We start from the raw sequence: 69,908 nt of genomic DNA on the forward strand, positions 1-69,908 counted from the left end.
TTTTGTCTGGCCAGTAAGGTTGTGGGGTTCCACTTCTCTGAACCATAGTTTGGAAAATGCCTCTAGAATGAAACGTGGGACTGAATGAATGGGTTAAGCACCACAGTCCTGTGCTAATCACGATCTGTTGCCTGAAGTCACTTATGTCATGTAGATGATTTGGTTTTAGTTTATAGAGGATGGGTTAGTCCATTACTAGCTTTTCTGTAATGGTTAGAAATGGACACCCTCGGGACGCCTGGGTGCCTCAGTTGGTTAAGCCGCTGCCTTTGGCTCAGGTCATGATCCCAGGGTCCTGGGATCGAGTCCCGCATCGGGCTCCTTGCTCAGTGGGGAGCCTGCTTCTCTCTCTGCCTCTGCCTGCGACTCTGCCTGCTTGTGTTCTCCCTCTCTCTAACAAATAAATAAATAAAATCTTAAAAAAAAAAAGAAATGGACACCCTCATTCATTTTTATAAATGGATAGCAATATAAATATTTAAATACTTAAGGTTCCGGGATGCCTGGGTGGCTCAGTGGGTTGAGCCTCTGCCTTCGGCTCAGGTCATGATCTCAAGGTCCTGGGATCAAGCCCCACATCGGGCTCTCTGTTTGGCGGGGAGTCGGCTTTCCCCTCCCTCTGTCTGCCTCTCTGCTTACTTGTGATCTTTCTCTCTCTCTAATAAATAAAAATTTTTAAATAAATACATACATACAAACTTAAGGTTCCTCCATGTCTTTTCATGGCTTGATAGCTCATTTCTTTTTAGTGCTAAATAATCCATTGTCTCTGCATGTACCACAGTTTATTTACCATTCCACAACAGCAAGGCATCTTGGTTTCTTTCAAGTTTTGGCACTTACGAATAAACCTGCTGTTAATATCTGTGTGGACAGAAGTTTCAACTCCTTTATGTGAATACCAAGGACTGTGATGTGGCTCATATAGTAAGAATATGTTTTGGTTTTATCTTTCAAAGTGGCCATACCAATTTTTAAAGATTTACTTATTTGACAGAGATTACAAGTAGTCAGAGAGGCAGGCAGAGAGAGAAGGGGAACAGACTCCCCGCTGAGCAGAGAGCCCAATGTGGGGTTGGATCCCAGGACCCTGGGATCATGACCTGAGCAGAAGGCAGAGGCTCAACCCACTGAGCCACCCATGCACCCTGGCCATACCATTTTTTAATCTGTTCTCTGTTAGTATTTTTTCTGCTTCTGTTCTCTGTTAGAGATTGTAGAGATTTGGTGTAATTTCTTAAATTTTTTATAGAATTCAGTCAACTCATCTGGGCCTGGTGATTTCTCTTTTGACAACTTATTGGTTCAGTTTAATTGATATAGGCTTATTCAGCTAGTCTATTTCTTCCTGTGTGAATTTTGGCAGATTGTGTCTTTCAGGGCATTGGTCCATTTCATATAGGTTAACCAATTTGTGGGTAGAGAGTTGTTTGGAATATTCTTTTATTAACCTTTTAATGTCTGTGGTATTAGTACTAATGGCTTCTCCTTTCTGATATTAATAATTTGTCTTTTTTTTCTTAGTTAACATTGTCAGAAGCTTATAAATGTTACTGACAATGGAATATTATTCAACATTATAAACAAATTAGCTATTAAGGCATGAAAAGACATGATGAAGTTTATATGCATATTACTAAGTGAAAGAAGTCAATCTGAAAAGGCTAAATACTATATGATTCCAGCTATCTGATATTCTGGAAAAGGTTAAACTATACAGACAGCAGAAAGATGAGTAGTTGCCAGGGTTTAATGGGGAGAGAAAGATGAATATGCAGAGAGAATATTTAGGGCAGTGAAACTACTCTTTTTTTTTTTTTAAAGATTTATTTGAGAGAGATTGAGAAAGCAGAGCATGAGCAGTGGGGAAGGGGGAGAGGGAGAGGGAGAAGCAGACTCCCTGCTGAGCAGGGAGCCAGATGCAGGACTTGATCCCAGGACTCTGCTTAATTGAGCAAGCCCAGGGGCCCCAGTGAAACTAATCTGTATGGTACTGTAATGGTAGATCTCAGTAGACATTTGTCCAAACCAACAGAAAGTACAACATCCTGAGTAAACCCTAATGTAAACTATGGGCTTTGGATCGTCATGATGTATCAGTATAGGGTCCTTAGTTCTAACAGATGGTGGGCGATGGTGATAATGGGGAGGCTATGTAGGTGTGGGTGTCCAGGGGTTTATGGGAAATACTTTCTGCTCAGTATTGCTGTGAACTTATTCTAAAAAACAAACTCTATTAAAACAGAAAACCAAAACAGAAATATAGTTACTCTTTTACTACCCCAGTGAGTTCTCGAACCCTCTGGCTTTTGGGATTGTTGGGAGTAGACTACCCAACCTTGGGATTTCTTAGTTCCGTCTTGCTACCATAACCTAATTAGCTTATAGCCTGTATCTCTTTTCTCACTCATCACATCCATCTTGACTTATTTGCCTGACGTACCTATTTCTCTATAGTGTCCTTGAGGAATCCCTCCACTGTCTTATGAATGACAAACTGAGATGTTCCACTTGCTTTCACATAAATAAATGGCTGGAAATGGACATTTATTAGCTCTAAAGCAAACAGCACATCTCATCTTTTACATTGTTGCTACATTTTGAGAAGTAAAATGACCACTGTAAACCATCAACTATCCATTTCGGTGCTATTTTGTGACACACTTGCTTTGTGCAATTAACACCCTTTAATACATAGTATTTTCTTTAACTGTCACATGTGTACAACTTAGCACTTTCCTAGGTACCATCTTACTCTGTAATTATGTTAGTCTTGTGTGTTTTACATGTACAATTATACAGTAATCTAGTGGGGAGAAATGTCTTTTATACCATTGATGGTTTCTAGCACACTAAAAGAAATTCAAGAAAAGATGTTTGTTGATTGATTTATTAAGGTGCCTACTAGGAATGTTAGAGTCATTGATAGTAGATGTCATTCCGTCCTTGAGTTCTTAGTTTTTTGGTGTTCTAATGCACACGTTGTTTTGGAAGAATTCAGAAGTTCATAGATTTTTTTTCCATCCTGACAAAAATTAAATATAAATAAGTGATTTTAAATTTTCTGTATTTTCTCTGGATTTCTTTCTAAATCTCTGAAAGATGTTGCCACTAATGAAGATGGGTTATCTGGACCTTGTAGTTGGGATATGCATATGTATCTGTAAGGGGGGGTGGCGCGCGAGAGTGGGTAGGGAGGGCTTTTTTCTTTCTTTTCCTTTTTACTAGGTAAGCATAGGGTATTTTCATCCAAGGTTTTCAGAGTAGCATAAAGCTGAATTATTTGTCCCTCTGGAGGTTCAAATAGAAGGCAGGTTGTCCGTACTTCTTACTTGGTTGCTCATCCTTATTTTTAGCTGGATGTGGAGCTATTTGCAAAGAGTTTTGCTCGTTGCATTCTTCAGCTTGAAGACTCTTTTCTTTGCTAATATCCGCGTCCTTTTCGAGACTTGAGGGATAAGCCTCCCATTTGCTGGTGACAGGTTTTACGTCTTTAGTCTTTGTGGCCTTGATTCGAGAGTGTTTTTTCTTTTTCTTGGGCACTTTGAGAGGTGACAGGTTTTCAAGTGGTCTCTGGGACACGGACTGGAGCCACTCTAGAGAGCTGACTGTCAGATTCCGTTGGCTTATAAGAGGGTGATTTCTGGGTGGTGTCCAAGATGTGCTGAATCTCTTTACATTTATGTAAGTTGCTGGCTTTTGTCTAGGAAAGAAATGAAATACATGAGTTTTTCTCTTGTCATGTACCCTAGGTATTTGTAGTCTTTAGGTATTTGTCACAGTTTAAGTCTTATTTTAAAATCTTGTGGTGAATTCATCTTCCCTTAGGATTTTTACCATTGTTTCTGTGAGAATGATCTAGGTTTTCAGTTTCTGGTCATGATTTCTTGGAACTACTCCAACCCTGTACTTGTGAATGCCAAGAGGGTATGTTTGTTGAGATACCTGCTCTGACCCAAGCTTACCGACTTCTACTCTGGGCCGCAGTGCCTAACCTATATACATCTAGTTAAAGTAAATGTTCTCTAAAATTCCACTTTCTCTAAAAATCTACTTGTTTACTCTATTAGAATATACTCAGTTACACCCTACACATTTTTTTTTATAGTCAGTAAAAAGATTGATATGAGTCCAAAAGATGGAAAGTGCATCTGTTTCTTTTTCCTCGAAGTGAAAAATCTCTCCAGTCACATTTTGATATGCATAGTCTTTCTCAAGAATTTTTTTTTTTAAAGATTTTGTTTATTTATTTGACAGAGAGAAATCACAAGTAGTCGGAGAGGCAGGCAGAGAGAGAGAGGGAAGCAGGCTCCCCGTTGAGCAGAGAGCCTGATGCGGGACTCGATCCCAGGACCCCGAGATCATGACCTGAGCCAAAGGCAGCAGCTTAACCCACTGAGCCACCCAGGTGCCCTCTCAAGAATTTTTATCATTAATAGATGGAATGCTGAATATGAGATTTAATCCTTAATATCTGATTTCTGACCAGTGTTTGACAGGGAGGAAGAGGTGTCCGGCCTCTTGCTAATATGATACTGATTAGCATCCACCTAGACTCCATTCATTTTGGTTAAGAACAGAACAGACAATTGAAGTTCCAGCCCCATAATTACGTTCAAATGTTACATTCTTTAGTATAATAATTCTGCCAGCCGTTAAAGTACATTAAGTATTCTCTCCCTAGTCCAAACTTGGAAAGATGTCTAAAATGGTTTGACAAAAGTATGATTTTCTCATTTTGGGGGTTAGTCTCACTTTACTCTGTAATCACTTCCTATGGGTGACATTACGTGTGCTGAGCCAGTCAGACAAAACATATAAAGTCATAAAGAAATAAGTTCAAAGAGCAAAAAATATCCACTTGATTGTATTGAAGTATATAGTGAATTAATCTGTTAAGAATGGTCTTGCTTGGGGGGCGCCTGGGTGGCTCAGTGGTTTAAAATCTCTGCCTTCGGCTCAGGTCATGACCCCAGGGTCCTGGGATCAAGTCCTGCATCGGGCTCTCTGCTTGGCAGGAAGCCTGCTTCTCCATCTCTCTCTCTGCCTGCTTGTGATCTCTGTCTGTCAAATAAATAAAATCTTAAAAAAAAAAAAATGGTCTTGCTTGCTATTTTACTATTTTTTTCTTGTTTCCATGTATACCTACGGTAGATCCTTTGGGGAAGGGCCTACCCCAGGCACAAGGTGCCCTTCTCTGGGGACTACCTCTTGACCCACAAGGGTCGTCCACCATTTGTAACGATCTGTTCTCTACCCACTGGCATGGTTGCCAACCAGATTCTCTTTCCCTGTAACTTTGAATTGGGAAGAAGAGAGAGTCTTGAAAGCGCAAGTGTTGGGGGTTGCAAATTTGTGCGGGTGTGAGGTATGAAGAGTTTTCTGCAGAGAGAGACAAGCGGAGACTGAAGATGGACAAAGTTCAGGCGGCTTTCCGTTCCCTAGTTTCAGCCCTTTTCTGAGACCTGACTGAATTCTCTCTACCCTTTATTGCCATAAAGTGTCTTAGACTTTCTTATACTTCTTCCCTCCTACCCGACCTTGTACTTTCTGATTAAAGTAGCTTAAATTGGTTTCTCTTATTTGCACCCAAAGGGTTCTTAATTAATACAATCTATTAGCTGTCTGCCCTTCCAGACTCAGGCCAGTCCACACTGAGTACGCTTCAGGGTTCAAAGTGTGTAAGAGATCGCTCATGAATATAAGAATTAAAAATCAAGGGGCGCCTGCGTGGCTCAGTGGGTTAAGGCCTCTGCCTTCGGCTCAGATCATGATCCCAGGGTCCTGGGATGGAGCCCTGCATCGGGCTCTCTGCTCAGCGGGGAGCCTGCTCCCCGCCCTCCGCCTGCCTTTCTGCCTACCTGTGATCTCTGTCTGTCAAATAAATAAAAAATCTTAAAAAAAATTCTTATATTTATTTAAAAAAAGAATTAAAAATCAAAAATCAAGCTATGTCTTAACTGTCATCTTTGCCTAGGTCCATTGTTATTTTGTTATTAGTTTCTGGATCGTTGAGTCTGCTTGTGTTATCATAATGTGACTGGTCCCTTGTTTGCCCGGGCCTGTGCTCTCTGTCTCGCCCATATTAGCTGACATATTAGACACAATTTCTGTTAGGCCCTGCCTTCCCCAGCACGATAGCTATCCCTTCTGATTAGAAACTGTCACCAGTTGCCTATCCTTATAGTTTTATGGACTTTGCTAGTTATACTATTAAGAAATAGGCATTAATCAAGAGTTGGGGGGCATTGGGGGACTCAGTGGGTTAAGCCTCTGCCTTTGGCTCAGGTCATGATCTCAGGGTCTTTGGGATTGAGCCCTGCATCGGGCTTTCTGCTCAGGAGGGGAGGCTGTTTCCTCCTCTCTCTCTGCCTGCCTCTCTGCCTACTTATGATCTCTCTCTCTGTGTCAAATAAATAACATCTTTAAAAAAAAAAAAAGTTGTGGGGGAAACATAAAGAGGAATATCACCCTCTTGCAGGGCTTCATCCAGAGAGAACCATTGTTGGGGTTACGTGCTACTGGAGATCTAGGTGTGTATGTGTATGTGTATAATAGGCACACTTTAAATAGACTTGCATAGTCTGTAAATGCAACATAACAAAGCTGATTTGTAGTTTTTATTCACTTATGCATTGCGAACATTATCACATGTTAATTAATCTGTACAATATTTCATAGCTACATAATACTTCATTCTATGGACATACTATATTTAAGCACTTTTTCTGTTGTTGAACATTTAGGTTCATTTCGTTTCCTTTTTCTTTGACGCTTTTAAACGATACTGAAATGAACATCAAGGCGCCTGGGTTAAGTCAGTTAAGCATCTGAATCTTCAGATTTTCTCCCTGCCCACCCTCACTCATTCTCTCTCCGAAATAAATAAATCTTAAATAAAGAAGTGAACATCACTACAGAAACCTCTTACCTAGGTTTTCCACCCCCCACTTCCGGAAGTTTAATTTCCTTTTTTTGAGTATACGTGCTGCCGAAGCGAGCACATTTTTTGAGAGAAAGAAAGTGGTGGGGGAGGGCAGAGGGAGGAGGAGAGAGAGTGAATCTTTTTTTTTTTTTTAAAGGTTTTATTTATTTGACAGACAGAGATGACAAGTAGGCAGAGAGGCAGGCAGAGAGACAGGAGGAAGCAGGCTCTCCACGGAGCAGAGAGCCCGATGCGGGGCTCGATCCCAGGACCCTGGGATCATGACCTGAGCTGAAGGCAGAGGCTTTAACCCACTGAGCCACCCAGGCACCCCAGAGAGAGTGAATCTTAAGTAGGCTCCCACGCTCAGGACAGAGCTTGAAGAGGGGCTCGATCTCACAACCCTGAGATCATGACCTGAGCTAAACTCAAGAGTCAGAAACTTAACAGACTAAGCCACCCAGGCGCCCCATCCCCAGGTTTAATTTCTAAAAGTGGAATTTTTTTAGTCAAAATGAATATATAATATGGAGGATTTTTCATTTACATTGTTGGATTGCCTTCCAAAACTCTGCATCAAAAAACCCACCCAAAGCCAAAAGAAACACAACTCTGTATGAATTCATATTCCAACCATCAGTGAATTAATTCTTCCGTCGAGAGGCAAAAACGAATAGTATTTCATTATTGCTTTAATTTGCACTCCTTTAAGTGAAATTAAACATTTAAAATATTTATTGACCAATTGTTTTCTTTTGTGAATTTCTGGTTCATAGCCTTTGCTCATTTTCCTACTAAAATATTCAAAACTTTGTCATTGATGTGTAGGTCATCTGTGAATATTTAGTTTATTGGTCCTCTGTTTTTCATTTGTATTTTAAAGGGACTATAACAGACTCCGAAAACAGATTGTCTGCTGGCTATGTGACCTTGGACAAATCACTTAAACTCTTTGCACCTCAATTTCCTTAGGTGCAGAGTGTAAAATACACATGGTGTGTGTGCAAACACAGAATCATGTCTAGTACAAAGATACCCCATTAAGATTTGTTAATAATGTTTTCAGCTTGCTGTTGTCTCTTAGGTATACATGTTTCCTTTTAGTCTTAGTGATGGTTCTATTTTTTTTTATCTTTAAAAGAAATCTGGTCTTATTCTTTATGCTTTCCTCTGACTATTAATACGCTTAAGTAATTCAAGGTAATTATTTCTTATTCTGGTTGCATCCTAGGATTATAAGCCTTAAACACATTGGAGAAATCTGAAGTCAGGCTACCGTCATACGTTATGCACGTATACTTACTCAGAGATCCAAATTAATGAGTGATTTCATGCAAATGATCAAATAAGACCTGATAACCTATTCCTGTCACCTATCTATTGTTCTCTGATGGCTTTGGGTTTTTGTCCCTTTGTCAAATGGGGTGTAGCTGCCACCATTTTTAAGAGCGTATGTTTGTTTCTTAGGATAATGAATTACTAAACTTTGCTTCCTTATAAAAATGTAGTCAATATCTGAGAATGACAAAATTGTATTGACTTACTGATGTTGAATTTGGAAGTTGGTTCTTGGGTTGAGCATTTGTTTCTTCTGAGGGGTTTGTACATTTTTAGTGCTTTCCATGATAGGGAGCAAATACTGTAGAATCTCTTGAGTTTGAGCTATTCTTTTATCCCTGTAGATTCTCTTTTCATCATCTGTCCAATTTATGCCAGTCTTCTTGCTCGGGAAAGAAGTACATTCTTTCATTCTGCTTTTAAAGTTGCGACGCAGATCTGGGGAGCAACCACAAATACACGCACAGATACGTGAACTAAATCAACTCAACAATTACTTAGTGAACATTATGTGCCAAGGATCTGTCTAAGAATTCTTATCCATTATATTGTAATTACAGGGTCAGAAAATAGCAAATAAGTAATATATAGAGTATGTCAGATAATGCTGAAGTTTACAGGATAAAATAGCGTGGGGGAGGGAAATAAAGAATTCCTGGGGGAGGGGCTGACTTCTGTTTTTTACAAGGCGTTCAGGGAAGACCTCCCTGTGCAGTTGAGGAATGTCAGAGGAATTAGGGAGTGAGTCCAGCAGATACCAGAGTAAAAGAGCATTCTAGGCAAGAAAAATAATAGGTGCAAAGGCCCTGAGTGAGGAGCATGTTAGTTTGTTGATCACCAAGATGGCACAAGTGGCTAAAGTAGGCTGAATTATGGGGAAAGAGCTAAGACAGCAGCTCGGCTAGGTGGCTTGGACAGCGTTCACCTGGGGCCGTACAGGCCATTGTAAAGACCGACTTTACTGAGCGTGAAATGGGGAGCTACTGAAGGGTTTTGAGCAGCTGAGTGTTACCATCCGAGGTTTGTTTTAGCAGGACCCTGCTGTTCTATAATCCTACATTTTGAGATTTTACTAATGAATTAATGTGTGATGAGAGAAGAGAGGAATCAGTGGTGACCGCAGAGCTTCTGATCTTGAGAAACAGAAGGATGGAGATATGGGAACGACCGTGAGAAGGGCATGCCCGAAATCCCTTCTTAACTGCAGGATACGCAGCAATTGTTTATTTTGTTAATTGTGGTCATTTTAATAACATTAAAAAGTGTTTACTTCCCCCTTGCATTAGGTAAGACTACTATAAAAAAACCTTAGAAAATAACAAGTGTTGGTAAGGATGTGGGGAAATTAGAACCCTGGTGCACTGTTGCTGGGAATGGAAAATGGTACAGTCACTGTGAAGAAAAGTATGGTGGTTCCTCAAAAAATTGAAAATAGAATTACTATATGATCCAGCAATTCTATGTCCGGGTCTATGCCCTGAAGAGTTGAAAGCAGAGTCTCAAAGAGGTATTTGTATATGATCATAGAAGCAGCATTATTCAATTCACAGTAGCCAAAAAGGTGGAAGGAACCCAGATGCCTACTGACGGATGCATGGACAGACAACACGTGGTCGATGTGTACAATGGAGTACCACTCAGCCCGTGACAAGGAAGGAAATTCTGACACCTTCTACACCCTGGATGAAACTTGAAGACATTATGCTCAGTGAAACAGACCGGTCACAAGAAGACAATGTATTTGTCTTCCAAATATTTGATTCTACTTATGTAAGAAATAGTCAAAGAGAGATTCAAAGTAGGAGAGTTGCCAGGAGCAGGGCAGAGAGAGGAGGGGGAGTTGTGAAATGGGTCCAGAGTCTCAGGTTAGTAAGATGAGAAGAATTTTGGAGACAGTGTGCATGCCAAGGTGAATGTACTTAACAATACCTGAACTTTAGGCTTAAGAACAGTTAAGATGGTAATTTTATTTCATGTGTATTTTGACACAATTCTTAAAAATTCTATATACTCAGCAAGAGAGCTGAAGGATAGACAGAAACCCTGAGTAAAGCCTGAAGGAAGACTAGACATTTTAAAGGACGCGGCAAGATTACGTACAATTATAATGCCCAAGATGGTGTGTAGACAACGTAAGAAAAAGTAGAATACACTTAGAATAAAAGCATGAAATACATTATGCTTTGTAAAAAGGTTAGAGATATATCTTTGTTGGTTCTTCTTCTTCTTCTGATCCATCAGTACTGGACACCCGCGGGTCTGCTCCATAACCCTCTTCTATATCCCTCCTCACTTAAGAGCCTCATCCAGGCTCACGCCCTAGAATGTGGTCTTTATCTGAAAATTTCTACATGTGTATCCAGCCCAGACCTCTTCCTAGAACTCCAGACTCATACCCAACTGCTAACTCAGTACTTCTGCTTCAGTGTCTGAAAGGCCTTTCAAAAACCAGCCAAAACCGATTTGCTCATCTGCCCTCAGTCTTTACCATCTCCGCAGAAGAGAACTCCGCTTCACTTAGTTGCTCTGGAAACTGAAACGGGCAATTCAACAGCTGTAAGCAATTGTGAAACCATCACCACATTCAGGATCTAGAAAAACACATCCGTAAGAGATGCCTAGTGTTCCTTTCTAGTCCATTCTTCCCTTCATCGTCTGCTCTATGCCATCTTCCTCCAGGAAAGCTTTACCTAGTTTTTTTTTTCTCTATAAATTCGTTTGCATTTCCTATACATGAGATTTTTTTTTCCTATACATGAGATTTATACAGCATTTCATAAGTCTGACTTCTTGTACTCAGCACAATGATTTTGAGATTCATTCGTATAACGTGTATTAGTTCATTCCTTTTTTATACTCTGGTATGGAGCAGCCAGCAAGGATGAGGTATTGGGAATAAGGCAATTAGATTTTTTCCAAAGCTATATTAAAATTTTTTTTCTGTATCAAACTTATATAGAAGTTAAATAAGGCAAGCACTTTTCAGAATCAGGAATAAAATGGCTATTAATCCTTTCTGATTATAAACAGTTCCAAATTTCATAGGATTTATTAATGATGATACAGTGAAAGTAACCTTTGTCTTTATTAAAATCCCAAACAAACAAACAAACAAACAAATAAACCACCTTCTGCTGGTATCCTTGTCTTCTCAGCCCAGCTGGGAGTTTGCGTGCTCATGGGACACTTGAAGGATTTTACTTTGAAACAGTTTCCATACAAATTAGTGCTCTTGGGCTGAATTATTTCGTGGATTGTCTTCTCACCAGTTTCTAACAACTGTCTTTGTTGGTCTTTGCTGAGCCTCTGAATCCTATTTTGGGAGCTGAAAGAAATTGCGTACTCTGATTTCAGTGTCACCGGTCATCTATCTAAGCAAGAGTAATGTAGTGCCATGTTATATTTGTATATGACACCTCGCAGAATGTAAAGGAGACTTATGGATATTGTATTACCAGTCCTATGGTGTAGGCAGGATGGCCGGTGTTATCCCCATCTTATATCAGAGAGGGAGTGTTAAGGAATCAGACTGGTTAAGCTTACTTGCTCAATACCATGCAGCTAATAAGAGGGAGGAACGGGGCCAGAATTGACAGCTTGTAACTCCAATACTTTTTCTACTTTCTCTTATTTTCCTGTATTGGTTGGTATCTTTCTATAGATAGATTTTTTTTTTAAGATTTTATTTATTTGACAGAGAGAGAGAAATCACAAGTAGGCAGAGAGGCAGGCAGAGAGAGGGGGAGAAAGCAGGTTCTCTGTGGAGCAGAGAGTCCGACGCGGGGCTCGATCCCAGGACCCTAGGATCACGACCTGAGCCGAAGGCAGAGGCTTTAACCCACTGAGCCACCCAGGTGCCCCTCTATAGATAGATTTTTTAAAAAATTGTCTTAGTTCGTTCAGTTCTAGAGCTAAGTACAGGCATGCCCAAAGATAAGGTTTCTTACCCATTTTGTAGGTTTCGGGGGGCAGGAGAGTCTACATATTTCCCCAGAACCCATCATATTGAGTAGAAACCAAGTTCTTAGAAGAGCCATGGGAGGAGGAAGGCGCATACCATGCTTCCTCCGTTGGACACCTTCAGTCTACCTTCAGATGCTTACTATTCCATGGTTCTGATGGTTGCTCGTGTCATTATTCCTAGAACAGGAAAACTTGCCAAGGGAGCTAGTGATATAATAATTACTGGTTTAGAGAAACTACCAGGTTTACCTGTTATTCCTGAATTCACTTTCAATACTTCCTCCGGTTTCCAGGTACTAGGATTAGCCCTGCCTGACAGACGCTCCAATCGCTCTTCTAGGTGGTAATGGGATAGTCATCCATCCCAAAGAGCTAAGTAATTATCTTACACCAGCAATATGTATTTTTTTTTAAAAAAGAGAAACTCAGATAATGCCATGACAAATGCATAGAAATAAATGTCTAATTGTAGATTTTAAGGCATCCATGGGGGATAGTTTGGGAATACTGAAATCTCAATATCCTTCAAATGGTATCAGATAAGCACTGCTATGTATTAACATCAGCCTACAGACACTATGGAGAATATGAGGAGACATCAATTAACAATTGTTATAAAAAAGCCACTTTTACCTGTTGCTTTAATTCACAATCAAAATCACAGAAGCCAGAGGAAAAGGAATAAGGTAGTCGGGTAGAAGAAATCTAGTTCTCCTACCTCAAATATCTTTTTAGAAACCAAGCAGGAGCTCGTCCCGGTATTTTCACTAAAAAGAGAATAAGCCATAAAATATCTGAATGGAGATTTTTTAAAAAAGATTAATGAAATTTAGTACTTTTACTTCTTGACAGTTGCCTCATTCATACATTTAATGGCTACTTTAACTGAGTTTATCTTCAATTAATCTGCCATTGTTTTACTCAGACATGAAGTTTATTAGTACATATTTCCCCTATAAGCTTTTTAATTAAACTGTTTCAAGAGAATAGCAAACAGTAGAAATGCCTATCCAATAACTGTCAAACAATTCAGAACTGAAAATACATATGTTAATCTATGAAGGATATATACATGTACAGTCAGGTGACTAACTGTTTAGAGAGCCTGCCTAGGACACAGCCATGACAGACCAAAAAAGTAGTATAATATGTAACAGGTAGCTAGCTATACGTCACACGTATTATTTTAACATTAAAATATAAAATAGGTATTGAAAATAGGTATTCTTTATTTGCTTTTGTTACATAAACACTATTATTTAAGCAAAACAATAGGACCAGTTAACAGTGGTGTCTAGCAGTAATTTAGAGAACATATTAAGCAGTATGTGTGGGAATAATAGAACAATATTTTTGTTTCTCTCCTCTGATACAGATTTTAATTTTTTATTGGATATTTTAATTTTATAATCCATATTGTGCATTTTTAAGACACATAAATATAAGATTTTAAAAGCTGAATGTAAATATAATCGAGCTAACAGATACTTCCTATATTTAATAAAAATGAACAATAACGGGTTTATGTCCCATGATAAAGAAGGATCTTTTTGCATTTTGTGTTTCCTTTTCTGATAATACTTCTCTGAATTGCCTGTACCTTTAGGATGTTCCTCCTTTTAGGTAGTGTTAACACTGAGCACATTCAGAGATCGGACATGCCGTCTCCTCTTACCGAGCCCACTTTTACGCTGGCCCCTGGTGGCGGTCCAGTGCAATGACATCAAGTTAGAGACTCCATCAACAGACAAACCTGAGTATGGAATATGATTTTACTTATTGGCAGCAGCAGGTTTTTGGACTTGTAAGGAATTAGTCTCCATCTTTCTAAAAATATCCAAGCTTGTTTTTAGCAGATTAGCTTTCTGGCATTCAGGCCATCTGCATCTTTAAATTCATCATGTAGGCGCTGCATGTCTGAAATGTCCATTGTTTTTAGACCCTCTGAAACACCCTGACTGTCACCATATGTTAAACTTCTTTTTCAGGGAAAATGTTTATAAAGCACGGAGGTAATCTGAAGGTGGATTTCAAATAAATTACAGTTTTCCTGGCGGTTTCATTTGGCTGCCCCTTTAGGTAACTTATCTTTGGGTTTTGAGGCAGTCTTTCTTCCCCTAAATGTCACCCCCCCCTCCACTGTATGAGTTTTTGTCATAATCTACACACAATACAAATAGTTCAGGTGCAATGAATCCTTTTGTACAGTCCATGGTGCTTCTTCAAAGATCTTCGAACAGTTTTAGAGAAACAGCATATAAATTATTTTACTGTAGTGTTTCCCTGTATTCTCATCTTCAAACTATTTCCAAATTAGAGGATGTTCTTGTCCCACATGTTGAAAATGTGATTTAATGGCAGACCCAACATTTTGATGGCTTTTCTATGGCTGGCAACAATGACAGACATCTTGTAGGCCCAAGTCTATTGTAAATAATGCTGCAATAAACATTGGGCTGCACAGATCTTTTTGAATTAGTGTTCTTATATTCTTTGGGTAAATACTAGTAGTGGAGTTACTAGAACATATAGTAATTCTTTTTAATTTTTTGAGGATCTCCATACTGTTTTCCACAGTGGCCACACCAGCTTGCATTCCCACCAACAGTGCACAAAGTTTCCCGATTCTCTGCATCCTTGCAAACACCTGTTGTTTCTTATGTTCTTGATTTTAGCAATTCTGATAGTTATGAGGGGATATCTCATTGTGGTTTTAAGTTGCATTTCGCTGACGATGAGTGATGCTGAATATCTTCCCATGTGTTTATTGACCATCTGTACGCCTTCTTTGGAGAAATGTCTGTTCATGTCTTTGGCCCATTTTTAATTGGATTATTATTTTTTTCTTTTTTTGGGTGTTGAGTTGTATTAGTTCTTTATATATTCTAGATACTGTTTATCAGCTATGCCATTTGCAGATATTTTCTCCCATTCGGTAGGTTTTCCTTCAGTTTTCTGGATTGTTTCCTTTGATGTACAAAAGCTTTTTATTTTCATGTAGTCTCAATCGTTTATTTTTGCTTTTGTTTCCTTTGCCTTAGGAGACATATGTAGCAAAATGTTGCCATAGCCAATGTCAAAGAAATTACTGCCTATGCTCTCTTAGTGTAGGCTTTTTATGGTTTCAGATCTCACATTTAAGACCTTACTCCATTTTGAATTTATTTTTCTGTATGGTTTAAGAAAGTGGTCCAGGTTCATTCTTTTGCATGTAGCTGTCCACTTTCCCCAAAAACAGTGGTTAAAGAGACTGTCATTTTCTTATTGCATATTCTTGCCTCCTTTGTAGAAGATTAATTGACCAAATAATTGGGTTTTTTTTTGTTTTTGTTTGTTTTTTAGGGCTCTCTATTCTGATCTATTTTTGTGCTATCATACTGTTTTGATTTCTCGTTTTGTAGCATATCTTGAAATCTGGGATTGTGATACCTCTACTCTTGTTCTTTTTCAAGATGACTTTGGCTATTCAGGGTCTTTCATGGTTCTGCACAGATGTTAGTGTTATTTGATTGAATTCTATTAAAAATACCATTAGTATTTTGATAGGGATTGCATCAAATCTGTAGATTGCTTTGGGTAGTAAGGACATTTTAACCATATTTTCTCTCCCAATCCATGAGCATGGAATATTTTTCCATTTGTGTTATCTTGTTTCTTTCATCAGTGTTTTATGGTTTTCAGAATATAGGTCTTTTACCTCCTTGGTTAAGTTTATTCCTAGTTTTTCTATTATTTTTGGTGAAATTGTAAGTGGGATGTTTTAATTTTTCTTTCTATTGCTTTATTATTAGTGTATAGAAATGCAACAAATTTCTGTATATTGATTTTGTATCCTGCAACCTTGCTGAATTCACTCATCAGTTTTTTTTGTTTGTTTTTTTTTTAAAGATTTTATTTATTTGACAGAGAGAAATCACAAGTAGATGGAGAGGCAGGCAGAGAGGGAGAGAGGGAAGCAGGCTCCCTGCTGAGCAGAGAGCCCGATGCGGGACTCGATCCCAGGACCCTGAGATCATGACCTGAGCCGAAGGCAGCGGCTTAACCCACTGAGCCACCAAGGCGCCCTTTTTGTTTTTTTTTTTTTTTAAAGATTTTATGTACCTATCTGACAGAGATCACAAGCAGGCAGAGAGGCAGGCAGAGAGAGAGGAAGGGAAGCAGGCTCCCTGCTGTCACTCATCAGTTTTTTGGTGGAGTCTTTAGGGTTTTCTATATGTAGTATCATGTCATTTGCAAATAGTGAAAGTTTTACTTCTTCCTTACAAATCTGGATGCTTCTTTTTGTCTTGATTGCTAGGACTTCCTGTACTATGTTGAATAACAGTGGTAAGAGTGGACATCCTTGTTCCTGATCTTGGGGGAAAGCTCTCAGTTTTTAACCATTGCGTATGCTGTTAGCTGTGGGTTTTTAAATATATGGCCTTTATTATTTTGAGGTATGTTCCTTCTCAACCTACTTTGTGGAAGACTTTTATCATGAATTATATGTTGGACTTTGTCAAATGTGTATTCTGTTTCAGGATGGAATGTTCTGCATATATCTGTTAGATCCGTCTGGTCCAATGTGTCATTCAATGCCTCTGTGTTTTTGTTATTTTCTGTTTGTTTGGATGATCTATCTATTGATATAAGTGGGGTGGTTCAAGTCCCCTACTATTATTATATTACTATTGATTACTTCCTTTATGTTTGTTACTAGCTGCTTTATGTATCTGTTGTGTGTATAAATATTTATAAATGTTATAACTTCTTGTTGGATGTTTCCTTGATGATTATGTAATGTACTTCTTTGTCTCTTGTTTTGAAGTGTATTTTGTTTGTTTCACTCTGAAGTATATTTTTTCTGATGTAACTACTGCTACCTCAGCTTTCTTTTCACTTCCATTTGCACGATAAATATTTTTCCATTCCTTCACTTTCAATGTGCATGTATGTTTAGGTCTAAACAAATCTCTTGTAGGCAGCATATAGATGGGTCTTGCTTTTTATTCATTCTGTCACCCTATGTCTTTTGATTGGCACATACAGTCCATTTACATTCAAGGTGATTATTGATAGGTATGTACTTATTGCCATGTTGTTACTTGTTTTTTGGTTGATTTTGTAGTTCTCCATTCCTTTCTTCTTTTGCTCTCTTCTCACATGATTTGCTGGCTTTCTTTAGTGATATACCTGGATTCCTTTCTCTTTATTTTTTGTGTATCACTGATTTTTGACTTGTGGTTACTGTCAGTTTTCTATATAACATCTTAGATATACGGCAGTCTATATTAAATTGATAGTTGCTTAATTTTGAACTCATTCTTTACTCCTCTCCTTCCATTCCAGGTATATGGTGTCATGTTTTACATTCTTTCATTTAGTGAAATCCTTGACTGATTTTTTATAGATATAATTTTATTGCTGTTGTGCTTCCTACTTTCTTACTCCTGATTATGGTCTTTCCTTTCCCTCATAGACTCCCCTCTAGCATTTCTTGTAAGGCTGGCTTTGGGATCATGTATTCCTTTAACTTTTATTTGGGAAACTCTTTATCTCTCCTTTTATTGTGAATGATGGCCTTGCTGGGTAGACTATTATTGGTTGCTAGAGTATTATTTTGTCCTCTTAGCACTTTGAATATAGTATGACAACCTCTTCTGGCCTGCAAAGTTTCTGCTGAAAAATCAGCTAGTAGCCTTCTGGGGTTTCCTTTGTATGTAATTATTTTTTTCTCTTGCTACTTTTAAAATTCTCTTGTTGTCACAACTTTTTCCTATTTTATTACTATGTCTCTTGGTGTGGACCTCCTTGGGTTGATTTTGTTGGGGTCTTTCTGAGCCTGCTGGACCTGGATTTTTGTTTTCTTTCTCAGATTTGGGAAGTTTTCAGATATTTCTTCAAATATATTTTCTGCTCCCATTTCTCACTCTTCTCCTTATGGATTCCTATAATGCAAATATTATTAGACCTGATGGTGTCACTGAGTTCTCTTAGTCTGATTTCAATTTTTATTATGTTTTTCTCTCATTCAGCTTGATTGCTTTCCATTACTGTTCTCCAGGATGCTGATCCATTCTTCTGTCACATCTAGTCTACTGTTTTTTCCAACTGACATATTTTTAATTTCAGTTATTGAGTTCTTCATCTCTGATTGGCTTTCTATCTCTTTGTTTAGGGTATCACTGGGGTCCTCCACTCTTTTCACAAGTCCAGTGAGTATCTTTGTGACCATTACTTTAAATTTTCTATCAAGCATTTATTCATCTCCATTTTGTTTAGTTCTCTTGCTGTGATTCTGTCCTTTTCCTTCATTTGGAACATAATTCTCAGTGTGTGTTTCTAGGTGTTAGGAAAGTCAGCTATATCTCCTGTTTTCCAAAGTAGTGGCCTGTGAAGAAGAGGTTTTGTGGTGCTCTATAATGCAATGTCCCCTGCTCACCAGAACCTGGTGCTTAAAGGGCATCTCATCTTTTGTATTTTGTGCACCTTACTATTATGGTTGAGTCACTTTTGCCTCCAGTCCAGTCATCATCAGCATTGGCTCTCTTTGCCTAATGTGGGTAGCATTTTGATCCTGTGTTGTCAGTGTGCTAATCAAGGACTGCTTTGGGCTTGAGTTGGAGTCAAACTAAGCATTTGCCAGAGATACTGTAGCACCAACCTGCTGGGCACTTTCCCTGTGTTATCTGAGAAGCTTTGGTTGGTGGGTGTTACCTGCTATCGGACTACATGTCTGCCCCAGCCTACTGCAAGGGCTGCAGGTGGACTGGTGTGTGTGGGAGTCACTTTGGAATGGTGCTGGTCTCTCATAACTGCATGCACCCTTCCAGGCCTGTGGAACTGCCTTAGGTGGGTTCCTGCCAGTGGTATATTGGAGGGGCAGTTCACATGGAGTTAGGAGGTTTGTGCAGGTCTGCTGTGGGAGACAACGTGGAGCTGAGGACTGCTTGGAGGGGTGCGTCTGAAAGAGAATGTGGGGGTGGGGCACACTGTTAGCAAGTTAGGTCACGAGTGTTGGCACTGTATTGTGTCCCACAGGTGTCCATCTATCTAGGCTGGTGGGTGGGGTAGGGAAATGGCACCTGCTAGTTCTTTTATTTCTGGAGAAGTCTCCCAAAGATCCCTGCCCCTCTCGAATACACTCTGAGATGAGTAAACAAATCTCCCTCATATATATCCCATGTGTTTTTCAAACTGCTGTGTTCATGCTGTATCTCAGTGGGGCAGTGTGTTGTGCTGTTTCTTTAAGGGGTGGGGGGATGAAGTTTCCTTCTGCCGTCCTGGCTCTCCCAAGAGTTGAGCCCACTGATTTTTAAATTTCCAGGTATTAAGCTCCTCCAATTCTAAGAACTCTCAAAATTATGCCCCTCTTGTTTTCTTCCAGGTTCTCCAGGCCTGGGGTTCTTGCTGTGCGGGTCTGGTACTCTTCCCTTTCCATCTTTGTGGCATTCCTCCCTGTAGCTAATAGTCCCACCAGTCCATTTAGCTCCCGGCCTCATCTCTGCCCTTCCTACCCTCCTCTTGTGGGGTAGAACAAGGATGTGTCCTCTTCTCTACACTTAGCTATCATGAGTCTGTTCTGCAGTCTTTGGGTCACTTTCTGGGTTATTTTACCTAGCTCTGTCTTTGGGATGAGGTGGTCATAGGATCCTCGTACTCCACCATCTTCCCTGGAAGTCTACATTGTTTAATTTTCTCATATGTTAAATCAGTCTCACATTTCTGAGGTAAATTCTGTTTGGTCATTGTGTATAATCCTTTTAATATGGGATTTAGTTTGCTGTATTTTGTCTTAATTCTTTTTTAAAAAATTTTATTTATTTGACAGACAGAGATCACAAGTAGGCAGAGAGGCAGGCAGGGGGTAGGGGGAGCAGGCTCCCTGCTGAGCAGAGCGCCTGATGTGGGGCTTGATCCCAGGACCCTGAGATCATGACCTAGGCTGAAGGCAGAGGATTAACCCACTGAGCCACCCAGGTGCCCCTTGTCTTAATTCTTAATAGATTCATATCTTGGCTATATATATATATATATATATATATATATTCATTTGGACCCTGGAATTCTAACAGTTGTCTTTCTTGAGATAATTTCTCTGGTACTCACCTCTCCCCGAACAACTCCTATATAATCCCATAACACAGCACGTAGCATTGATCACATTATATTTCTGTTGCCTCTTGTCACTCTACTTACTGAGAATAGACTGTATTTCTACTTTATCCTAGTATCTAGCACAATACTTGACAGTATAACATGAGACTTCCGGGAAGCAGATGACCATCAGATTTTTAAAAGAACATGAAGAAACATGACAAGGAGATTACATAACAAGGACTGATAAGAGAGTGGCTGAGACAGAAGAACAGTGTCAGGAAGGTTAAAATACTGAGTTAAGACATGAATAGATATTGACAAGGTGTAAATTTTACTTATATATCACAGGAAGTTTAAGTCTGTTCTGCTGGGATTATTTTAACAATCATCATCCTGATGGATGACAAAGCAGAATCCCTCAGCTAGGTTGCTTCTGTCTTTCTATCAAATAGAGTTTTATTCTCTCTAGAAAGGGGAGAATAAATATTGGTAAGAGATGACAGAAGTCAAAAGGCTCTGAGTGAGTTATTTCTAGTCCCAGACATATCTCAAGTAAGGAAAGAATTCACATACAAGATCACAAAACCACGGACCCCCGCCCCCCAAATTTTTTTTTTAAGAATTCAAGGAAGTCACTCTCTGCCCTCTGCTAAATGCCCAACTTTGTCATTTAAGACTGCATCATAATTTAAGGATCAATTCTCTCAAGAAAACAGTCCCCGAGATTTCCAGGCTGGATCTGATCCTGTTTTCTGAACAAGCAGAGCCGTTTGTGTACATCAGTATCACTCAATCTTTCTAACTCTTCTTAAAATGAACTCTGTATGAGCCTTACTAGAATTTGATACCTTACTAAAATTTAATATGTTTCAGGCAGAGAAGACAACAGGAGACAAAGCACAGTGGTAAGACGGATCTATTCTGAGGCTACAAGAAGATCATCTTTGCTGAGGCCTAAAGGTGCAAGGCCGAGGACGGCAAGAGGCGGAACCGGAGGGCAGTCGGGGCCGGGTCACCGGAAGTCTAGCACGTCATGTTATAGGACTGGGTTTCTATGCTGTGGCAAGTGGTTGTCAGAAAATCTTTTTCTTTTGAACAGAACAGTATCGAAAGAAAGCTATGCAGGATGAAGAAGGGTTTGAGGGGCTAGGTCCTAACCGTCTGGCCTTTCACCATCTCTCAAGATAGCTCCTAAAGTGGCAAGTCACTAAGTATGGCCTGCAAATTGCCAACATCAGAATTATCAAGTATCTTATAAAAATGTGATTCAGGGGCTAACAACAAAGACCAGCTCAGACTCAGAAGCTGGGGTTTCCATAAACTTCCCAGGTAACTCTTGAGTGCATTAAAACTTTAAAACCAAACATTGTATAAGACAACAGGCCCTTGACCTTCAAAAATGCCAGGGCTGTGCATGACAAAGAAAGGCTAAGTGGCTATTCCATATTGAAAGAGAATAAAGGGATGTGCCATTTAAATGTGATTTTTGGGGTGCTAATGGAAGTCCTGGGACTGTGGGGTGCCTGGGTGGCTCAGTCATTAAATATCTGGCTTCTGCTCAGGTCATGATCCCAGGGTCCTGGGATCAAGCCCCGCATTGGGCTCCCTGCTCAGTGGGGAGCCTGCTTCTCCCTCTCCCTCTGCCCTTGCTTGTGTTCTCTGTCTCCCTTATCTCTCTCTGTCAAATAAATAAATAAAATCTTAAAAAAAAAAAAAAAAAGAACTCTGCCAACTTCAACCACGGCTAGGAAACTAGGAATTACTGTCTATATTCCTAGTTTACTCACCCAAACCTTGATTAGAAAATGATCTTCTGAAATAATCAAATATACACTCATCTGATACATTCGGCTTTATATCTAGAAAAGATGACAAAAGATCATTAGTAGCATGAAAATAATTTGAATCTTTTACACTTCATATTTTTTCTTTTTTTAAACAAAAAGGCTAGAACAGGTAAATAGTTTAGCTATTTATAGTTTTTCTATAAATAATAAACTAATGCAAACGGTTCTCACATATGAATTTTTGTTGCATTTTTGCTCTTTATTGTTAAAGTCTAAAAAATGTTCATACCCTTTGGGTCAGCAATTCCTTTCTAGGAGTCTATCATAAATAAGAATGTACACAAGTAGAGTTATAAGGTCTTCATTATCATAACAGAAAAGAAGCAAAAGAAAAGTTTAACAAGGGAGGTAGGTAAATTTAAGGTTCACTAATACAATGGAATACTTTGCCACCATTTAATAACATAGAAGTTTATAATATACTGTAATTTTAAATGAAAATGTAGGTTGCAAAACAACATGAACATTCTGTAGTTAATTAACGTGGAGTATATGTGCTCAGACATAGAAAAAGGTTAAAATGCGCTTTTCAGTTCTAATTTTTGATACTAAATTTTCAACAGAAGACTATATATTTTTTTCCATATCTTTTTTTTATAAACATATATTTTTATCCCCAGGGGTACAGGTCTGTGAATCGCCAGGTTTACACACTTCACAGCACTCACCATAGCACATACCCTCCCCAATGTCCATAACCCCACCCCCCTTCCAACCCCCCCACCAGCAGCCCTCAGTTTGTTTTGTGAGATTAAGAGTCACTTATGGTTTGTCTCCCTCCCAATTCCATCTTGTTTCATTTAATCTTCTCCTACCCCTTTAACCCCCCATGTTGCATCTCCATTTCCTATATCAGGGAGATCATATGATAGTTGTCTTTCTCCGATTGACTTATTTCACTAAGCATGATAGTTCCATCCATGTCGTTGCAAATGGCAAGATTTCATTTCTTTTGATGGCTGCATAGCATTCCATTGTGTATATATACCACATCTTCTTTATCCATTCATCTGTTGATGGACATCTAGGTTCTTTCCATAGTTTGGCTACTGTAGACATTGCTGCTATAAACATTCGGGTGCACGTGCCCCTTCGGATCACTACGTTTGTATCTTTAGGGTAAATACCCAGTAGTGCAATTGCTGGGTCATAGGGTAGTTCTATTTTCAACATTCTGAGGAACCTCTATGCTGTTTTCCAGAGTGGTTGCACCAGCTTGCATTCCCACCAAGAGTGTAGGAGGGTTCCCCTTTCAACAGAAGACTATATTAAAGTTATATATTAAAAGTGATTTTCTTGTATGATCACTATGAGAAAGAGTAGTTAAATTTCAAGTCAATAAGCCATATTAGTTATAATAGAATTTTCCCCTTTCCTTGGTGTGGTTATTATTCCCATTTCTATTTCTAGTTAGTCTGCCAGATCATAAACTAAATGGATATATATATGTACATATATTTTTAATTAGGTTCTCTCAAATCCTTTTTTGGAAATAAGTGTGGTATAAATGAATAGTAATGCAGATAGAGTCAAATTCATATCCAACTTAGCAGATTCCAGTAGAAGTAAATGAATAGCCCATAGTTTTCTCTCCTGAGCTCATCCCCTATTAAGTTAAGAAATGAGGGGTTTTTTTAAACCTAAAATTCCTATATTCTGAAAAACCTCTCAAATCAGAGACATTCATCAAGTTCATGGCCACTCACTCCAACCCTCTGGTGTAGTTGACCACTCCTTTCTCTGTGCTCTCTAGGAGCCCAGTGTGGAATACTGGCATTGTACCTGTAACACTGCAGTCAATTTGTTTACTTGTTTTTCTCCCCCTTTTAAAAATGAGCTGCTTAGAGTAAGAAATGGTGTAGCTTACTTCATATCCCTAGCACCAAGCACAACGACAACCTCAAAGAGGTGGCACAAAAAAGTGTTCGTTGAATGAATGAATTGTTTAGAAGCAAAACATTACCTTTCACTTCAGAATCTGATTCTCTGTGTCTTTGCACTAAATGTCCTTTATCACACGCCTAATGGAACACAGCACCAAAAGGAAAACAATACTATGTTATAAATATGAAGATGCAGTATATTTCCTGTATCATCCTTGGTATAACAGTTTTCAACATTTCTCATTTTATCATAGGTTTAGAGTAGACAAAAATGCCTCTTAAATCAGAACCTCTTAATACCTTTCATAACACCACTTTTCTCCTACAACAATGAGAAGAAAATACTGATATTTTGGCACTACTAAAGGGAGTTAAAAATCTTTTTTACTTCATATAGAATTTATTTACAATGAGAAAGAGACAAAAAAAGTATGCTTATAATCTCATTGAAATGAGAATATGTAGGTAAGAATATGAAATGAGTAAAAATATATAAAATTGTGTGAAAGTGTATAATTGATTACAAAACTATCCTTGTTTAAAAAAGATAAAAAATACTTTTTCATAGCTTGTCAAAGTCCAGAGTAGTAAGAGCATACACATGACATTGTTTTCTACCTCGAAAAGGTTGTAATGACCCAGCTAGACTAAATGAGACATAAAACACCGTAGAATTATGACAACAAATCCTGAATAGTCTATAAATCATGTGACCAAACTTTGTTCAAAAAGTTTTTTTCCAAACTTTTGTTTCTGTATCTATGCTATGTGGATATTATGAAACATTTTCCAAAAGGGCAACGGAAAGGAAAAAAATATTGAAAACATCAACATTTTTTTGCCAACATGCTATGCATATCAACTCATGCTGAAAAGTGGACTATGAAAGAGAGTTAAAAACTAAACTTCCTTTCTTTGTAGATAAAATTGGCAGCAAAAGATTTGACATGATCGTTATGAAAATGAAAGTATAAAAATCAAAACTTGATTACTAAAGGCACAGAGAAAGGAAATATTCTAGAAAAAAATACAAAGTTAAAAACAGCAATATTATATAATCACAAGAATTTGGAGAGATAAGAGGTAAAATTAGGCTGGAAAAATTCACTTGTGATAAGACTTGATTTGATGAACTCTGTCATTTTTAGCCCCCTTTCCTTGATTGAAATGATGATGTAAGCAATAAACTACCACATTCATTTTACAGAAAATCACCAGGCCAGTGTCCTTATGACCATGATCTCCTAATGCTAACCATGATAATCCATAATTGTTTTGCAGAAAGTCTTCCAAATCAATTATTGAGAATGGCCTGGTAGGAAATAGAGTTAACTAGGATACTTTAAAATAACTTAAAAATAGGGGCTCCTGGGTGGCCATTTGTTATGTTTCTGCCTTTGACTGAGGTCATGATCCCAGGGTCCTGGGATTGAGTCCCACATTGTGCTCCACATTGAGCCCCATAGAGAAGTAAATATATATGCATCTCACAAAATCTACATAGAAAACAATAAGAAACAATCCCACAAACAAAATCTAACTTTGGTTATTGAGTTCTGCAAATGAGTTAACACATTGATATTGATTAGAGAGTTTGTTTACTGAAATTTTTTTATAATCTTGGCCCTCTCCCAAGCATACTCATGTTGCTTAGACTGCAAAATTTACAAACAAAAATAAGGTATCCTGGTAAAAATATGCACTATTACTCTTAACAGTGTGCGAGACCAGAATTAAGAATTTATGAGGACTACTGCACGCAAACACGTGCGTGCACACTGTGGAGTGCTTCAGCGTCAGGCTCACGGCATCGATATGGTATGTCTGCAGGATATTAACACTGGAGAAGTAAAGGCTGCAGCAGAGCTCCTGTACATACATTTCTTTGCAACTTCCTTTGACTATGTAATTCTTTCAAAATAAAAAGTTCTTAAAAAATACTATTTGTGGGGACCTGGGTGGCTCAGTGGGTTAAAGCCTCTGCCTTTGGCTCAGGTCATGATCCCAGGATCCTGGGATCAAGCCCCACATAGGGCTCTTTGCTCAGCAGGGAGCCTGTTTCCTCCTCCTCCTCCTCTCTCTCTCTCTCTCTCTGCCTACTTGTGATCTCTGTCAAATAAATAAAATCTTTAAAAAAAAAAAAAAAGGCTATGTGTTTTTGTCTGGTTCTCCCCAAAGGCAAAATTTCTGACCTGAGTGTGTCTGGAGCTGGGGGTGGGGACAATGGCACTCTTCTCTCAGTGACACCCACTTTAGTTGCTGAGCTGCAGGTGGAAAGAGGGCAGTAGTCTCAGGTCTTCTGTATTGGCCTCTTCTGGGGTGGAATCACCATTTTATAAGCCAAGGCAAGGGCAGTTGGGGCCAAAATATGTAATGTGGCACTCCCAGCAGAATCTCTGTCTCATGAATGGGGCCTGGGTAGAAGGGAGCACCGCCCCCCCCAGCCCCATTGGCTGCACACACCTGGAACTTCACCTCAACAACAGGGAGCTGGAGGCAGGATATGAAATACTGATGCCCTGCCCTCCTTAGGAAGATAGCCCTCGGACTGGCATCTGTGGAGAGAGGGGGCCCTGTGTTCTTGGCCGCACTGGCGGGTAGGGAAGATCTTGATTCAAATACCACAGGCTCTTGATGTTTTCTTTTTAAAAAGTTTTAGTATATTTTCACAAATAGGTGTTTTTTCATTTGCTGTTTGCCTTAGGGCACCTTCCAGAAACTTTAAATGGTTGTGTGTGTGTGTGTGTGTGTGTGTGTTAGTATCACCAATTTTTGCTGGATGAATGGATCTGCAGAGCTCCTTATGCTGTCATGAAGGAAATCGATATTGCAACATCGTTTATTCCTACACCTTTGTACTGCCATTTAACTTTTCTTCATTTCAATTAGCTTTCTTAGTTTTAATTTCTATCCTAGATGTATCTTTATAAGATGCCTTAAATACTTCTCAGAGTAAACTAAGTGATTTAAATATAGTACCTTAATAAAATCCACCTCTTATCTGTCAAAATTCTTTTGTGTTTTTATAAAGAGCAAATAATATGAGCGAAGTTTTAATCATTGACTTTTCCTGTGGAGGGGGAGAATTAGGGTACATGAAGTATAACAAGAAATGACTTGCCGTTCTCCTGCAACCATTTTTTCAAAAACTGTTAATAACCAGATCGGTGCGTACCTCTTGCTCTTCTCTGGTGTTCTGATGACTTGCTATGGTAGAATTTCTTTCCTTCTTTGTTTTCAAGTGTTTTTTCTTGTTTTTTATCTAAATAAAAGAGTCATATTTAAAATTAATATTTAACACATCAAAGACCATATATATGCAGATATAAAACTATCTTGAGACTTCCCGTTCTATTCCTCTAAGTACAGCTAAAAACCCTGGGTATTATAGAAAAACAAAACATAAGAGGCTCTAAAAAGTGGAAAGAAGGCAGCAGACTGGTTAGGGACCTCAGGAGCAGAGGAGTAGCAGGATGGTGAGTAGATCCTCTGTTTTGTTTTTGCTTCAGACATCCCAGCTTTAGAGCTGGAGAAACCAGCAACCCAGAAATGCCACTAAGTGAAGAAATAATGTCTGAAAATTTCCAAAATTTGATGAAAGACATGAATGTAAATATCCAAGCTCAATGAACTCCAAGATGAACTCAGAAACGTATGAGGAGATACATTATAATCAAACTTTCAAAGATAAAGAGAATCTTGAAAGTAGCAAGGGAAAAGCAAATTATTACATACAAGAATCTGCAAAAAGATTATTAGATTTCTCAGGGCACCAGGGTGGCTCAGTTGGTTAAGCCTCAGACACTTGGTTTCAGCTCAAGTCATGATCTTAGGGTGATGAGATTGAGCTCTGTGTCAGGCTCTGTGCTCAGCACAGAGTCTGCTTGAAGATTCTTTCCCTCTGCCCGTCCTCTTGCATGCTCTGTCTTTATAAGATAAATAAGTCTTTAAAAAAAAAAAAAGTTTATTAGATTTCTCATCAGAAACTTTGGAGGCCAAAAGATAGTGTACCAACATATTCAAAGTGCTTAAAAAATGGCATAATTGTCCTTCAAAACCTAGGAAAAAATTAAGATATTCCCAGATGAACTCTCTCAGCTTTTCTTTGTGACCACTAGACACATCCTGCAAGAAAAGTTCAAGGGCATCCTGCAAGGTGAAATGAAAACACACTGGACACTAACTTGAATCTGTAGAGAGAAATAAAGATCTCAAGGTAACAACATGAGGAATTATAAAAGCTAGTTTATTTTTGTAACAATGGTTTTAAAGAGCACTTTTTCCCCATATAATTTATTTATTTTATTTTTTTTTTAAAGATTTTATTTATTTATCAGAGAGAGAGGGGGGGAGAGAGCGAGCACAGGCAGACAAAATGGCAGGCAGAGGCAGAGGGAGAAGTAGGCTCCCCGCCGAGCAAGGAGCCCGATGTGGGACTCGATCCCAGGATGCTGGGATCATGACCTGAGCCGAAGGCAGCTGCTTAACCAACTGAGCCACCCAGGCGTCCCGTTTTTTTTTTTTTTTTTAAGATTTTTATTGATTTATTTGACAGACAGAGATCACAAGTAGGCAGACAGGCAGGTAGAGAGAGGGAAGGGGGTAAAGCAGGCCCCCTGCTGAGCAGAGAGCCCCATGTGGGGCTCGATCCCAGGACCCTGGGATCATGACCTGAGCTGAAGGCAGAGGCTTAACCCACTGAGCCACCCAGGTGCCCCTCCCCATATAATTTAAGAGATTAATACATTTAAAGAAAAAAGTTATTAATGCAGTTTCATCCTGTTGTGATCAGAGAAGATACTCTGTAAGACAGCTATCTTTTAAAATCTATTAAGACTTATTAAGTTATATACCAACAAATTAGATAACCTAGATGAAAGAACAAATTCCTAGAAACACAAAACCTAGCAAGACTATATTACAAAGAGATAGAAAATATGAACAGATGAATAACTATAAGGAGATTGCATCACTAATCAAAAATCCCCCAGCAAGAACAAACCCTAGACCTGATGCCTTCATGGGAGGATTCTAGCAAACATTTAAAGAGGAACTAGTACCAGTCCTCCTCAAACTTTTCTAAAAAACTGAAGAGGAGGGAACTCTACTAATTCAGACTATGAGGCCAGTACTATTCTACTACTAAAGCCAGACAGACACTTCAAGAAAAATCAAAGACCAGCATCTCATGAAAATTAATACAAAAAATCCTCAACAAAAGACTAGCAAATTAAATTCAGCAGCATATTAAAAGGCTTGTACACAGTGACCAAATAGGAATTATTCCTGAATGTAAGGATGGCTCAACATACCAAGTCGATCAAAGTAAAACACCACATGATTATCTCAATTGATGCAGAAAAGGCAATTGACAAAATTCAACACCCTTTGATCATTACAAAAAAAATCCCAATAAACAAGGCATCCAAGGAAGCTACCTCAACACAATAAAAGCCATGTACGAAAAACCTACAGCTAACATTGTGTTCAATGGTGAAGACTTAAAGAATTTCCTAAAAGGATGTTTGTTTTTATCACTTCTATTCAGCACAATACTGGAAGTTCTAGCCAGAGCAATTAAGCATGAAAACTGAAGAAAAGGCACTGCAATGGGAAAATAAGAAAATGATCTCTGTAGATAACATGATCTTATATTTTAAAAACCCTAAAGAATCCATAAAAAATCTGTTTGAACTAATAAAGCAGCAATGGAGGAGGATACAAAGTCAACACAGAAAAATCAATTGCATTTTTATACACAAAGAATAATTTGAAAAGAAAATTACAAAAAATTCCATGTACAAATAATAGCATCAAAAAGAATAAAATACTTAGGAATTAATCAAGGAGGTGAAAGAACTATATAATGAAAATTAAAATACACTACTGAAAGAAATTAAAGAAGATAAAATTGATTAAATTGTATCTCTTGTTCATGAAGCGGAAGCCTTAATATTATTAAAATATCAGTACTACCCAAAGCAGGCTACAGATTTAATCCAATCCTTACCAAAATCCCAATGACTTTTTTTTTTTTTTTGCAGAAATAGAAAAATCCATCCTAATATTCATATGGATCCTCAAGGGACTCCAAATAGGAACAAAACTGGAAGGCTTGTACTCTCTGATTTCAAAATTTACCACAATCCTACAGTAATCAAAACTGTGTGGTATTGGCATAAAGAGAGACATACAGATCAGAAAGAATAAAGAGTGCATAAATAAATCATTGCAGAAATGATCAGATGGTTTTTGAGAAGGGCTCCAGGACCACTCAATGGGGGGAAAGACAGTCTTTTCAACAGATGGTGCTCAGAAAACTGGATATTCACTTGCAAAAGAATGAAATTGGACCCTTAACCAAATACCAAATAAAAAATTAACTCAAAATAGATTAAGAACATAAATATAAGACCTAAAAGGATAAAAATCTTAGGAAAAAAAAAAAGGACGAAACTTAACAACACTGAATTTGGCCATGATTTATTGGACGTGACACTGAAGGTCAACAGCCAATAAGGGACTGAGGTCGTTAGCCCAACAGCCTCCGAAGAACTGAATTTTGTCAACAATTATGTAAGTGTTGATTAAAAGTGTATCCTTCCTCAGTCAGGCCTTCAGGTGAGACCATCGCTTGACCAACACCTTCACTACACTCTTTTGAGAGACCTTAGACAGAAGCATCCAGCGAAGCCAATCCCGAAGCCCTGCCTCACAGAAACAGTGTGATGATAAGTGTCTGCAAAGTTTTAAACTGCTGCTTGCGGTAATTTGTTACTCAGGAATAGAGAACTAATACATGTATCTTATTCCATTCAGCTGCTACAACAAAATACCACAGAGTGGTTGGCTTCAAATAAAGGAAATTTATTTCTCATAGTTCTCCAGGGGAAAGGTTGAGACCATTGTGGCAATATGGTCAGGTGAGTGCATTCTTTTGGGCCACAGACCTCCTATTGTATCCTTACGTGGTAGAAGGGGTTAGGGATCTCTCTGGAGCCTCTTTTATAAGGCACTAAATCACCCAGAGAGCTCTGCCCTCATGGCCTAATCATCTCCCAAAAGGCCCACCTTCTAGCAACATCATACAGGGCATTATAATTTCAACATATGAATAGAAATATTCAGGTATAGCATTCTGTCCCTGGGCTCACCAAATTCAAGTCCTTCTCTCCTGAAAAATACATTCATCCATCCTATCCCACTCCACTCCAAGTTATGTGTTTCCAAAATACAGCAGAGGGATAGCACAGGACAGACATTCCCGAAGGGGGAGTCAGAAAAGAAAGAGAGAGTGATGGATCCTAAATAAACTCAAAATCTGGTAAGGCAAACTCAACAAGATCTTAGGGCTCAACACTCATCCTCTCTGGCTCAATGCTCTGTCATCTGGACCCACTGGGGTGGCGACATCGTCCTCAGCTCGGCAGGGCGCTGCTCTTGTGTGGCTCTCTGCCAGGGCACTGCCCATGATGCGGCCCGCGGCTCCAGGCAGCCTGCCTCCATGGCCTCTATTAAAGGCCATTCATCCTCTAGCTTGTTGAAATCTAGGTGGTGGTGGCCTGAATGATCTCTTAGTTACCTTTGAGGCCTTTTTTTTATTCTTGTCTTGCAGAACATTGCGCTTTTGCAAATAGACCTATGGTACCATACTGTAAACCCTGCCTTCATTCTGTCCTCTCTCTCACTGCTTTAGTTCAAACTGGCAGTTTTCCTGATGGGGTGGCGGATGAGATGAGTTCTGTGGTTTACACACTCACACTAACCTGCTTAACAATTATTTGATCTTCACACCCTCACTCTTCTGAACACACGTTCCTATTTTTTGTAATATTGCAGGTTGAGAATTTCTGAACACACGTTCCTATTTTTTGTAATATTGCAGGCTGAGAATTTCTTAAATCTTCACCCTCTGGTTCCTCTTGGCTTAACAATTCCTTCTTATCTCTCCTTGTATTTCACTATAAGCAGTCAGAAGGAATCAAGCTGCTCTTCAACACTTTACAAGGAAATCTTTTCAGCTAAATATCCAATTTTATCACTCACAAGTTCTATCTTCCAAACAATAGAACACAAACACAATTCAGCCAAATTTTTTATCATTTTATAGTCAGGATTAAAATTTTCTCCATCAGGCAATAACATGTTTGTTTCTGAGACTTCATGAAAATTACCTTTAATAATCACATTTTTACCAAGGTTCTGTACATGATTATTTGTGTATTCTTTAAGAAGACGGAAACTTGTTCCCCTTCTTTCCTTCCTGAGCCCTTACCAGAGTCACCTTTTGGAAGTTCTTTCATGGCAATATCAGCATTTTGTAACATGCACTTCAAAACTCTACCAGCCTCTACCCATTATCCAGTTCCAAAGCCAGCACCACATTTTTAGATATTTGTTAGAGCAGCATCCCACACTCGGTCCTAAGAGAGTAGTGTCTTAGTTTGTCTTGGTCGTTTATCTTAGTCACCTCCTAATACCATCACACTGAGGGTCAGGGTTTCAACCTGTGTATGTGGCGGGGGCATAAACATTCAGTATGTACCACCACTTGAACTCCCTCCGCCTTCTCCTCTAATTTCCTTCTTAGGCACTTACCATGACCTGATACAGCAAATATTTTACTTATTTCTCATCATTTATTTCCACCAACTAGAATAAAAGCAATGAGAGAAGATTTTTGTCTCATTTTTTTTTTCCACTGCTCTATGCCCAACACACAGCTGAAGCTCAATATATAGTTGTTAAATAAAAGAATAAATGAACACCGAATTTGTAGTCAGGTGATGTATGTTATGTTATGCGACTTATGTTAACTCTCATTTACAGGTGATGTGGCTTTTGAGAAGGTCCTTCTCTGGATCTTTAGAGTAAGGGTTTACAAATCCTAAGGATAGAAAATTCTATGATTTAGAGATAATGTCATCTAATCAGGAAGTAACAGTTACTGCTAAACAATAATTATGCAACTGCAAGCGTATTTTTGTCTGATTGTTAGTCACAATAAGAGTACCTATTCAATATATCCATAACATAGGCAGAGATTTTTAATCATACCTGAGAAGTCAACTTGAGAAGGTAAGTCTGAGACTCATTGGATTCTGAACTGTCAGAGCCTCGGCTACTGCAAAAAAGAATAATAACTTTGATAAAATAATTATTATGTTATTTTCATTATTATTCATATTTATTCAAATTTACAATGATCAATTTATTAATTTGATCTATAAGTATTAAAAAATAATAAACAATATTTTGGTGGCATTTTAAAATTTTAGCTGTTGTTTTTACAATATTATTGGAATGATAGAAATGTTCTAATTTTAAGAAAAATGTTTACAAAGGTAAACATTACAAATAAATTCGTAAATATTACAAAGTGTAGATGTCATAGTTCTAGGCATCTCAGAGTATTAGAAGAAAAACGACTGAAATTGGAACACATCAAATAGAAACAAAACCATGAGTTCAAAATGATACTTTCCTGCCACAAACAAACTTATTAGTCACCTCTGGAGGTGCAGGGGCACTAATCAAAGCCTGAAAATTTATAAATTAAGGAAAGGAATCAAACATTTGTTCTGTTTTTCCTACAGGAAACTATACAAAATTAGCACCTTCATTCTTCCAACATTTCCTTTGCATTAAATTTTGCATTTATTATTTGCTGATTTATAGTATGTATGTGGCATCTCTATAAATGCATCAATTCTCTGTGGGTAATGTCAGCATTAAAAATAATTTGAGTATGTCTTTCATGTACAGGACATAATAGGTGCTCAATTAATATTATTCAAGTCAATAACTGAAGTCTTTTTTTTTTTTTTAAAGATTTTATTTATTTATTTGACAGAGAGAGATCACAAGTAGGCAGAGCAGCAGGCAGAGAGAGAGGAAGGGAAGCAGGCCCCCTGCTGAGCAGAGAGCCCGATGTGGGACTCGATCCCAGGACCCTGAGATCATGACCTGAGCCGAAGGCAGCGGCTTAACCCACTGAGCCACCCAGGCGCCCCAATAACTTAAGTCTTAATGAAGTTGGAGCAAAGTAAAATGTGTGGAAAAAATTTCCCTCCACTTATAGTTGGGATTTTCAGTTGAGACTGAGAATTTTATATCCTCCTGTTACTATAAAGAGCACAGAAACACAGCACAACAAATTGTGTTCTATCCGCCATCTTGGCTTACCTAGAGTCTAGATCCAGTGTCATTTCTTTCAGAGAAGCATCTGAATCCTCAAGGATTTTTTCTAAGTTTATATGTTTTTCCATTTCTTCTAATTCTTTCAGGCACTGATAATACTAGGGGAAAATGATTAATTATAAATTAACTCTATTTCCTAATTAAATAAATTGAATATTTATAGACACTTGGAACAATAGCTATGGGGACATCAAGTACCAGAAACCTCAAACACTGTTAGGATATTAAAACAAAACAAAACAAAACAAAAAACTTCCATAGACCCTTAGGTTATGTTATCTCATAAACTTGAGTTTGATGCATTACCAAATGGACTTTGCTTACCTTGGTTCGGTCTGGATCACAATAGTCCAAGAGAGAATCACAAAAATGATATCCCATTGACTCCAAGTCTTTTGTGTTGAAATGAGTGCCCCGTTTATTACCTAAAACATTAATAAGTTTATCCACCATTGAGGATGAGTTAATCATTTGGCCTTACCAGGTGGGCCTAAATTGTAAAACAGAAAGTATAAATAAACAAAACATCTGATATGATTCTATATCCTGTCCTTTGGATTTTCTTCTCTGGGGAAGATCATTTAACAGCTTACTGCTTTCCTCTTCTCTCCACATCTGGATGAAAGCTGACTTAACACTTACTTAACACTGACTTAATAGTCTATGTTGTAAGGCAGAAGAAAATTGAGTAAGAAATTATGGAATACTTGGTTACCAGTTATAAACACACTCATAATCACTTAGGGAAAAACTTGGGTAAATATTTTAATGTTTTCATCATCATAGATAGTGTTATATCAATTTCAAGGTGCTTTAAAAGACAGAAAATATATGTGTGGATTTCTAGCGCTTTCCTTTGAGTCAATAAATTTTCTAAAAATGTAACAATTTTCTTAATATGGAGTATTCTAAGGGTCAACTAGATGTGACTAAAAGATCTCTTAGGGGCGCCTGGGTGGCTCAGTGGGTTAAGCCTCTGCCTTCGGCTCAGGTCATGATCCTAGGGTCCTGGGATTGAGCCCCACATTGGGCTCTCTGCTCAGCAGGGAGCCTGCTTCCTCCTCTCTCTCTGCCTGCCTCTCTGCCTCCTTGTGATCTCTCTGTCAAATAAATAAATAAAATCTTTTAAAAAAAATTTTCTTAAATGGGACTAGAGAGCATGCTTTTATTTTTAGTTAAAGGAACCAAGTACTTCCATTAAAATATATATTTACTCTCTCAAAGAACCCCCAACACACCCAGTCTACTCTGACTTGTAAATAGCAAATCCACCAAAAACATTTCTATCCTAGTATTTTAAGCATGAGCATTGCTTTTTGTTGAAATCGTGAGTCATCTGTAAGGACTTCTTCTTAAAAGCAAAAGTAATTAAATATTAGATCATTAAATAACCAACTGGGTATTCTAGCTACAGTCTAACACTTTGTTTCCTAAGCAAAAGGAAATGGTGAGATGGAGATACAGAGTGGTATAGTTTGTTCATCCTATATATAGAAGCGCTTGGAAACCAGCATGCATGTAAGTGGGAAGAAAGTGCCCACTATCACATTATCCACATTATTAGTATCACATTAAAAAAGGTTTCTTTAGGGGCACCTGGATGGCTCAGTTGTTAAGAGTCTGCCTTTGGCTCAGGTCATGTTCCCAGGGTCCCGGGAATGAGCCCCGCATAGGGCTCCCTGGTCGGCGGGGAGCCTGCTTCTCCTTCCCCTACTCACCCTGCTTGTGTTCCCTCTCTTGCTGTGTCTCTGTCAAATACATAAATAAAATCTTGGGAAAAAAAAAAATTTCCTTGGCTTAAAGCTCTGAGAGCCGTGAATGAGAACACTTGGTCTTACCCAGGGTAGATCCACAAAAAGTAGCCTCCATGGTAAAGCTGTTCCTGATTCCCATTTTCCACATTACTACCCTTCCTGTGCCCTCTTTGCTCTTCTGAACATTAAATTTGCAAGCTGAGAATGAAAACTAAAAAGAAGCAAATAAAAATGAGAAAATGTGTTTTCCTGCGTACAATGTCTTTCTCAGGAAGTAGGGTTGAAAATGAGAAAGTAGTGCATATGCAGTAATTCTCTCTAAAGCTTCAGGGGCTTTTAGTCCCAAACCAGAGGAAATAACTCATTTTAAGGATGACATATTTACATTTCTCAGAAGTACAGATTTGAAAACACTGGCAATAAATTTTACTTTTTATATGTAACATATGCATTCAAAACCCACTGATTAATTCTTGATACTGTTGGGATAAGCTCTTATACTTTAAAAAACTTATAGGAAAGGGCTTAAATATGTTTAGGAATAAAGATTAATGTAGATGCTTTGAATAAGACAAGGATGCTTTATTTTCACAAGCTCAATCACTGGAAAGCTGTCCTGAAAGATTGTGATAATGTTAGTCTCAAAGTTTTTGCAATTTTTAAAATTTACAATGAAATTAAATTGTGTTGCGTTCTAGGACTTTGACACATGTATAGATTTGTGGAGCCACTATCGCAAATCAGGATATAGGACAATTCTATCACCTCTATAAAAAACTCCCTTATTTCTTTGCAGTCACAAGTATTCATTTTGAAGCTACGGTAAATGGTACCGTTTTCAGTTTTGGTTTCCAACTGTTCAGTGTGAGTATATAGAAATGTAGTTCATTTCTGAGGAGGGACCTTGTCAGGTAGGACATTGCTAAACCCGTTAGTTCTAGGAGGGTTTTTGGTGCATTACTTTGGGTTTTCTATGAAGGCAGTCATGTCCCCTTTATTCTGAAGTGTCTGCCTTTTCTTTCTTTCTCTTGCTTTCAGCACTTAGAACCTCCAGCACAAGGCTGAATAGGAAGGGGTAAGGGTGGCTATCCTGGCCTTGTACCTGACTTTGGGAGGAAAACAGTCCTTTATCATTAGGTATAGTGGTAGGATAAGGCACATTTTTTTCTTCACATTTCAAATTATTGGTCACTAAACATTCCACATAGTTGCTTTTTTATGGTCATTTCTATAAGCCAGTCAAAAGAACTCAATAAAAAAAGCAATTTACTGAATAAGGTGATCTATTCTGCAGTCTCAGGTGGGCAACATGTAATAAAGAAAAAGTTAAAAATCTTAAATGGTCTTACTTTATCCGGACAATTTTTGCTCAGCATAAGTGGAAAGATCCGTTGCTGTAAGTATAATGACTTACACCTGTCACTACCATCACAGCCATACATGAAGATGTTCTCTTTTCTACTATGGCCATGAAGGTCACAATATAAAATAACCTCTCGTTTCTCCATCAATCTACCGAGAGAAAAAAAAGAATAAGTTACAAGGAGTTACTAAATTTTACCTCTGCATTTTTCTATGGGTTTACAAGTCTACTATCCAAATAAATAGAATTTCTTATATCCTTTCTTTCTCTTATCCTGACCGTATATTCTTAACAATTTTAAGACATCTATAATAATTTCCCATTAGCTATATATAAAATACGAATGCTTACCTTCCATTACAAGCACAAAATTTGCCTTACTTCCAAGACTCTCCAGTAGGATCCCTCTGCTTTACTATTCTGGTTTTTCATTGTACAAAGGAACCAGCTCACTCCTAGTTTGCCCAATAGATTTCACAGAGACTCTTTCTGAGTCCAATACCTTCTTTCTTCATTTCCACGAGTGCAAATACTGCCCCTCAGCCCTCAAGGCTGACTTCATGTCTCCCTTCCTGACTAGTGAAGGCCACAGGTTTTTCTTTTTTTGAAGTCCTATAGCACATAATATTGGTGCCATTTGCTTGAGACTCGCCTTGGAAGATCTTCATATTTTTGATACTTAATCTTGTTAAGGGTAAGAAATGCTTCAAATCACCTAGAACAGTGCTATGCCCACAAGTATCCAAATATTTGTTAAAAATTGAGAACCTGACAACCTGGTGCTGAGCCAATTATTATACGACCCTTGATTAAAGTGAGAAAAATGGTACCAAAATTTCAATTTTTTTCTGGTAAATTTCTAATAAATAAGGAAATTATTACACATTTCTTAGGAGCACAATTCTTAGCTTTTATAACTTAAGCATATGATCAATATTCAAAAAAATAAGCCCCAGAGATGCTTGGGTCGCTCAGTCAGTTAAGCGTCTGCCTTTGGCTCAGGTCATGATCCCAATGTCCTGGGACTGAGTCCCATATCCAGCTTCTTGCTCAGTGGGGAGCCTTCTCCTTCTCCCTCTGCCTGCCAGCCTCTCTCTTTGACAAATAAATAAATAAAATCTTAAAAAAATAAAATAAGTCCCCAAACTGATTGGTGAAAATAACTAGGGATGCCTGGGTGGCTCAGTCGGTTAAGCTGCTGCCTTCAGCTCAGGTCATGATCCCAGGGTCCTGGGATCGAGCCCTGCATTGGGCTCCTTGCTCAGTGGGGAACCTACTTCTCTCTCTGCCTCTGCCTGCCACTCTGCCTACTTGTGCGCTCTCTCTCTCTCTCTTTCTGATAAATAAATTAAAAAAAAAAAAGAAAATACCTAATGGAGAGGCTTTAAAAAGGTTAAAAAAAAGTGGTGGTATTAAGGTGGTAGGATGATGGGTTTTGCCTTTTTTCATATTTCTAAACTTTATGCATTATATTACTCAACCAATATTACATACACTATTTGTTATATCTGGAAGGATAAATTAAAAAAATGTTAGCAATGGTATTTGTAGTAATATGAAATGTATTATTTCATAACAAAAACATTAAAACCTAAAACCAAAATATTCAAAGCATAGCTTCTATTCAGAAAAATACTCCTTTAAACTATAGTGAAATCCCAAAGTGAGGTCTGTTACATGTATTAATTGTCTGCTCTTTTCTTATTTGGTGCCCAATAAATTCTAATTGATAACATAAGACTGACAAAAGTCCCTAAAATACCATTTTAAGTTTTTAGAAGTGGATTATAAAGCAAGATTATCACGTTAGGGCCTTAAATATGAAATATGCTCAACGTTTTTTAGCCCACATTTCCCCAGTTTTAATGATCTTTCAGTTTCTTACATGTAAATCAGAAAAAACTTCTCAGTAATTCCCAAAGATATCTCATTACTTCCAAAGGGTCTAATTTTACATGAATTTAAACTGCCTGAGAAATGGCTTGGGTCTTTTTTCTTACCCACAGATTAAGATAGTCTAAGTATCTTATACTAAGCATCCTATACTAAAATCCACTCTTTCTATATTCTCATATTCTTTTTTTAAATTCTCATATTCTTTAAATATACTAAATCTTAGCTGTTTGCCTTCCAACACATGTGACTTTTTATTCTACTTACCTATGATTTTTTTTTTAAGATTTTATTTATTTGACAGAGAGAGATCATAAGTAGGCAGAGAGGCAGGCAGAGAGAGAGGAGGAAGCAGGTCCCCTGCTGAGCAGAGAGCCTGATGTGAGGCTCAATCCCAGGACCCTGAGATAATGACCTCAGCTGAAGGCAGAGGCTTCAACCCACTGAGCTACCCAGGCACCCCTACCTAACTATGATTAATTGCATTAAGGTATTTTTCTTTCTTGGAAGTCTTTCTGAAACTAACTGAATGGATTCCTACCTTAACCTTCTTACAAGGCAATCTGAGAATGGAGACATTTAAAGTATTTTCCATAGAGAAAAGCCAAAGGGCCTTGGTCTATAATCCATCTTGTGTTGGACCAGGGATCCTTAAAGTCAAAATGCACTAAGTAGATATAGATATTTCTAATCAGTTTCCTTTTATATATATATATATATATATATATATGAATGAAATATATATATATATGAATGAAATATATATATATATATATATATTCCTTTCCATTCCATTATACATATAATGGAAAGGGAAAAAAATATATATATATAAAATAAAATAAAATTTTGGAATAATTTTAGATTACAGAAAATTTGCAAAAAATAGTAAGAGTGTTTCCATATATCCCTCACCCCATTTTCCCTAATGTTAGCAAATTCAATAACCATGGTACAGTGTTCAAAAACAAAGAAACCAACATTGGTACATCACTAGTAACTAAACTCCCAATCTTACTTGGATTTCGCTAGTTTGCCACTAATACCTTTTCTGTCCCAGAATCCAATCTAGGATACCACATTGCACTTAACTGTCTTTTTGTTGTTTGCCATCCTCGGTTACATAAGGAAGTCAAGGGTGGTTTTTTTTTGTTTTTATCACTTAACATTTCTGATAATTGCAGGGAATCCTGGAGTCCATGTTTGTGATGGGTTTGGAAACAAGAGTTTTCAGTCCTTTCTGTGGGGATCTGCATTTCACTCCCTCCCTGAATAAGCAGATAAAAGGATTAACGTGGAAGTGAAAGTTGAGGCTGAACTGAGACAGCTGGGGCCATGCTTCTAGGTGCTTCTGAAGCCTGTTAGCAACTCTGACGGACTGGAGGTATCTATCCTTGAGGGCCTCAGCCCTGAAACAGGGTTCTTTTTTTTTTTTTTTAAAGATTTTATTTATTTGTCAGAGAGCGAGCGAGCGAGAGCGAGCACAGGCAGACAGAGTGGAAGGCAGAGTCAGAGGGAGAAGCAGGCTCCCTGCGGAGCAAGGAGCCCGATGTGGGACCCGATCCCAGGACGCTGGGATCATGACCTGAGCCGAAGGCAGCTGCTTAACCAACTGAGCCACCCAGGCGTCCCGAAACAGGGTTCTTGTACCTGCACTGGAGGTTCTGGTATCCCTGGGATCAGGATATAAACACTTTGTATAATAGTACTTATTACTGTAAATATTCAAATAATCCTGAAGCATTTACAAAGAGTTTTTACATCTATATCTGATTCATTAACAACTTTTTACTTAACACTAAATACATTTAGAGCTTTCAATGCACCATATTTTATTCTGGGCATTTTATTAATGATTCTCTCATTTAATCCTCCTGCCTCTAAGTATTATTATTACCATTTTATAGAAGAGAAAACTGAGGTTTAGATTTGTTTTTAAATTGCTCAAGGTCACATATCTGGGAAGGCAAAAAATGGTTGTTAGTAAATGATATAGTAGGATCCCAATCTGATATTTTAACTCCATTCCATTCTCTTAGCCAAAAAGGCTATGAGGCTTTGGACTTGGAATGGGGTTCTGTGACTCTAATAAATCTTTTTGCTCTAGCACATGCCTATTTCTGGCTGTTATCACCTGAAACTATTAAAGAATTCACCCACTCAACAAATATTTAAATACTATGTGCATTTACTGTTCTGGGTTCTTTGGAAAATTTAAAGCTATTTAATTTTTTTCTGGGGGAAATAAGACTATTATTTATCGGGTGCCTGGGTGGCTCAGTGGGTCAAGCCGCTGCCTTCGGCTCAGGTCATGATCTCAGGGTCCTGGGATCGAGTCCCGCATCAGGCTCTCTGCTCAGCAGAGAGCCTGCTTCCTCCTCTCTCTGCCTGCGTCTCTGCCTACTTGTGATCTCTCTCTGTAAAAAAAAAAAAAAAAAAAAGACTATTATTTATCAAAGTTTTAATGACTATGTAACCTGATAGTCAAAAAGACTTATCTTTTTATTTTTAAAGTTTATTTATTTGACAGAGGTCACAGAGAGAGAGAAAGAGAGAGGGAGGAGAGAGGAGGAAGCAGGCTCCCCACTGAGCAGAGAGCCAGATGTGGGGCTCGAACCCAGGATCCTGGGATCATGACCTGAGCCGAAGGCAGAGGCTTAATCCACTGAGCCACCCAGACGCCCCAAGACTTATCTTAATAAAGATAAAGAGTACACTTATCATGATAAGTACTACGTAATGTACAGAATCGTTGAATCACTATACTGTACACCTGAAACTAACATTGTATGCTAACCATACTGGAATTAAAATAAAAAACAATTAAAAAAAGTCTCATCAAAGAGCAATGTATGATCAACATAGTGCCGGGAAGCCCTGTGAGATAGAATTAATTTCCACATGTAAGAGATTCAAGCATCCCAAACTAAGTATCAGCGTCACCTTTAGCAAGAAACCAGATTTGGGATAATGGAAATTTCACTATTAGTTTCACAAAGCAATTAAAATGTTCCAGAAGTTTATTCATTATTTAAGAAAAGGCTAGTGAATCCAGTGGCATAAAGCCAGAGAGAAGAGTGGAGAGAACGGGAAATAATTAAGTAGCTATAAACTATGTTAAGCAACCTTACAAACTAGAGTAAAAAGAATGGGATGGTAAGAGCAAAAATCTCACTACCAACTTTACTAAATAAGCAGAGAGGTAATTCGAGGCTTATTTTACCTATGGATCATGTTCCGGGTATACCAAACAGAAGGAAAGGATTCCTTCAGGAGAGATGTATAGTTACGGTTTAAATCTCGTCCAGCTAAGGAACAACGATAATTTCCCACAATCACACCATCTGGATTCAGCATGGGTACCACCTTGAAGATGAAAGTGTCCCGAAGCAACTGCGCATCGCTCGAGTTTCCTAAAATATAATCTAGGAAGCCTTTCATGATCCAAGAGCTGTTGGTTTCTCCTGGATGGACCCTTGCAGTCAGAATCACAGCCTTTCGCTTTCTTGAGTCCGTGTTCTTCAAGGGAGTAGTGATCGTTAATACATACACCATGTTCCTAGCCATTGTGTGGCACAAGACACGTATTTTACAAAACTTGGACCGTACGGAGTCGTGATTGATAGCAGAAAGGTATTCTTGCAGGTTGGTGTAAGTATATGGATAGCAGTGAGCAAAGTAGCAGGTGTCTTTGTTGTGTGGAAATTGAAATGTCCATGTGAGAGAGAAATAATGGCGCCCCTCTTGTCCCTGGTTGTTCCTGTAATACTTGATTTGGTCTCCTATTCTCTGCCAGCCAATATTATGAGTCTTGGCTTCTTTTTCAGAGTAAAACAGTGGGCGCATACCCCGATTGTAAAGACTAGCAGGCTTAGTGAAATTGATGATAGTGAATCTGTAGACTATTCCTGCTTGGGTATTAGTGACTTGGAAATAGTACCACTGGGTGTGTTTATTTGTGAAGAGGTCAGGGCGCAGGGTCAACTGGTACTCATATTCTGCCCTAATATAAGGAAGGAAAAGAAACACATAAAAATATAAAAATGACATTCAAGTTTAAATTAAATAAGGAAAATTATTTTACTTTTACCTGTTCACAGAAAGCCTTTTCCCCTGAAGCTGTTTCTTTAGGCAGCATCCAATAGCAAGTAATTGTAAAAGATAAAAGTTTTGAAATTTTCTTTTTTATTGGATGTGACACTGCTTCTGTGTTAATTCTCTAAAGCCTTTTTTGTTTTGTTTTGTTTTTTTTGTAAATCAAGAGAGTACATTAAAATGGGCATTTGATAAAAAAGTCTATATTTCAACCCAATTATGTTTCCTATAAAAGAAGTGATTAAAGTGCTCTTGAAACTGAATTAAAGTCCAATGTCCCTTTTTAAACTTCAGATATATATTCCTGCTTTCTATTAGATTCAGACTCTAGGGATCTGAGATACTATCACTGAGAAAGATTTAAAACATATAAGTTAATACAACCACATACCTTAAAAAATTTGAAACTCTTCAAGGACTGTCTTAACTAACCATCTGCATTCCCCATACTTAGTCACTGAGGTTACTTAAAGGTAAAAATAATTTTACTGGTACATTTGTTTTCTACACATATACACACACGATCTTACTGGGGTCATTGTGACTTTTTCTTTACCAAGTAACCTTCTATTCCATTAGCACTATGTACTTCCTTTGTGTGTATGTTTGTGTTATCAACAGTGACCTATGACTAGGTGAAATGAATGATGCAAAACCATAGTTGTTGCATCTAGATGATGGGTAAGTGATGGCTAATGGAGAACTATATTATTCTCTGTACTTAAGTTTTTTTAATAGTAAAAACATCTCTTAAAGAATGCCCTTGGAATAGATTCATGTTCCCAAACATATCTAATGGAACATTCATCTCAAATATTATTCCATTAAAAAGTTTGAGAAGCAGTGTGCATGTGTCTCTAGGACAGTTCATACTGGTGTATTAAAAATGTACAGTATAGGAGTACTATACTCCCATAGGAGTATAGGAGTACCCTGGGTGGCTCAGTGGGTTAAAGCCTCTGCCTTCAGCTCAGGTCATGATCCCAGGGTCCTGGGATCAAGCCCCGCATCAGGCTCTCTGCTCTGCAGGGAGCCTGCTTCCTCCTCTCTCTGCCTGCCTCTCTTCCTACTTGTGATCTCTGTCAAATAAATAAACAAAATCTTTAAAAAAAATTTACAGTGCAGAAACCTGTTTGACTCAAGTTCAGAGTGAGTCCAGAATGTGAACCTTTTGTACCTCCTTTGAAATCATCTCCAACTGGCATCATACCTCAGGGAACTGCAGTTCATTTAGGACTACTACAACTCTAATGTACCTAATACAGGAAATAATAAACAGCTGACAGTCTAGCTTCTCAAATAAAAATAATTAAAACCTACACTTTGACTACCTTCTGCAGATTTCCACTCTCAAACCTTGCTTCAAATGTCAAAGTATCATTATAGTCATCCGCAGGCTGCTTCAGGGGTGTTCGGTTGCCCCCTACTCGGGAATACACAAAACAGGGCTCCTTGTAAGCTGATGGCAGAAGAAGATCGTAATGTCAAGCCATGTCTAAAGTATACAGATTATTCTGCATAGAATTTGGAAACACGGTCTAACTGAAGTGTCACTAAGGATTTTAAATTTTAAAGTAACTTGCCACTAATAAACAGATTTGTTGAAATAAGAAAGTCTAAGTGCATTCAGACTGGAAAAGCAATGCCCAAAATAAATTCATATATTTTTTTCACATTAAAAATATTTATTCTGCTTCTGATTATTATGGAGTAATTGGATCTGAACTAGCCCTTCCACTATAACTAGCTATAAAGCTGGGCCAAAGAAAATGAGTGATTTTCACACATCTGGATAACATATATACTAGAGGGTTTGAAAAAAAAAATACATCAAGTAAGGCCATGTCTAACCCTGGCTTTCTTCCTGGGAATACCGTCTGACTACCTCTTAGGCAGGTGGCACTTACGGATAGTCGTGGAGCAGTCCTACTGAGCTGAGGAGGCAAGGAAGTTGTGTGGGGCTGCTGAAATGTCTAAGGCAGGACACCAGGGAGAAGAAAGCTACATAGACGAAGGGCCTCAACAGTCTACACGGTGGTTCCCCAGTCCTTGGCTGGGGGCTTGGCTGTAGAAGCACAGGATAAGACTCAACAAGGTAAGAGAGTGTTACTGTGGGGCTGAGATATCAGATACACCATTCTAGAATATACTGTAATTCTAAACCATTCAGGATGGAAAGACTTCACTGAATACCTCAGCCCTTCAATCACGGCTCCAGAAAGGCTGCAGGTTAGGTGTGAGTACCACATCCAGGGGTAAGGACAATGACCTAGGACCAAATGACTAAGACAAAATGAAAATAGATCTGTCCTTATTTTAAAAAATAAATACATAAAACCAGGGTGGGTGGCTCAGTGGGTTAAGCGTCTGCTTTCAGCTCAGGTCATGACCTCAGGGTCCTAGGACAGGGCCCCGCATCAGGCTTCCCGCTCAGGAGGGAGCCTGCCCCTCTCTCCGCTGCTCCCCATGTTCTCTCTCTCTCTCTCAAATAAATAAAGGAATAAAATAAAAAAAAGTAAATTAAAAAAATAAAATCAAACCTGAAAGAAGCAAAATAGTCTGCCAGCAACTTAGCTGCCTACCAGAACAAAATTTGGCATAATTTTTAAAAAGAACATAATACAGACTCCTACTACATATCTTTCACAATGTCCTGCATAGGATTAGGAAAAATTATGAAGCATGAAGAAAAGCAGGAAAAATGTGATCTACGGTCACACACACACACACACACACACACACACACACACACACACATTTTAAACAAACCCCAAGATAACCCAGATGTTGGGATTAACAGGAGACTTTGAAAAAATAAATGTGTGTGTGTGTGTGTATGTGTATATATATGTATAAAAATATGTATACACACACACGCACACACACACACATACATACACACACATAGAGTTGAAATGTGTGGAAGTTCTAAGGCAGGTTAGCCATGTAAATATTTGAAATTAAATTAAAAAAATCAGAGATGCGTGTCTTTACCCTAGTTGTTAAAAAATACGTGAGTATAGGATTTCTAGAATTGTTTACTATATAGGAAACAATCCTTATAAATTCTTCTGTTTTGCCAGCCCTTTAGATAAAATACATATGTTCCCTGGAAGTTATCTTAAGATCTAGAACTCTGACGGTGAAACTGTGCAGGAGTCCCATACTTCCTTACAAAGGTTAGGCTATAGGCTGAGACATCTATGTCTGCTAGCATACTATCCTAAAGCGGTTATGAGATTTCGCGTTCCTAGGGTTTTCCAAGTACAAATATTGATACTGACTGTTAAGAAAGCTTTCCGGTGGGGCGCCTGGGTGGCTCAGTGGGTTAAGCCTCTGCTTTCGGCTCAGGTCATGATCTCAGGGTTCCGGGATTGAGGCCCGCATCAGGCTCTCTGATCAGCAGGGAGCCTGCTTCCCCCTCTCTCTGCCTGCCTCTCTGCCTACTGATCTCTGACAGATCTCTATCTGTCAAATAAATAAAATCTTTAAAAAAAAAAAGAAAAGAAAAGAAAACTTTCCAGAGATACAATCTTAGATGTTACTTGCAGTGTGGGGTATCTTCCCTTTTAATGATGAAACCTCAAGAAATTACCAAACTGGCATGAAATGAAGTTCACCTGACAGATTGCACAAATGTGACCTATAAATAGAGCAGCAACAATAGTTGTAGAACACTCCAGTGGGTTTATCTTTGAAAACTGATGTGAAGCGTAATTCCTTCTAAATATAACTCTCCATTGTAGTGGGCAATAGGTTCTATTTTAAAGTAACTTTGCATAAGCTGCCGTACACCTTCAAGAATATAATCAGCGCTGAGTCCAGATTTCAGTCAGTCTGTAACCAAACATTGTGATAGAGAAAGGGACTTCCTGGTAATCTGCAGTTTCCATTATAAGCAGCAAAACAAATATAATTAAGGGATGAATCTAGGTACCAAATTATATTTTAGAGCAACATGTCTCATTATGTACCCACCATCTTCAGCTAGATAAACTACAGTGTTTTCCTTGGAGTTTGGATAAAGGGGTTCCATCTCTAGGCCTGTTGGGGTGTACACTGGCTCAGGAAAAGAAGGAGTCCAATCTGGAAAAACAAAGAGAAAACTTGATTTCAATACTACTACTTAAAATAAAACAGGAAATTTTTTATTGCATGTTTTCAAATTATCCATCAGTATATCCAGGCTAATATTTAGTGTTTTACGCAGGGCCTACTTATTCAGGCTTTCTCTCTTTCAACCATCCAGCAAGCTAGCTATGGATGGTTCCATGGTGGCTGGACAGGGTTTAAGACATAGCAGAAGTACATAGACTTTCAAGACCTAGGTCAATAATGACATGCTGTTCTTATGCCACACTTGGTTTTGCTAAAGCAAATCACAGGCCATCCCATTTCAAGGTTTGGGGAAAAGACACTTCTTCCTTTTTTTTTTTTTTAAATATTTTATTTATTTATTTATTTGACAGGTAGAGATCACAAGTAGGCAGAGAGTCAGGCACAGAGAGAGAGAGAGGGAAGCAGGCTCCCCACTGAGCAGAGAGCCCAATGTGGGGCTCGATCCCATGACCCTGAAATCATGACCTGAGCCAAAGGCAGAGGCTTAACCCATTGAGCCACCTAGGCACCCCTGTGGCTATTTTTTTAAATTTAAATTTACATATTACATATAATGCAATGTACAGATCTTAACTGTACGTTCAATGAATTTTGACAAATACATAGATGTATATTTTCTTTTATTAAAAAGAAAACATAGTGCTGTACCTTTTTTTGAAGTGGTTTTACAGTTTTATACTCATGCCAGCAATGTGTTAGGGTTCCAGTTGTCCCACATTTTAATGTTTGGAGTTATCAGCCTTTAATATTTTTAAAAATTTTGCCATTCTAGTATCAAGTGGTATCTCACTGTGATTTTTTATTTTCATTTCCCATGTTTAACACTTTTCCTCATTTATTAGCCATTATATGTCTTCCTTTGAGCAATGTAATGTCTGTTCAACTCTTTTGCCCATTTCTAGTTAGTTTTCTTTTTATTATTGGTTTGAGGAATTATTCATGTAGTTTGCATACAAGTTCTTTGTCAGATATGTGCTGGGAATATTAGATTGTGGTTTGCCTTTTCATTTTGTTAATTATGTCTTTTGATGAGAAATTTTAAATTTTGATGAAGTCAAACTTATTTTCATTATTTCTTTTTTCTTTCTGGGTCCGCTCTAGAACTATTCTTATCCTGATTATGAAGATACTGTCCTATGTTTTCTTCAAGGAATATTATGATGTTAACTTTTACGCTTAGTCCTGTGATCTATCTTGAATTAATTTTTTTGTGTGCTGAGAAAGGTAAAGGTCAAGGTTTATTTTTTCTACATGGACACCAGGTTGTTATAGCACCAATTATTAAAAAGACTTATCCCACCAGATTGCTTTGGTGACTGTATCAAAAATAATTTGGTCTTAAATGTGTTAGTCTAGTTCCAGATTCTATTCTGAATTGGCCAATTACTTGTGCTCATTTAAAAAATCTACTGAAACATACTTCTACCCATAATTCACATGCCCAGAAATAAACCAAATGTTTAAACAAAATGTTTATGAGGAATTATACTTATGAGAAGTACAAAACTGAAGAACAAAGAAATACAGTTCTGTGCTTTATCACAAAGTATCTATCACTTAGATCAAGATTACACTGCCAGCCCAACTCATACCCCATTCTAATCACTTGCTCCTCCTTCCCCTTGAACTATAACCATTAACCTTATCATAACATAATCGCTTCTTCATCTGCCTTTATAATTTTATAATCTGCATATTCATTTATATGCATAAATATATTGATATGATATTGATATGAAACTATAGCTTTGTTTTGCCTGTTTTTATACCTACATAAGTTGAATTCCATAATACACATTCTTCTCTTTTTTCACATATTTGTGAAATCAATCCATTTTGTGAAGCGTTGCTGTAATTTGTTCATTTTTCATTGCTATGCAATATGTTACTACATAAAAAATGCTATAACTTATCTATCCACTTCTACTTATAATGGACATTCAGGTCCTTTCAGGTTGACGCCATTATGAACAATGGTTCTGTGAAAAGTGTTATGCGTGTTCCTTGGAACACATGTGCCCACATTCCTCTTGGTTGTAGATCCTGAGGTAGGAATTCCAAATTTTCGTACATATATAGCTTCTGTTTTAGTTGACAATGCAAAGCTGTGAACCAATGTTACATCCATCGGTAGCTTATGCTCTACGCTGTCATCATTGCTTAGTGCTTAGTTTAAGTTCAAATGTAAAATGTAGTCTTTTGGCTATTCGGAATAACGTTGCTATATTAACACGTACATGTAAGTTTTTGGGGGGCATATGTTTAATTTCTCATCAACATGTGTTACCAGATTTCAACCCCAGTTATGTCAGTATGTGTAAAGTGGGATTTTGATGTGGTATGAATTTGCATTTCCCAGGTGGCCACATCATCCAGCAGTCCAACCACTAGGTATTTACCCGAAAGAACTGAAATTAGGATCTTGAAGAGATATTAGATACTGGCACTCCCACATTCACTGCAGTACTGTGCACAATAGCTAAGATGTGGAGACAATCTGAATGTCCATCAAGGGATAAATGATACAAAGAGAATGTGCTACACACACAGGGAGAGGGAGAGAAGGCATGGAGAGCGAGGGCACAGGGAGAGAGAGAGAGAGAGAGAGAGAGAAATATTATTCAGTCCTAAAAAAGGAAATCCTGCGATATGCAACAACACGGATGAACCCTGAGGACATGTGGCTAAATGAAGTTAGTCTGTACAGAAGGACAAATACCACACAATTCTACTTTATATAAAATATCTAAAATAGTCAAACTCAGAATCAGAAAGCGCAACGGTGGTCACGGGGCCAGGAGCCAAGTGGGAGGGGAAAATGAGGAGCTACTAATCAACACATTCAAAGCTTCAGTAATGCAGGATGGGGGTGCCTGGGTGGTCAGTCGTTGAGAGACCCTCAGCCCAAGTCATGACCCCAGGGTCCTGGGATTGAGCCCCGTGTCAGGGCCCCTGCTTAGCAGGAAGCCTGCTTCTCCCTCTCCCCCAGCCCCTGCCTGTGTTCCCTCTCTTGCTGTCTCTATGTCAAATAAATAAAATCTTATAAAAAAAAATGCAGGATGAATAAACTCTGTAACAACTCTGTGCCTCTAGCTGACATGTTAAGTGCTTTTACCATAATAAAATAAAATATAAAAACGAAAACAGTCAATACATATATGTAAAGATGTTCAATGTCACTCATAGATAGGGAATATACATGTTGAAAAACAACATATATGAAACAGTATCAGACTGCTGCAAATCAGGTTTAACTAAACAGTGTTTGTGAGTCTGTGGGCACACAGGCCCTCTCATTGCGTAGTAAAGGATTACTTCAACAGGCCTGGGTTGTCCAAACTCTGTATACACCAAAGAAAGGTTTCACCCTTGTGAAACTCCTAGAAGGTAACTTCTCAGACTTTGGAATATCCTGCTTAATAAGAGTTTATCTGTCTACCTGGGGCTTTGGGTCATACCAGATAATTTATGCTAACAATGTGACTTATGGTAAAGGGACTTAACACCATATGCTATCCACCTTAACGGGAAAGGCTAGAGACTGAATAACTAAGGTCGGCCATATGGGTACTCCATGGAGATAGGACTAGCCCCTAAAAGACATCATAGACACCAAAGCTTGGATGACCTTTCCTGACTGGCAAAACTTCATGTGTGTTATCACATCATGGCTGGGAGTTTTTTGTTTTTTTTTTAAAGATTTTATTTATTTATTTGACAGACAGAGATCACAAGTAGGCAGAGAGGCAGGCAGAGAGAGAGGAGGAAGCAGGCTCCCTGCTGAGCAGAGAGCCCGACGTGGGGCTCGATCCCATGACCCTGAGATCATGACCTGAGCCGAAAGCAGAGGCTTTAACCCACTGAGCCACCCAGGCGCCCCATGGCTGGGAGTATTAAACACTGTCTATAAGATTCCATTGGGGGGGACAACTGGAAGCTTGTACCTGATCTCTCCTAGACTCTAGTCTATGTCCCTTTTGCATTTGCTGATTTTTTATTTTTTTAACCTTTGATGATTTTAATATGTATCATTTCAATGTAATAAACCAAAACCATGAGTTTAACAGCTTTTTTTTTTTTTTTTTTTGAGTTCTAGGAGTCCTTCTATAATCATTGAACCTGAGGGTAATCTTGAAGACCACCAACCACACTCATACAAATTTTTTATGACTGTACATTGTTATAGTTCCTTTTGAAGGGCAATTTGGTAGTATCCTTTTAACCAGAAACTCCAGAAATTTACTCCACAACTGTCATACACACACACACACACACACACACACACGGACACATATAAAAGAATGTTTATGAAGTTCTCTTTGTCAGAGCCAAAAACTGGAAACATCTAAAACTCACTGATAAGAGACCAGTTAAAAAAAGTATTGTTTATAATGAACTAATTTATGAAAAAAAGAGACTGGTATATATGAGCTAATAAGGAAAGACTTTCAAGATATATGATTGTGTAGGACAGCGTTCATTTGTAGCTGAACTGGAAAAGTTCTTTTTATAGCTGGGAAAGTCTGGATATCTAGCTTTGACAGTTGGCCAAGATAAAGAGAGTAAGATTTATAATGTGCTATTTAAAGTCTGAAAGTCCCCTGGTACCCACCATGGGCAGTTTGTTTACTGCTGGCTTTCATTTGGCAGAATCAGACAGCCTGACTTGACCGTATGGCCAGAGGGGCATAAACCACCAGCTGAGAACTATTTTTTTTTTTTTTTCAGCTGAGAACTTTTGACCTGAAGTCTTCTGAAGCATATGTATGTGGAGAGGGGGAGAGGGAACGGGAGGGAGGCACTTCTCCTTTCCCCTCTTTCTCTGTTTACTACGTAATATAAAGAGATAACTTAGTTTATAAGAATGCCCAAGTAGCATCTGATTTAAGTAAGCAATATAGTAAATACAATTAGAGCAAGTATAGCTGTTTTTTAATTTTGTTCGCTAGTGAATGTCTAAGAAGATCTCCACCCAGCAATCACGTATGTGCTATAATCAACACAAAGTGGAAAACAGTGGCACTGAGGAGGCGATGGGCAATGGAAAGGTTTCTGTTATTTGGGTGTGAGGACTGGGAAGGCAAGGCTGAAACACACTGAATGAAAACTAAATTTGGGACTACATACATACCGAAACACAAAAATAGTCACTAAAATATGCCTCTTTGGGTCCATAAAACATACATTAAAGGAAAGAAGCAGAAAGAAGGTAAGGAGAGAAAAAAAGACAGAGACATAAAGATATAAAAAATAAGAGAGGAAGAGAAGCGGGGAAAAGGGAGGAAGAAAGGCAAAAGAGGATAAAGATGAACAGAAGAGAAGAAAGATATTCAGCGGGGGTAGCGGGGAGCAAGAGACAGGGAGCAAACAGGAGCAAGACTGCACAGCCATCTGGCATGCTCTGTCCGTGACCTCACTTCATACAGGACTTTGGATGTGACCGCAACAGTCACGCTATTTCGAATTGTTTAGAATTACAAAATTCTGGCACATGTTTTAAGTCCCTCTCTTAAGCACATGTGGCTTCTGAACACTTGAAATGTGGCTGATCTGAGCTAAAATGCAAGTGTAAATGCATGCCAGATTTCAAAGACTTCATATGAAAAAAAAGAATGTAATAAAATATTTTGGATAAATTTGGGTTAAATAAAATATATATTTGAAATCAATTTCACATGTTGCTTTTTCCTTTTTTAAATGTGGCCACTAGAAAATTTTAAACGACACTTATAGCTCATGTTATATTCCTCTTAGAATGCACTATTCTGACACCATGAGTCTCCTCATTAAAATTAAGGTTGGAAAGTTCATTTGCTAATATTTGAATTCCAAAAACTGCTAAGAACATACCGATATGCTGGACCTTTTCATCAATGACCTCACAGTGGTATGGCCACCGTGTTGGGCTCAGCGGACCAGAAGAAGAGACACCATATAAATCTCGTGGTTCACGAAGACGTGGCACCCATCTCCCTAGTTGATATTCCAATAGTATCTGAGTAGTTCGGGGGAAAAATGGGTCACTAATAGAGTCAGCTGAAAAAAGATTCAAACACAATCATGAGAGATAAGAAGCAAAATGCCAATTCCTTTAATTTTTAAATATATTCCTTTTCCCCTTCCAATACCATTAATTTGCAAGTATTTATGAATATCATTTTATAAGTCCAGCCATTTAAAAAAATAAAATTACTATTGAAGGGACGCCTGGGTAGCTCAGTCGGTTAAGCTGCTGCCTTTGACTTGGGTCATGATCCCGGGGTCCTAGGATCAAGTCCCACATTGGGCTCCTTGCTTGGCAGGAAGCCTGCTTCTCTCTCTGCCTCTGCCTGCCACTCTGCCTGCTTGTGCACGCGCTTTCTCTCTCTTTCTCTCTGACAAATAAATAAATAAATAAATAAAATCTTAAAAAAGATTACTATTAAAATTTTGTAACAGTTGATCTTCACAATAGCTAAAAAGTAGTTGCTGATCTCAGATATTATTAATTTATGCTAAATTCTAGATGCTACTCCAAAACCATTTTATTTCTTGTAGCTTTTCTAGCAAACAGTCTATTGTTGAGTCTTTTTTTTTTTTTATAATATTTTATTTATTTGAAACAGAGACTGAAAGAGCACAAGCTAGGGAAAGGGCAGAGGGAGAGGCAGTTGGACAAGCAAACTCCCTGCTGAGCATGTAGCCTGATGTGGGGCTGGACCCAAGGACCCTGAGACCCAGGACCCCCCCAGATAATGACCTACGCTGGAGTCAGACGCATAACTGACTGAGCCACCCAGGCACCCCTACTGTAGTCTTCTTAAACTTAATCATACTGAGGCAACCATCGGTCCAACAGGTTAATATACCCCATGACCATAATTCCTCACCACCATTTCTTATTCTCAAAGGTTGCTTGTGCATTCTCAGTCACAACTTTCTCTCAGTTCTCATTCTAGGGTCACTGTGTGACACAACACCAAGATATTAACACACATATAATATAATGGGGTCGCCCCAAGTAGGTAGTGCAGAGGCCCTATCTCTTTCAATGGGATAGCTGTGGGGTATCAAATTGATGAGGATAACCTCCCCTCCCTAAGCTCACATACCTTGTCTTTTACGATGCTACACTTTCTGGTTTTCTCCCTAGCTTTCACATACTTGGTTTTTCACTTGTCTCACTGACTCCTCTTGTTCTACTACCTCCAAACATGGCTTTTTACCTAGATTTACTTTTGATCTATTTTTGTATAATAGCAGATAGAGCAAGTTGGACTAGGAGTCAGACAGACTGAGTTCTACCACTTTGTTTCTGTACGATTTTGCTTGGCTAATGCAGCCTTGGTGAACATAAATTTTACTATATGTGAATAAGGAATAATAACACCTTCCCTTGCTATTCCTCAGAATTGTTATTTAGATCCATTTATGCAACAGTTTTAAGCATCTACTATTTCAATATGTGAACAGACCACATTCTGTCTAATTTATGGTATGACTCAAAAATGGCAAGGCAGCTAGGAGTTAGGAAATAAAATTAGATCTATATCTCTTATTATTCATAAATGTAAATTATAAAGAAATTAAATACCAAAATTCAATGTATTTAGAGAAAACTTAGATGATATATTGATGATTTTGGGGTAGGGAAGCTTAACAGATTTAAAAATAAAGAGCCATAAATAAATGATAAATTTAACATCAAAATAATTCTAAATAATGGAAGCAACATTAAAAAAGGATTACTGTGAACAGGCAATTCATTATAAGAGTGACTATAGGGGCACCTGGGTGGCTCAGTGGGTTAAAGCCTCTGCCTTCAGCTCAGGTCATGATCTCAGGGTCCTAGGATTAAGCCCCGCATCAGGCTCTCTGTCTCTGCCTGCCTCTCTGCCTACTTGTGATCTCTGTCTGTCAAATAAATAAATAAAAGCTTAAAAAAAAAAGAGTGACTATAGACAAGCATATAAAATAGTTCTCAATTTCTTCAGCAATAAAGGAAACGTTAGTTGAAAACAGTGAGTTACTTCATTTCTTCCAACAGACTGGCAAAATTTTAAAAAGAAAAAATGGATGGCAAGAAGTCCATAAACTAGTACTAAAATTTTCTATGAGTATGGATATAGATATGTATACAAATGCAAAGAAAAAGGTCTAGAAGGATACATACCAAACTGAGAATAGTAGGTATCTCAAAAGATTTGTTTTAGAATGATGGTTAAAAAGAAAGAAAGAAACAAACAAACAAAGGCAGAAAGAGAAAAAGGAAAGAAAAAGAAGAAAAAAAGAAAAATTAAAGCCTTATCTCCAATTTCAGATTAATTAGGATACATATGTGAATATTTAGAAGAAATATTTTAGATACACACAAAAAAAACCTCTAAATACAACTCTAAATGTATACATTTTAAAAATCAAGTATACATCAAGAGTCCACATATATGTGCATTTGCAAATGAACCACTTACTAAGGAAACTCTTTAAACAGGCATACTTCATTTAAATAAACTGTACTTCAAAAACACTGTGCCCATTATAACGAGTCATACGGTAAATTTAAAGAGCTAGTTATTTAAAGAAATGCCTGTGTAAATCCTTATGTTAAGTGTATTCCTTTATAAAGTAGTGACCACTTTTATTTAGTTTCATTAAATATATTAGGTTTACCTAAAACCTCAAAAGTTTGAGCTCCGAAGAGTCTTATAAAAATGGATACATTTTCTTTCCTTATCCATTATCAGAATACACTTCTGTATTATTCAATCTGAATTTTTTCTAGTTTCTTCATTTCCTTATTTTTCACTGACCTTGAGTGAACACTCAAGGTCTTACCCTAAAGAGAAAGGAGAATATATGGATAAGTTCAAACCTGTTAAAAGTGCACACTGGTGGATATCTTCGCTTACGAATTTCATGAAGTTATCCTCATCCTAAAACAGGAGAGTTTTACGATATTTTTAAGTGTTTTAAGATATTTAAAAAAAAAAACCAACAGTTTCCAGAAATTTTTTACATCTATTTTAGTACTTAGAATTGAGCACATCTTTCTATTCTTTAATGAATGAAAAAAATCAAAGGACTATTATGGGCTACTGGTCTCGAAGTGTGAAATACTTCTAATGCCCCGAAATCTTCAAGTTTGCATCTTTCATCCCCCTTCTTTCATTGGGTAAGGTCATATTAATGACTATACAGGGGGAATAAAGTTTAAAGATTCTCAGTAAACCTGGCAAAACAATTTAAACTACGAATAAAGTTAACCAAAAGAAAAAGAAAAGCAGCATAGAAAGCCATGGACTTAAAGAGTGATACATTATTTGAAGGAGCTTATTTTGGGACCTTAAGTTATATACCTGATAATTTATATTTTATAAAAATCTGAAGGAAATCTCTCATAAATATGTAATAGAACTAAACTATTTTGAGGGGCGCCTGGGTGGCTCAGTGGGTTACAGCCTCTGCCTTCGGCTCAGGCCATGATCTCAGGTTCCTGGAATGGAGCCCTGCATAGGGCTCTTTGCTCAGCAGGGAGCCTGCTTCCTCCTCTCTCTCTCCCTGGCTACTTGTGATCTCTTCAAATAAATTAAAAAAATCTTAAAAAAATATAATTTGAAATACTGCATTTTGTTTTGCCCTTTTTCTTCCTCCATGTCCTTTCCTTTCTTACATCAGAGCCACATTAAACCTATTATGGTGATACACAGTAGGTTTAGAACTTAGGGGATCCACTATTATGATACCTGTTATGATGTAACAGAATTAATACATCTAACTGAACATGAGTTATAAAAACCTTAGTAATGATTTAAAACACAGGTAAGTAAAACTCAGAAGAACCTTAGCCAAAATATTTCCCCCAAAATATCAATATAGTTTCTCTTTCTAGATAAGGCATACCGCACATAGTAATGTCTTGGCCTTAAAATTATTTTCCAACCTCAGTGACAAGTGATTTAAACATCTAATTGATATTTACATCCAACTGATTTTATTGGGAATTTGTAACACAAGTTTTATCTGAAATTAAGTGGGATAAAATTGAGAAAAACTTACTGATTCATCATCACTGATTGTTCTGTCTGAATAGTCTTCCTTTTCTGAATCTTCTGACATTTCTTCCAATGTCTGGCTTGAAATTTATTATGTAGGTAGGCTGTAAAACAATTTCTAAGGAACTTATTTTCTATTTAACCTGAAGGTGTTTATTATATTAAATGAGTAACCCCCACCCTATATAATTGTATTTAACAGTGACAACAGGCTTCTCGAAAAGCTAAATTAGGACACAGCTAATTAAACATTCATTTTCAAATATTTGAAGAAATTTTCCATTTCCATAAAAAAGAGACAAAATCACAATAAAAGACTAATCAAATAAATAATTGAAAAAATCAATCTCCAGGCTACACAGCCAAATCATTTACATCCTGTATTTACACTGCCACAGGGCAAAGCAAGTTAAGAATGATCCCAAGCCATTTAAAAAGATCATGAATCATAGAAAATCTATAGTTACTTACTCATGCAATGAAATCTAACAATATAGCAAAGGAAATAATCAACTAAACAAAAAGGCAACCTTCAGAATACTAGAAGATAATTGCAAATGACATTACAGATAAAGGCTAGTATCCAAGGTCTATAAAGAACTTCTCAAATTTAACACCCAAAAAACAAATGATCAAGTCAAAAAATGGGCAGAACACATGAACAGACACTTTTCCAAAGAAGACATACAAATGGCTAACAGACACATGAAAAATGTTCAACATTATTAGCCATCATGAAAATTCAAACCAAAACCACATTGAGATACCACCTTGCCCCACTCAGAACAGCTTAATATTGACAAGGCAAGAAACAGCAAATGTTCGAGAGGCTGTGGAGAAAGGGGAACCCTCTTACACTGTTGGTGGGAATATGAGCTGGTGCAACCATTTTGGAAAACAGTGTGGAGGTTCCTCAAAAAGTTAAAAATAGAGCTACCCTATGACCCAGCAATTGCACTACTGGGTATTTACCCCAAAGATACAGTTGTGGTGAAAACAAGGGCCACATGCACTCCAGTGTTCATAGCAGCAATCTTCACAATAGCCAAACTGTGGAAAGGGCCGAGATGCCCTTCAACAGACAAATGGATAAAGATGTGGTCCATACATACAATGGAATATTACTCAGCCATCAGAAAGGATAAATACCCACCATTTGCATCAACATGGATGGAACTGGAGGGGACAGAGAAAGACAATTACCATGGTTTCACTTATTTGTGGAACATAAGTAATAGTATGGAGGACATTAGGTGAATGAAGGAAAAAATGAAGGTGGGGGGGGGAAATCAAAGGGAAGATGAACCATGAGAGACTGTGGACTCCGTGAAACAAACCGAGGGTTTTAGACCGGAGGGGGTGGGGGAATGAGTTGACCCGGTGATGGGTATTAAGGAGGGCACGTATATTGCACCGAGCACTGGGTATCATATGCAAACAAGGAGTCATGGAACACTACATCAAAAACTAATGAGGTACTACAGGGTGACTAACATATCATAATAAAAAATTAAAAAAAAATTCTAATATAGTTTTTTTTCTGCTTAATTTTCAATGGACCAAAAGGTCAAATTACCACAATACACTTTTCTCTTTATATTTGAGTTAATATTCTGTAGATGTTCTGTTCTAATATTCCATTATTCTTACTTAAACCTCAATAGCGATCAGGTTCTACTGGCCATGACCAGGACTCCTCCCAGGCAAGCATCCTCCAAAGTGGTTATTAAGACAATGGAGAAACAGAAATTCCTTGCTGAGATTCTATTATTTTTTGAGAGACCAAAGGAACTTGCCAATTTCAAGTCTACCGGTTTATGCTCCTCTCCACAGAGAGCGAATACCTACTCAGGCAACAGAGAAGACACCTCCTCCAGTATTAAGAGACTTCAGTCTCAACCCGGGGATCACCACAACCCCAAGTCTGGAAAACTTGGCATAAAGCCTGACTCGGCTTCCTTCCGAGGCACAGCCGCGCGCTGACCTGCTGTCATGGAGAAGCTGGGCTTCAGGAGAGCCGCGCACACACATTGGCTAACGGGCGCTTCCCGGGTAGCTTCCACGTCTGCGGCAGAAGAGGCAAAAGCAGACGCTTCCAAGCCCAGCTGCGCGGGGCAGGCGTGCGGCCAGGCACGGTCACTTTCTCGGTGGGGAGGACTGAGCACTTTCACAAGCCGCAAGTCGGGTCGGTAAGCTGCTGCTCCCACCCTCACTTCTGGAGCCGGCAATATGGGGAGGAGCTCATTTTCTGGAACGCGCGGTCGCTTCGGGCAAGGGGCGTCGGGTGTGCGATGTCTTCTCCCTCTCCACCGCCTGGGCCGGGCCCTCGCCCCCGCCCCGAGTCCTCTGGCCTGGCCGGTCGTCCCCGCAGCGGTCCTACCGGAGATACCCAGAGTCTAGCCGCTCCAAGGAACGCCGCTGTAGTTAACAGCCTCAGCCACGCCCTTCCCCGAGAGGCGACGCCTACTCGTTTCTAGGGCAACGGTACACCCTCCCTCGCGAGACTCCCGACAGCCCTCGGGAATCACCTAGCGACCGGGGCCGAGGAGAACGGCTCGCGCGGGATTTGGGGCGAGGAAGGGGAGAGCCCAGGGGATGACGGGAACTAGGGGCTGAGTTGCTAGGGGCCGAGAATTCCCAGCTGCGGTAGGGTCGTGGCGGGGTAGTTTAGGAGCGGGGAAGGCGAAGCCGCGGTTTGTCTCAGCTTCTGCACGTCGGTTGTTTGCCATGTCCTTTCTCTGAGGAGGCAGTAGAGCGGACTGGTTAAGACTTAGGCTTTGGTGGTCTTTCTGCCCACACCAAGCTGTATTCTGCAGGGTCGTGTGACTAAACATCTTTATTCCGAAAGCGAGACTTCTCTCTAAATACTCGATAGAGGAGTGACAGACAATACTCAGAACTCTGACCAGCTCAAAGATTCTTTAAGGAGCATCACTGTTAGCAAATGTACACAAATCCCTGTATTGTCTTAATCTAATGAAATACGTTCATCTCATAGCAGATTTAGACATTCTGGCCCATAAGAGATAAAGACGTTATTCCTGAAATCATCTTGATTTCCCCGTGACCTTTACGTCTGGTGGATAATTTAATAGCTGAAAAAAAAAAGTCTTCAGATGTTTGGTGTGTATGGGAGGGAAAATTTTTACTCTAAGTTATTTTGGCTGGTATATTAATTAAATGGATATGAAATTAATAGGAGACAAGTATGTTTCATTTCTTATGTATGGACACCTCACCGGGATAGGAGAACCTCCGAGACAGGGAACTGAGGCTCCTACACCACGGTGAACTAAGGAGAAGGTGGGGTCTGGGGCTTCACAGGAGGATGGGAAGAACAAATGTTTGGGAAACAAATGTTTGCCATGCCAAGCAGAGACCGGGGACACAGAGAGGGATTTGAACAGACATGCCCTGCCAAGCTCCTTCTGGCTTTCTACACCTAGCCCATACTCTTTGTAGTGCTCTCTGGTGATAGCTGTTTTCCTGAAGCAGGCCATCTTTCTAAATCGTTAGAGGCAGTTCAAGGGGGCAGAGAAAAAGCTTTTCCTGAGTCTCTGGGCCTAGATTGTCTTCAACTTCAAATAATCTGCATGCCAAGTGGCACATTTTGTGGATACTAATTCTGAACCCCATCAGGTGCCTTTTAGAGTTGTACCTTGTTTTCTGCCGTACATATGCAACTAAAGGTGACATGTACAGAGAATGTTTAAATATGGAGTCTATTTTTCTGTTGGATTTTAGAATCAGGGTTGCAAGCCACAAGGTGTCAGGTAAATAAGATGAAAAAGCTCCAAGAAACGAGCTAACCAGATTACACAAGAAATAAAGGGAGAGCTGGGGCTTAAGTCTCGTGATTTTTAGTTTGAATCTTTACATGATCATATTTCAAGTAGTCCTATAGAGAAAAATGATTTTAGTGCAGAAATACTTAGGAATTAAACAGAACTTTGAAAATCATCATCATTTTTTTCTTTCATTAATTCAACTAATTTTTATTGAATGTGCTACTTGTCAGGGATTGTTCCCCTGTAAGGTATTTGGAGGAAACCACATAGACATTCCTCAGGGAGGTTATGGGAGAAGACAGATGAATCAATGGAAAACAAACAAACCAACCCCCAAATCCATTCAGGTGATGGCAACTGGTATGGAGAGAAATAAAGCAGAGAAAAATAAAGAGCCTGGGAAGTACTCCAGGTGGGTGGGCCTTGGTAGTGGTAGTTCTGATTCTCCCTCCACTCTTTTTTTTTTTTTTTTTAAAGATTTATTTATTTAGGGCGCCTGGGTGGCTCAGTGGGTTAAGCCGCTGCCTTTGGCTCAGGTCATGATCTCGGGGTCCCGGGATCGAGTCCCGCATCGGGCTCTCTGCTCAGCAGGGAGCCTGCTTCCTCCTCTCTCTCTCTCTGCCTCTCTGCCTACTTGTGATCTCTGTCTGTCAAATAAATAAATAAAATCTTTAAAAAAAAAGATTTATTTATTTATTCACGGGAGGGGAGGGAGGAGAGAGAAGGAGAGAGAAACTCAAGCAGACTCTGCATTGAGTGTGGAGCCTGATGTGGGGCTCAATCCCACGACCCTGAGATCATGACCTGAACTGAAACCAAGAGTCAGATGCTTCACCCGATTGAGCCACGGAGGCACCTGCCCTTCTCTCTCTCTTTTTTTTTTTTTTTTTTTTTAAAGATTTTATTTATTTATTTGAGAGAGAGACAGTGAGAGAGAGCATGAGCGAGGAGAAGGTCAGAGAGAGAAGCAGACTCCCCATGGAGCCGGGAGCCCGATGCGGGACTAGATCCCGGGACTCCAGGATCATGACCTGAGCCGAAGGCAGTCGTCCAACCAACGGAGCCACCCAGGCGTCCCATGCCCTTCTCTCTTTTTAAAGTAAACTCTAGGGACGCCTGGGTGGCTCCGTTGGTTAAGCAGCTGCCTTCGGCTTAGGTCATGATCCCAGCATCCTGGGATCAAGTCCCACATCGGGCTCCTTGCTTGGCGGGGAGCTTGCTTCTCCCTCTGTCTCTGCCTGCCATTCTGTCTGCCTGGGCTCGCTCTCTCTCCCTCTCTCTGACAAATAAATAAAATCTTAAAAAAAAATAAATAGACTCTACACCCAACATGGGGCTTCAACTTACAGCCTGAGATCAAGAGTCACATGTTCTACTGAGCTAGCCAGGTGTCCCAGGGTAGCCTCTGTGACCAGGAAGCATTTGAGCAGAGACCAGAAGCAAAGGTGGGAGCCATGTTGATGTCGAGGGAAAGCAGCAGGTACAAAGGCCCTGAGAGACCTGGACTGTTTCGGTGAAGCTTAACTTGAGTCAATATCATTTTTAGGCAAGAGATTTCTTTAGGATTTCCTGCTTAAGTAAATTTTAAATGGTTTTGTTAAGTACTTGCTTCTTTTTAACTTTTTAAAAAAAATTACTCTATTTCAGATGTAGTGGAAATTCTTTGTCTTTAAGTTAGAGTGGAAGGAAGGCCTGGAGTAAGCTTCTGAGGACTTTCAGGCTGAATTTCTGTTTCCCTTCTCTACGATCTTATCTGAGACGCTCATAGGACAGAATCCTTATACAGGTAGCTTCGGCTTCTTGGCAAAGCAGCTCTACTTCAGCAACTTTTCCCCCTCCTATTTTTTGGTGAATTTATTTAGTCTAAGCCTGCAGTATAAAAGGCATTACAATAAGAGTAAGAAAGGGGGGAAAAGGGAAGCCAAAACAACACTCCAAAGAGCACAATGACTAGTGTGGGAATCAGGAGGAAAATTCACTTTAGGAACATGCCCAAATGTAAATTGTGTTAGGAATGTAATTTATTCTTTGTAATTTATTCTTGCTTGGTCTTTGTTGAGCAGAGACTTAAATACAGTGACTAGGGCAAGCAGAGTTATTTATGACATCACAGAAGTTAGTGGTTATGTGTCTGTCGAGGTCTTGTCACAGTTTGGCAGAGGAAGCCACACTAGGTCCTGGGGTCCCTGTGGTTCTCTAGTACCCATCTTGGCTTTCCTCAGACTAGCTGGGTCTAGAATGTTCTGCTATAGGGTCAAGCCTCTCAAACTCTTTCCAAGTTTAAACCTTGAGGTTTTTAAAGAAGATTATTTATTTTGAAAGAGAAAGAGAATGTGCGTGGGGTTTGGGGGACCAGAGAGGGGCAGAAGAAGAGTGAGAAAAGAATCCCAAGTAGACTCCCCACTGAGCTTGGAACCCAACAGAGAGGAGTTTGACCCCAGGACCCTGAGATCATGATGTGAGCCCAAATCAAGAGTCGATGCTTAACTGGGCCACCCAGGAACCACTCAAACCTTGAGACTTGTCCCAGCTAATTAACTAACCACAAACTTGGCTCAAGACTCATCCCCACAGTGAAGTCCTTCTATCTGGTACCAGTATCACTGGTACCAGTAGTTTGTGTTATTAGTTTGTATAGTGTGTCTTAATCGAGGGACTATAGTGAATCATTATTCTCCTAAACACTTGGAAATGGGGTTAGTAAGAATGTCCCCTGCAGCTCAACAAATAATGGAAATGTTAAATCACCTCGAAAGAGCAAGAATGCTCAGTGTGAAGTCTCATGACAAAAACCATGACATGGTCCCTCCCCGCCATCCTGCCCCAGACCTGCCCCTGAATGGTGCAACAGTGAAATCCCCTTTCCCACAGAGGACAAACATGCCAGATTCTACAACTGTCTACCCACTTTGAGCTACTGAAACACTAAAACTTTTGGTTTTTAAGATTTTACTCTGAAATTTGGTATTAAATACATTATAAATATTAGTTTCAAACTGGAATCAAACCCTTCTTCTTCCTTACCCCCCAGACAGCCTAGATCTATCCCTAGCTCTGGTGCCGTGGGAAGGGGGCGTGAGTTGGTGTTTTGCTATTTACATTCATCCTGGCTTCCTTTTAAGTGCCAGGTCCTTGTTATGTTAGGATGAACTGGGAAGAAGAGGGGAAATGTCTCTTTAACTGGGCCAAATTGCGGTCTACACAGCTGGTGTCAAGTGCTAGTCTTGGTCTTTTTGGGCTTCATGAGGGTGGTGACTTGGAACTGCCTGCTGACAAGAGGCTTTCTTTAAGGCAATGACAATCTCTTCTGAGAGACTATGGGCTCAGAGGCCAACTGGCTGGGCTCAAATACTCTGCCACTTAATAGCTATATGATCTTGACCATAGACTTTATTTTTAATTCTTTTTGAGAGAGAGAGAGAGAGAAAGAGCGTGTGTGCATGGGGGAAGGGACAGAGAGAGAGTGAGAGACAGACAGACAGACAATCCCAAGCAAGCTCCAACACAGGACTTGATCTCATGACCTTGAGATCATGACCTGTGCTGAAATCAAAGGTCAGATGCTTCACCAACTGAGCCCCCCAGGCACCCCTTGAGCAAATTCTTTAACTTCTCTGTGTCTCAGTTTATTTACATGTAGGATGTGGTAACACAGTACTACGGAAAGTCCCTAACCTAAGATGGTTCAACTTATGATTTTTCAGTTTTACAATGGTATGAAAGTGATATGAATTCAGCAGAAACCAGACCTCGGATTTTGAATTTGGGTCTTTTCCTGGGTTAGCCATAATGCAGGGTGATCCTCTCCCGGAATGCTGGACAGTGACATGGAGCCACAGCAGAGGCTTTCATCCACTGAGCCACCCAGGAGCCCTGAAATGCATTTTTGACTTAGGATCTTTTCAACTTACAGTGTGTTTATTGGGGCGTGACCCTATCAAAAGTCAAGAGAGACGTATAATGCCTATCTTGTAGGGTAGTGGTGAGGCTTAAATGAGTGAATAACATATGAAGTGCTTAGAAAGTGCCTGGAATATGGGAAGGACTCAATAAAATGTTAGTTGTCATTGTCATTTGACCGGTGGACCTCCAACTGGTGACAATGACACCTATCACTCTGATACCTGGGCATCTACTTGCCTTGCTGTGGTGATCCCTGCGTGATGATACAGTGTCACCACTGACCCAGTGATGAGCAACTCTAGGACTGGTGGGCACATATGTGACCTTTCTTCTCTACACTGGCACAGTACTGTCCTGTCTGGCCTGTTCTTTACAATTCCCTTTTCTATGAGCTCAGGTAGCATAGAGACAAATTAGCCAACTCCTGGCTAGCCAGCAATCCAACAGGAAAAAGTGCCAGCCTTCCCTTCAACCAGACACCTCTAGTCCTCTGTGATTCTCTTGGATGCCCCCCTCTCCCAGAAATAGCGCCTTAGTTCACAGAAAGATAATGCTGCTCACCGAAGCCCAGTGTTCCCATGAGGGCAATTTCTCACTGCAAACGAGTGTGTTGCCATTCTGACTTTATACAATATATTGGGTTTCTGAGCTTGGTTAATTTACTGGTACATCCATAAAAGAAAAAAAAAAATAGATTCCTTCTCTGGATGCTGACCAAGTCGTTTTTCAGGCTGTAAAGCTTAATAGCAGAACTTGAACTGAGGCAAGTTAATGCCACCCACTTAGCCTTCTTAGCAGCTGCTGGCCACCTTCGTCCTGGAAGTACCCTTTTGAGTTTCTTTCAGGCAACTCTGTCCTCTGGGCCTCTGTTACATGCCCCTTAACCCACTCCTGTCATAACATCAACACTTTACTGCATTTAACTTACCCAATTCTGTTTCTTGCTACTTAATACCAAAGCCCATTAAGGTCAGGGGGCTGGGATTTGAGCTTATTTTTTTACCTCTAGTGCTAATGTTGATGGGTAGCTGTAGGTCTTCAGTAAATACAGATAAAAAAATGTGCTGAGTGTTTAGCATGTGAAAAGTACGATGCTAAGAGCTAAGGGTGCAAGGTGGTGTAAGACTTGGTTGTTACCAACAAGGGATGTGTGCTCTGGGAGCAGGCAGGCTGTCTGGAGTAGAGGTTTCTTCTGCTGTGAACCTATGGCACTTGGTGTAAATCTCTGCTTAGGATTCCCAGAGAGTAATGTCAACATCTGGTTTTCTCTAATAGCCTTTGGAAGGGAAGGTCTGAGCTTCCCCTTTCCGTTCTGGTTGCCTAGTCCAGTGACAAGGCAGGCACGCTATGGGTGTACTAAATCACTAACAAGAATAAAGGCTCAGATAAAAGTGAGTGTGCTAGGGTAAGTTTTCTTAGATGAGGTGGACTCAAACTTGGTTTCAGAGAACTTAGAAAGGGAAAAAAAATTAAAGCTGATGTATTAGGTAAGGGACAACATGTGAGCATAGATCGGAATAGTATTTTCTGGGGAGGTTTGGGGGTAATATATTCAACAAGTAATAGGAAACAAAGACCCGGTGGTCATGAGGGACGTCCAAGATGTATTCTTGGGAAAAATGGAACCTGCCTAATCAGCTAGTGCTGCTGACCTATGGGATGCGCAATGTTAGCATCATGTGAGAATTTGTTAGAAAATGCAAATTATCAGGCCTGAATCAGAAATCCTGGGGTAGAGCAATCTGTGCTCGAACAAGCTCCCCCCCACTAGGGTAAGGGGTTAAGAGTATGCTCTGGAACCAGAATACTTAGCTGTATGACCTTAGGTAAGTTACTTAACTTCTGTGGGTCTCAGTTTCTTTATAAAATGGAGATAGTGATGGCACCTATCTGATAAAAGAGATGTTAAGGATTAAGACAGTTTATATATAAAGTGTTGTATCACAGCAAGTGATCTCATTCTGTTGTGAATGAGATCACAACGGTGATAATCTTTGCAGTGAGAATCTTTGGAGCGTGCATTTCCACACAGAGCCTAGAGCGAGATCTCGCTCCTTGAAATGTGTTGCCCAAAGAAGCTGCAGCCACTGGCACGTCATCTGGGAACCTATTGAAATGCAGAATCTCAGGCCCTTCCAACTCCTTCTGTGTCAAAATCTGCATTTTACAATTAGGTATTTGAAAAGCAAAGGGGGTATTATACAACTCACCTCTAGACCCTATGATAAGAATCTCCTGGGACCGGAACCTATATAGTTCCATGATTTCTACCATTGATTCTGATGATCACCAAGGCTTGCGAAACCCCAGTGCACTTAGGACAGCTGATTTCCATCATCGGAAAAAACCTCAAAGCACCTGTGTTGCTAACCTCGGCAGGCACTAGACATACAAGACACACCATTTGTTCTAAGAAAAGTAGGTTTGGGTGGAAGAAAGCCAGGTAAGGTTAAAAAGGACCTAAGAAATTAATCTTGTGTTCTGTATGATTATAGTTCTTTCACTTTTTAAAATATTATTACATTCCATAAGAGTTTATTGAATGAAGTTTCTTTATCTGGGGAGAAATGACCAGTGGGCCCTCTACAACCTATTTTAATGAGACATTTTTTGGAATCCTATTTCAGGGTAGCAAAAGCCAACATCACTAAAAGCCTTGGCAAAACTCTGCTATCAGATCTGCATTAGAGTAAAGCAAGAGGCCAACCATCCTCCTGAAGCTGAAATGCAGGGCTGAGTAATTACAAATGTGCGAGCAAAAATGTTATAAAGCAAATTAACCTATCAGAACTCTAAAAACCCTCCTACAAAACTTGACAGGAGTACATCTGGCACAGAGTTTATAAAATGGGTTGCTCATGAAATCATCATATCACTTATCCAGCACCATTATGTGTGGTGCACTGGGTATATACTGCTGTGGGTACAAAAGAAATATAAGGCAAATATTTTTTTTTTCTCTGATTACCCCAAGATGAAATATTTTTTCCTCCCTCTAAACATTGACAATCATGTACTACATAATTTTTTGACAGTTATGTACTAGAGTCTTATATTTTCTCTTAAACTCTTGAATTCTTCCTCAGTATTTTGTAACTTTTCATGTCTATCACTTATCTCCCCAATGGAATAATGCAGTTGTTCCCCAAATTAAGGAAGGTCCCAATTCATGTAAGGACCAATTACTTCAAGCTCACGCTTACTTTCAGGAGTCAGCTCTTTGTAGTCGCATAAGGAGGAAGTAGTTTAACAAAGCCTCATCTTTGACAGAATATTCTTTTTTTCCCTCTAGCCTCATTGGGTTGCCAAAAGTCTAGCTCAGCCTCTCAGCTGCCTCTTGTAGATCACTGATGTTCTGAAGCAGAAATAGGTCTGGTGTAAAAGCAAGAGAGAAAAGGTACATCGAACAGGTGGCACATAACTAGGATGCTACTTAAATAAGAGAATATCAGTAATTATATTAAATATAAAAGGACTAAATATTCCTTCAGATAAAACTCAGAGATGATCAGAACGGATTAAAACCTGATGATTATAAATGTCTGATTTTCAAAAACATGCATCTAAAACTAAAGGCTACATAAAGCTTGAAAGTAAAGGGATGAAAAAAGTTATGTCATGCAAGTGTTAACCAAAAGAAAGCCACTGTAGCAGTATTAAGAATAGAAAAAATAAACTCTAAGGAAAAAAGATTTGCTGTGCAAATAGAGGATTACTTTGTAATGTTAAAACATTCAGCTTACTAGGAAGCTTTAATGATTCTAGACTTGCACATGCACCTATCTTAAAATATGAAAAGCAAAATTATTTAATTAAAAATTAATTCCAGAATTATAAGAAAAATAGACAAATCCATAATCATACAGGGAGATTTTCACATGCCTTTCTTAATAGTAGATATGGATAAAAAAAATCAGTAAGGATACAGAACGTTTGGACATGACTAATAAGCTTGACCCAAACACACAAAGCACTGAGATCAAGACCTTGTTGGTCTTCTCCTTGGTCCTGGGGAAGAACACATATTTGGGATCATGAGATTTTTAAAAATCCATTCTTCCATTTCGAGAACTCATACAAGCAAGAGTAGGAAAAAACTTGAAATACAGACCTGTTTCTACATCATACAAAAGACTGTAACATCTTTAACCTCATAATCTGAACACACACATTGTAAAATTAAGTTTTGTCCATCCCTAACCTAATCCTATCAGTTTGGTACCAGCACTGTAGATGGCATTCTTTTCATTGTTTAATTTTGTGCATTAACATTGAGGACAATTAGCTTGTTGCCTAAACTGTTAGGACGGTGAAGTAAATGGTACTATTTTTTAAGCTGCAGTAACTTAGCTAATTCTGTCCAATCTGCTGGGCAGGAATTAGGGGACTGTTCAGGGGCTCTGGGCTGACAGTTTAAATCATTATGAGGAGAACCTCATATATTCAAGCAGTGTTACATAAATATGCAAAATTACTACCAAAAAAATCTGTGGATGTAAATGTAGTCTCCAGTGCCTTGAAAATAGTATTCTGCAAGCGAAGGGTATATATTAAATGACCACTTCTACTATAAAAGACACTACCTTTGGGAAAATAGTACTTCCATCTTAGGAGCAAGAGGAGTGGTGTGCAACAAGATGGGGAATGAGAGGGAGGATGGAGGAAGATACAATTTTTTTTTTGGAAGGAGAATTTCTTTTTAATCCCTCTTTTCAACCTTTTCCATA

At 38.8% G+C, this 69,908-nt stretch overlaps 1 protein-coding gene across 9 annotated transcripts; it reads right to left on the reverse strand.

Moving 5' to 3' along the window:
* Positions 1 to 1,907: 1,907 nt before the first annotated feature.
* AGBL3 (ATP/GTP binding protein like 3) lies at positions 1,908 to 60,025 on the reverse strand. Of its 9 annotated transcripts, none has more exons than XM_032304358.1 (19): positions 59,339 to 60,013; positions 57,495 to 57,608; positions 56,311 to 56,371; positions 53,310 to 53,495; positions 47,319 to 47,426; positions 44,661 to 44,799; positions 42,469 to 43,248; positions 37,339 to 37,501; positions 36,074 to 36,200; positions 34,560 to 34,660; positions 34,221 to 34,333; positions 33,093 to 33,159; positions 27,211 to 27,297; positions 24,116 to 24,173; positions 22,093 to 22,164; positions 12,945 to 12,993; positions 11,392 to 11,588; positions 8,470 to 8,701; positions 1,909 to 3,703 (listed from the first exon to the last, which is right to left on the reverse strand). In XM_032304358.1, exons 2-19 carry the CDS (start codon positions 57,552 to 57,554, stop codon positions 3,280 to 3,282), a joined length of 3,024 nt encoding a protein of 1,007 aa, XP_032160249.1. In that variant the 5' UTR covers positions 57,555 to 57,608; positions 59,339 to 60,013; the 3' UTR covers positions 1,909 to 3,279. The 9 variants fall into 9 exon arrangements, with proteins under 9 accessions (XP_032160250.1, XP_032160251.1, XP_032160249.1 ...); XM_032304356.1 differs by having other exon boundaries at positions 57,495 to 57,594; positions 59,475 to 60,012; XM_032304357.1 differs by having other exon boundaries at positions 57,495 to 57,594; positions 59,339 to 60,012.
* Positions 60,026 to 69,908: the final 9,883 nt, after the last annotated feature.

Source organism: Mustela erminea, chromosome 11, assembly GCF_009829155.1.
Source record: "Mustela erminea isolate mMusErm1 chromosome 11, mMusErm1.Pri, whole genome shotgun sequence".
Classification (NCBI taxonomy): Eukaryota; Metazoa; Chordata; class Mammalia; order Carnivora; family Mustelidae; genus Mustela; species Mustela erminea.

What these genes read in the sequence shown, in the direction of transcription:
- AGBL3 (XM_032304358.1), bottom strand. Translation starts at nt 57,554, where the DNA reads ATGTCAGAAGATTCAGAAAAGGAAGACTATTCAGACAGAACAATCAGT. An exon ending in AGTTTATCTAGCTGAAGATG is followed by an intron (nt 44,800 to 47,318) that starts GTGGGTACATAA and finishes TTCTGCCATCAG; the next exon opens with CTTACAAGGAGCCCTGTTTT. An exon ending in ATTTTCTAATCAAGGTTTGG is followed by an intron (nt 12,994 to 22,092) that starts GTGAGTAAACTA and finishes TTCTCTTTTTAG; the next exon opens with TGAAAATACCGGGACGAGCT.